This window comes from Mytilus trossulus, chromosome 1 (assembly GCF_036588685.1).
Source record: "Mytilus trossulus isolate FHL-02 chromosome 1, PNRI_Mtr1.1.1.hap1, whole genome shotgun sequence".
Taxonomy (NCBI): Eukaryota; Metazoa; Mollusca; class Bivalvia; order Mytilida; family Mytilidae; genus Mytilus; species Mytilus trossulus.
This window is the reverse complement of record NC_086373.1, coordinates 77,540,817-77,604,094: the sequence shown is the minus strand read 5'-3', so window position 1 is coordinate 77,604,094 and position 63,278 is coordinate 77,540,817. Positions and strand designations below refer to the sequence as shown.

The following is a 63,278-nucleotide window of genomic DNA, read 5'->3' as shown; positions in this document are numbered from 1 at the left end:
AATGCTAGCATCAAATCAATGATTTCTGATCTGACTGTACCATTGGAAACATATAGTCCTTAAGCAGTGGTATGGACTAAGTGCTAAATGAAAATTCAACAAACGTTACTGTAACTGTCAGTTGTTACTCTTTACTGAAATTACAAGACTGCCAGAATTTAAACTGATATCTTTCAGGAGTAAAATCAGTAATTATTGGTAATGTATTCTAGTTACAAGATGTTTTATTGATGTTATTATTCTATGTTCAGGCAACTGTTAATATATGTGTTCGTAATAATTTACGAAATAGATTGAACAACGGGAAAATCCAAATATTGTTGACTGATACATGTAATATGTTGATTTTTAAAACTATGCAACTATTAAAAGTTCTCGTTTTTTCTATGTGTTTTTTTATTGACAATTCATTGTTAAATTCATTTACTCTTTCTCATACCCCATTCCGCATACCAACAGCAATACGGATAAAGGGGGAGAACAACTTACATAAGTTAGTGGGAAGTGAGTTGAGCGAGATGTATTGTTGGAAATTTGAACAGCCACTGGTACAAGATTAATCCGCTTGAGCGAACTGACCCAACCTCATAACAAAGTACATCAGACAAATCAGTGGCTTCTGTATCCAGACAGTTGAAATTCAAATACGCAGTTAAAAATGTATTACAATAAAAAAAAATCGAAAAGTTGTGCCAAATACGTGTAAGTGCAACCTATCCTTTGGAGAAGAAAAATCTAAATGTTTAGAATATTTCAACATTTTATAAACAGTTTGCATTAACTCACAATATATACCATGCTTAAAACTTCGTTTACCAGACGTTTGTTTCGTTTTCAAATGACTCTTCAGTGCTGCTTGAATCAATGAACTTTAAAAGCACAAAAAGATTGCGAAGTTGAAGAAAACTGAACACCCAAAATTACAAAATATTTTGCAAAATACAGCTAAGGTAATATTTTATTAAAGAAGAAAATCCTTAGTATTTTGAAAAAAATCAAAATAATGCAAGCAGTTAATTCATAATTATGAACATATCAATGATCATTCATGTCAGCACGAATTGATTAATAAGCTGCTGAAACCCTTTGGAAGGAATCCTACAAAGGCAGTTGCTTCAACTTGGTGGTTGTAAATAAACTCATCATAGATACTAGGCTCAAATTGTGTATACCAGATGTGTATTTTATCAACTAAAGACTTATCAATGACGGTAAAATAGAAAAAAAGGAAAAAAAAAAGAATGTGTTCCCAGTACACAAATGCCAAATCCGCACTATCACTTTCTATGTTCAGTGGACGTGAAAATGGCGCAAAATCTCTAAATTGGCATTATAATTAAAAGCTCATATCAAAGTGAGCATGTGTACTAAGTTTTAAGTTGATCGGGCTTAAAAAAAGCTACCTTGACCAAAAGAATTAATCAGAAGCGGGACAAACGGACGGACGGACAGACCGGAAAACATAACGCCCATGCATCAAAGTAACGAACAAAACGAATGAAAACAGAGCCTGATCGATTGCCTCCACAGAACAAAGCGTCTCCTACATGCGTACAACACCCAGTTTAGCATGAATTTTAAGACAATAATAACATTGGCAAATAGTTTTTATCTCCTTTTAAAATATGGTCAATATACTTATATTATCTAGGGCTAACGTAACCCTTCTTTCATTGCCTCCAACTGGCTTACAACCATATCACACACTATTTTTATGCTTAAATGTATGGACAATAAAACAATTTATGCCTTCTTTTACTTAAATTCTTTTTAAAACAACAAACTTTTAAGTATCAAAAAGTAAAATCACGAAATACTAAACTACGAGAAAAAGTCTAAACGGAATGTCCCTTATCCAATGGCAAGAACAAAAGCTCATAATATGAATGGACAACAGCTGTCATATTCCGGTACAAGCATTTTATTATGTACAAAATGGTGGATTCAACCTACGTTTATGGATAGCCAAACTTCGCGCTTTTCGGCAATGTTAAAAAACGTGAAAATGACAACATTGAATGACAGGAATACATTACAAATAAATGCAAGAACAATCAAGACGGAGAAATACATACATAAATAATAAGTACATGTTTAGAACAGAATAACAACGAATATCTAAAATTAATTTAGGACAGTACACAAAACGTCATACTGAAACGTACAGTAAATCTCAGTTTGAAAGTACTCCAAGTCCGATATCAGAATAAGTACCAAAAGAAACTAAGCTAAATGATAATGATACATACATTAATCAAGGACTACTACTAGTAGCTGACGTGCCAGCTCCAGGCCTCCATTTGACTGATATGGTGTTCTTGATATTTTGTTCAAATGCCATGTGGTAAATTAGGTATATCATTTAAACTGCCATACATGGTGACATGGCATTTATATTCAAATTCTATATACTAGTACATCAAATGATATAAAGTGGAATGTGACAATCGCCAATTCCAAAAAGTGTTGTGCTTTCACAAATTGATTATCTATTTCCACAAAAAAACATCTGATCTGTTGGTTAAAATGAACAGAAATGTATGGCACAACATTTCAAAATTTATTTAATGCTCATCAACCATATCTATTTGGTATTTTTAATTTGATTCATTCAAGCGCCACAATTGAGACTTCTGAAGAAAAATGCGTGTCTTTTGTACAAAACTTTAAAAATCCTGGAATACATAATGATTTTATATACATCTATAATAAATTGATAAAACAGAGGTCGGAAAATGACTATGATGTATTTCATTAGATTCGTCCCGGACATGTGTTCAGTAATCTATGTCTTCTTTGAACATTTCAACAAGACATGGATATGGAATAAATATTTTACAGTTAACACGATATTCCAGAGGCTTCCTATTATGATTACTTTGACATAGTGGTGCTGCAAATTAGCTTTTTAACCAATTGTTTAAATTGTTTAAATTGAAATCACCCCTTTGAAAACTTTACAGATACTATCACGAGGTGGTTGACCGTTATGGAATATCTGTTTCAAAAATGTCGACGAATATATTCCATTTGTTGTAACTCAAATCCTGTCCTTTTTTTATTGGATCAAAAGCAGACGTACTTAGTGATACATTTGCTTTAAGAAGTACATTTCAGTTTTTATGGTCACATATTGAGACGTTTAAATGCAAGTTTCAGAGACCCTATTTCGTTATTATATTGATACAAATGAACCAATCTATGAGACATTTTGTCAGCTTTCCTTTCGATGTTGTTGGTGTTAATTTATTTTGACTGAAAATGTAACATGTCTTTAGGGATGGCCAATTTTGTATTCTTTTTTTGTTCACTTCAGTATTCCTGTTGTTTGTTTGATGTCCTCTTTAGTTGATGTTTTTTCCTCGCTTTAAGTTTTTAACCCGTATTTGTTTTCTCTCAATCGATTAATGACATTTGAACACCAGTATACTACTGTTGCCTTTATTGATGAAAGAATTCGTTTTACCTGCAAGTCCGTCTTAACTCTTCTTTACAGCAGACGACTTATCGTTTACCTTATTAATCATGATTTTACCATTTAAAAATAATTTTTGGACAGGGAGACAGTCAATAAATATTTAATTCACTATTATCAGTTAGAGTTTAATGTATAATTATTGCCGGAGAAAATGTAAACTTCTTTTCTTTTTTTCCCATTTGTTTAATAATATACCGAATCGGATCTTTGAAAATGATTTTTTATATAGAAAAAATGAAAAACAGCACTTTATAAATTGCATGCGTGCGCAGCGCTTTTCTGAATTTACCTTCGTCAAGCATGCAAAAAGCCGCACATTAGAAAGTCAAGGAGGTATTCAAACAGAAATATTCTGACTAGAAAGTACCTATAACTAATTGTTACACCCACATAGGGTATACTTTGCTTGAGAAAGTTGAAACATTAGTTAATAGTTATCAAAGGTACCAGGATTATAATTTAGTACGCCAAACGCGCGTTTCGTTTACATAAGACTCATCAGTGACAATCATATAAAAAAAATGTGCCTTTGAGTTCACATGCACCCTAATATCTATGTTTTTTTTCCTAGTCAGAAGTGACACATGAAAAGATGAACAAATGGCAACACTTTGGTGTAAGTATCAACCATACTTAAATTTTCATTTCGTTACATTCTGACATGTGCTGAATTACAGATAACACACGGAATAATTGGCAATTGAGAAAAAAAAAATTTTGTTTGTTTTTCAAAATATTAAATATCAAATGCTTTTTATCAAAATGAAACGAACTTGAAGTTCTAGATTATTATATTTGTTTAATTTTTAATTGAGGTGATTAGTATTAGATTCGAGAGAAGAATAAAAAAACGGTTGCATAGAATATATAATATAACTGCCTGTTTCGTTTAACAGATAAATCATAAATTTATCATTTTCTTATCATTTTTTCATTTTATTTACTAATTACCCCTTCTACTTAAACCACAAACGAAACGTATATCTCTATTAACCACCAACCATCAATGAATCAGTTTCTATTAAAACAATATTTTTACAATATATTTTTTTTATTGATAAATGTTTTATGATATCCTTGTCTCGCGTTTTGATTTCTTTAAGAGAATTTTTTAAACCTGGGTTTATATATTCTAAATTGATTGATTTAGTTTGAACATCGTTAAACAAATGTTGTATATAACGTATGAACATTTTGATGTGGATACAGCGTTTCTTTACACATTTTGTATATGACTGTACCTAGTAGGGAGACAGTAATTAAGTGCTTGTCGATGATTGTCGACTATAATCTTGTGCATCATAAATGAGGTTGTTGGTTTCCACGTTTGTATTTCGACATATCGGTCCCTGTTACAGCTTTCTTCTCATAATTGCTCAAATGGCAATTATGGAGTCCAAAATGTTGACGGACTGATCTAACATTCAAGTAAAAGTAACTTTAGCTGGATACCTGTTTACATGAATACTAGCGCAGCCACGAAATAATCAAACTAACCCAAGTTAAATGTATAGTATATAACATCCCAACCGTGCAAGGAATGTTTAGCCAGTCAAGGTCGTTAAAAACTTCCATTTGTTGTACTGTAATACGAAAACCAGTTTTGCTTTTGACACCTTGTCACACATTATTTGTTTCATTGGCAATCGTTTCACTTCTCCTTATTCTTATATATATAAAGTTGTCTATAAAGGTGACAACTCTACAACAGATCCCTCCATTGGATCACCAGCGAAGGTGCTACACAGCTAAAACACATATTATATTTATAATTTCTCTAAATAATCTGCACACAACACTGTTAAATCGACAAATTTGAGGAAGTAAATCAAATGTTTGTTTTTTCGTCATTGGGATTTGAACTCATGATATTATGATATCGTGATAACACCACCTGCATGATGACCATAGATATAGACCACTCGTCCACCTAAACTGGTATATACAGCAGAACAGGAGAAAATACTAATTAAAATATTACAGGAAAGAATAATTGACAACACCATAGCCTCAAAACATGAACGTTCAATAAAGAACAGTCAACGAAAAACTTATAGTTTGTAGAAAGCTTTATCTATATACCTTTTGTGTTTATTTGATACATATGCAGTGGTTCCGTATTTGTACATCCCGTCGTAGTGTATTGTTCTATGATAATTTTTGTATTCTTGTTTTCATTTTTGCGAATGTGCTTTGTCTGTATGGATTTTTGTGTTTCTTTGATACATACAAAGTGGCTCTGTGCTTTTACATACCGTCATTATGTTATTGTGCTATTGTATATATTATATTCTTGTTTTCATTTTTGTTAAAGGGGTTTATCTATATGCCTTTTGTGCCTCTTTGTTGCATATTTGTTTGTTTTAAAGTACAGTAAGTAAGATAATAATCTAATGTTGACTGCTGTGCCCCTATTTTTGACTTGTTTACCTATAATGGCTGTTTGTTTCGTACAAACATCGTTATCGATATATTAATGTCATACAAGTGAGAGGTTTAGCTAGCTATAAAACCAGGTTCAATCCACCATTTTGTTCACAGGAAAATTCCTGTACCAAGTCAGGAATATTACAGTTGTCATCAACTCATTGATGTTTTTGAGCTTTTTAATTGCCATTTGATTAGGGACCTTTTTGAATTTTCCTCGAGGTTCAGAATTTTTGTGATTTTACTTTCTTCTTCAGTTTGATTAAAAATAAATACAACACAAACTTGGGTAAACATAAATCTTCAGAACAGGCACGCCTTATTGTCATCCAGTAAAGACACAATTCATGATGATCATGCCAAGTTGAAATTTCTTAGATAAGCTCATTCTAGTGATTTAATAAACAGGATTGTTGCTTTTTCTAAAAAAAACTACTCCAGTTGACATTTCTATAAAAAAAATTTTTTTAAATAATTTCTAAATCTCAAGTGAATCAGAAAAAGGATCAGTTGCACATTTTGTGTTACTAATATCATATGGATTATGCAATGAACTACATGAAGTAGTAATAATTATAGATTATTGTTGGTTATTTCAACAAGATTGATTTTCTCTCTTGAGCCAGTCACGCCGAAAGCGAGAAAAGCAATCGAGTTGAGATGACCTATGATAATCTGCTTATTGCTATTTTATCTATGATTATGTTGTCAATTTCGTGTCAATTTCATGTCAATTTCATTAGCAACACCACGTGGTTCCTTAATTTTAAACAATAATTTTCCATCTCAAGTAGCAAAAAACAATTCAACGGAAAAATGCACAAAATAGCGAAAATGAAGTTTACCATTTACAAAATGGGATAAATGGAAACGAATGGAGCCGTTGGTCATAATTGCTGTTACTCACTCAGCTTTCGTTTTTTACCTTGACATGTATATTGTATTTTGTTAATGAATTCAAGTGATTTGAACATCCTGTAAGTTACTGTTGCCTCAAATGTAAATCATACAACTTCTCTGATATAGACATATGTGTCACCTAGACAATCAATCATTTTTCACTATGAAACACCGCTTGCAGTTGTAGGTTTTAAGTATTCAATTTACAAAGCAATTTTTTTTATACATCCTAAACCCTTAATTTTGTGTAGATTTCTAAGAGAACAAAAACATAAAGCAATAATCTGTCAATATCCTTGTAAAAAAAGTTTCTGTGTCATGCTTGCTTGATATCAAGTACCCCCTGCTATAACCCAACATATATGCAAAACCATAAGTAAACCATTTGTTTTAGTAGTATTTATAACAAAGATTTTTCTGCAGATTTTAAATATCACAGATAACTAAACATGATGGTTCAATAATGATATGTCAATTGTAGTCAATTAAAATTATATTGGACCTATAAGTCATAAATCTTTAGGTTGTAATCTTGCTGACCAATATACAGTATGTAGAATGCACATGCAGAATTATGTTGTGATACCAAATATAAAAAAATCAAACATAATCGTGTCCTACCAGTACAAACTTGTTCTTTACTCTAATGATAATCAGACTAGTCTGGGTTGTAATTGACACATACATAACCTCTCAAAAATACAAGTAAGCACAACTTATACTCTATCAAGAACAGTTTAGAATCCCAGGCATATATTACCTTAGCCGCATTTGGCACTACGTTTTGGAATTTTGGATCCTCAATGCTCCTCAACTTTGTAATTGTTTAACATTATAAATATTTTGACATGAGCATCACTGATGAGTCTTGTGTAGACCAAACGGCCGTCTGGCATACTAAATTATAATCCTGGTACCTTTGATAACTATTAGAATCTATAAATGAAAATAACACTTTATAAATTTTGTGCATTAGAAGTTCTTCAACAAATATTCATTAGGAACACACACAATCATTTGAAAACCAAAGTCCACTCTGTCTTTTTAATTGATGTTTTCCTCCTTTGTATGTTTTATAGGTTTCAACTGATTTCAGTTATTTGCTCAAATTGATTAATGACTTTCAACAGCGGTATACTACTGTCACCTTTATTTCTGGTGTGCTGTTACACCACTGTCTGAGATCATGGGATGGTTGAGAGGTTGGTTATCTTTGGTTCATGTCCGTCATATAAATTGTTTTTTTTACTAATTAGGCTGTTAGTTATCTCAATCAAATTGTTTCATATTTGTCACGTCAGGATTTCATAGCTGACCATACAGTATGGGTATAGGTTTAAAGACCAGAAAAATATACTTTATCTTTTTAAATTGAGTTAGTTAACGGGTGATCTTCTATAATCAATGCCCAAAGAAGAGCGACACCTTTTTGTCAAATCAGTCACATTGTGGTAGGCAAAGAACTTTGTGAGTTGAGTACCTACACATATTACATAGGAATATTTTATGTGAAACATTGTCTTTATATCAATAACAAATAAATATGATAACTATTGTGAAACAATGAAATGTTTTTAAGTCTTGCTTTGTTGATGTGTTCATATCTTTAGCAATGCAATATTTTAATAATTTCATTGAATTATTCAATTGGAAAGTTGAAAATAATTTTCAGATATTCTTTTCTGTAGAGTTTATTACTTTGAGCTAATTATTCACTTTAGCATCATGATTAGGTACCATAGACCATAGCTTTAACAGTTGAGTAAGGATCTGGCTCCATATGATCTTTTAACGTATTGAAACATTCTTCAGCCAACTTCTTTTGTTGTTTACAGCCTGATAAAACCATTTCTCCATACAAATATACACCCATAGCCTAAAACAAAATACCCTTTTAATAAGATATGATCTCATAATTATTTGCTTTTAATTATTATCATTTGTGGGCAATAAGTTTCAACTGGCATGTAAGCAAAACAATTAACAATCAGAAAAAATTGTGTGTGTCTTAGTATTGCATTCTTACAGATTACATCAAAATAATTAATTCATCTGAGGATCTTTCATGCCACATTCCTGCTAACTATTGAGGCAAGACATGAATTTTCAAAGAAGAAAAATTGGATTTCCATAAATTCATGTGGGACCTTTAGGTAATACGAAACATTGTTGAGGGCCTGCTTAACACCATTTCCATTACTTTCTACCCATGAAGTTTCAAAGGACAAAAAATATGAAAATGATAATAAAAGGCTCTCAAGAGCCTGAATCGCTTCAATTTATTTAAATGTTCTTTGAATCGTCCTATTTTCTTCAAAAGCAAAAAAAAAAAATCATTTTCTCCTATGTTCTATTTTAGCAATAGGAGCTATATATGTTTCTTGACATACAATTGATTGATTGTTGGTTGCTTAACGTCCAGTGGCAAATATTTCATGCATATTCAGGACGAGAACAAGTTCACAATAAAAAAACAATAGGTAGGTTGATACAATAGAGGCCATTCAGGGACTATACTCGGAGAAATTTGGACTGCCACCGGAAAAGGAGGATATATGGATAGGGACGGAAATTTTGCCTTGCAACAGGCCACCTACAGACCCATCAAAGAGTTGTTGCAAGGGTTCTTAACATGCAAAGAGCGTGGCACTCTCTTTACACCAGACATCGGATTTAACGTTCTTGACATACAAGGAAATAAAATATAAAATTTATACTAGATACTCTGAAACTCATTTAGCCTAAGTTTGGCTGAAATTGATACAGCAGTTTCAAAGGAGAAGATTTTTTAAAGTAAGTCAACATGATGAACAAATTGTGAAAAAAGTCTTTAAAGGGCAATAACTCCTTGAGGGGTCAATTGACAATTTTGGTCACATTGACTTATTTGTAGATCTTACTTTGCTTAACATTTTTGCTATTAACAGTTTATCTATATCTATAATAATATTCAAAATAATAACCAAAAACTGCAAAATTTCTTTAAAATCATCAATTCAGGGGCATTATACCTGAAAAACCAGCTACCCAATTCGGCTAAAATTTCAGGACAGGTAGACCTTGACCTAATAAATTCTTTAACTTCTTGTCTTATTTGCTCTAAATGCTGGAGTTTTTGAGATATAAACCAATAAAGGGCTGCGCTTTAGGGCATGATACGCCCGTTGCTCTTTTAACTTTTATTTGAAAATCCCCCCTTTTTTAAGCATAAAAATTCATAACACCAAAATGTAAAATCTGAAATTTATAAAAATTGAAAGGGAGCTTACATCAATAGATATTAACAATTCACAAAAGTTTCATGGACATTGGTGAAAGGCTTTTTGAGTTATTGTCCGAAGTGTTAAAAATCCAACTTTTTTTATGAATAAAGCCCCATAAATCCAAAACTTAAATTCTGATATTAATAAAAACTGAAAGGGAGCTTACATCAATAGATATAAACAATTCACCAAAGTTTCATGGACATTGGTGAAAGCGTTTTTGAGTTATTGTCCGAAGTGTTGAAAATCCTCCCTTTTTTAAGAATAAAGCCCCATAAATCCAAAACTTAAAATCTGAAATTAAAAAAAAACGAAAGGGAGCTTACATCAATAGATATAAACAATTCACCAAAGTTTCATGGACATTGGTGAAAGCCTTTTTGAGTTATTGTCCGAAGTGTTGAAAGTCCCCCCTTTTTTATGAATAAAGTCCCATTAATCCAAAACTAAAAATCTGAAATTGAAAAAAAAAACGAAAGGGAGCTTACGTCAATAGATATAAACAATTCACTTAAGTTTCATGGAAATTGGTGAAAGCGTTAATGAGTTATTGTCCGAAGTGTGGACGACGGACGGACAGACGGACGGACGGACAACGGTATACCATAATACGCCCCGTCTAAAAGACGACGGGCGTATAAAAACTGCATTTACCCTGTGTTCTATTTTTAGCCATGACGGCCATGTTTTTGACGAAATAGAAAATAAACACAAAATTTATTCTATACACCCTACTGATCATTCAGTTGAAGTTTGGTTGAATTTGGTTGAGTAGTTTTAGAGGAAAAGATTTTTTAAAGTAAGCAAATATGATGAACAAATTGTGAAAAATTGTCATTTAAGGACAATAACCCTTAAGGGGTCAATTGACGATTTTGGTCATATTAACTTATTTGTAGATCTTACTTTGCTGATCATTTTTGCTGTTTACAGTTTATCTTTATCTATAGTAATATTCAAGATAATGACAAAAAACTGCAAAATTTCCTTAAAATTACCAATTAAGTGGCAGCAACCCAACAATGGGTTGTTTGATTCATCTGAAAATTTAGGGCTGATAGATCTTGACCTAATGAGCATATTTATCCCATGTCAGATTTGCTCTAAATGCTTTCGTTTTTGAGATATAAGCCAAAAACTGCATTTGACCCCTATGTTCTATTTTAAGCAATGGCGACCATGTTTGTTGATAGATCAAAACTTCAGATACAATTTATAAACTAGATACCCTAAGGAACATTCAGTTAGAGTTTGGAAGTATTTGGCCTAGTAGTTTCAGAGGAGAAGATTCTTGAAATAGTTTACGACGACAGACGACGGACGCCAAGTGATGGCATAAGCTCACTTGGCCCTTTCGGGCCAGGTGAGCTAAAAAGGAATTCAAATATGAATAAAAAATATAACATAATTACAATAATTAATTATTCTAATCAATTAATCGTTTGTTTGCATAAGACACATTTCAGTTACTTTAAGAATTCCCTTTCATTAGGCAGAATTGAAAGTTATTGTAGCTTCAGTAAAAAAGAGTCAGAAATAAACTTACCTGATGATTCAAGAGAAATTTTTTCAGATCTTGATAACATTTTTGTACTTTGTGTTTAATGACTAACTCACACCATCTATGCTGTACCTGTAAAAAAAACAAAATTAACCTCATAATAGGGTAACCTTTCAACCTAAGCTTTTATACATATAGATAACTAATAAACTCAATTTTTTCTAATCAAATTGTGTCAATTGAATAATTTCTTATCAGAACTGAGACCAATTTTTAGAAAATTCAAGTACATAATGCAAAAAAGTAGCCCGAACTATCCGATGTTCACTGGATCTGTCTGTCATATCAGTCTGTTTTTCCTTCACGTTGGTCAGCAAATAGCAGAAATTTGTGTCTTCAGATTTATTTGTATACACTTGCATTTTTTCCACATAAAATGACTTAGATCTGCAGTTGATCACTTCATTTAGTTGGACAAAATGTTGTTTAACTAGAGAGGAGATAATAGACTTATGTCTTCTTTACTTATATATTTCATACAATTCAAATAACCTTGTTCGTCTGGAAGGTCCCTATATTTAGTTGTAAAAATAACTTAGTAAGGTTTAAGAAACTGATAACATGTAGGTTCAAAGGTATTTTGATTATGGTCAAATATGTGACATTTTTTTCATGGCCAAAATTATAAATAAGAAGTGTATGTTTCAGTTCAAATAATAAAATCAATTTGTACAACAATTACCTTATAAAAGTTAGAGAGATTTAACCTTCAAATCACTAGCAAAGTGCATGTAAATTTTGTCAAACACTTCACATGATAAGGTATTGGCCTACCTGAAATTTAGCCCTACCACATGTGTGCAGCAAGACATGTCTTTTATAATATATCAAATGACATAAGGATGGATGTAATTTGGCCCTTATATGGTAGACTTATACTTACATCAGCATTCTGTGACATCATTTGATATCTGGTCCGAATGTTAACCAGTTGATTAGCTGGAATTTTCTCATCCTCCAGCAATATCTCCAGAAATAAAACCAGCTGTAAGGGAGATAACTGAAAAATCAAGAAATTATGTATAAACTATTGCAACCTAAATTAGAAATGACAGAAGTGATTTTGGCCTAATTCTCCTTCAACATGTTTGAAGGTCTTTATAATTAACGAAAATTTTATAGATTTTTTTTCAAATATTTTGAACTAACATGACTGCCACGGTAGTTGTGTGTTGCTTGCCTTAGCAGGGTTAGTTAATGGTTGAGTAGACACAAACCAAATAATTTAGAGCTAGTATGTGTTGCTTTGTGTCTAGCATGCAACATTAAGGGAAGAGAAAAAAAGACTGGTCAGCTCATGATAAAGTTAATGTTAATGGTGACATGTTTTTCCTTCAGAAATTTATTACCAGCTAGCTAACATTTTAATTATATATAAGCAAGTTAGTTTTCCATGCAATATGTTATTATCTTTATTATAAATGTATGATCTTTTTTCTGTAAAATCTTAATTTTTTTTGTAATAATTTTCTAGTGAAAACCATAAGATGCTGTTAGTCTCAATGGACATGAGTAGGTCTTAGTGAAGGTAATACTTATTCTTGAATGACTTACATTCTCCAGTTTAGGTTTCATATTTAGTTTCCTCTTCCTCTTTCTACTGCCTTCTGTTGGATAGGACATTCTCAATAGAGAAACCTGTCATAGAAATTTAAAAAGTATGATGATGATAATTTAACATAAAGTTAAATGAAAAACTGAAGAATGCTAATAGTTATCAAAGGTACCAGGATTATAATTTAGTATGCCAGACGCGCGTTTCATCTACACAAGACTCATCAGTGACGCTTATATCAAAATATTCATAAAGCCAAATAAGTATAAATTTGAAGAGCATTGGGGATCCAAAATTCCAAAAAGTTGTGCCAAATACGGCTAAAATAATCTATGCCTGGGATAAGAAAATCCTTAGTTTTAAGTATCTTCATAAAGAGAAATGGTTTGTGAGCCATCTTTATTCACAAAGTTCAATGTATAGAGGAAAAAAGGGTAATCAACTTTTGTGTAGATCTTATAAATATAATATATCTTAATAAATTTGTAATAAATCAAAAAAAATTGCAAACAACACAAATAAAACACAAGAGTGCACACACTGAAATGTCTCGCCTTCTTAAATAATCATTGATATTATGTTGATAGTCCTAAGTATAAAGCTTTATTACAACTGCCACATAAACGTTACATTAACCAAGATAACTAAACAAAGACCAATGAACCATTAAAATGGGGTCAAGGGCAGATGAACCATGCCAGGCTGACATGTACAGCTAACAATGCTTCCATAAAACAAATATAGTTGACCTAATACTTATAGTTTAATAAAAATAGACCAAAACACAAAAACTTAACACTGATCAATGAACTGTGAAAATGAGGTCAAGGTCAAATAAAACCTGCGCGACTAATATATAGATCATAAAATATTTCCATACACTTAATATAGTTTACCTATGGCGAATAGTATTTGATAATAAGACCAAAACTGAAGAAAAAAAATAACTTTGACCACTGAACCATGAAAATGAGGTCAAGGTCAGATAACATCTGTCCACTAGACATGTTCACCTTACAATAATTCCATACAACAAATACAGTAGACCTATTGCTTAAAGTATGAGAAAAACAGACCAAAACACACAAACTTAACTATAACCACTGAACCATGAAAATGAGGTCAAGGTCAGATGACACCTGCCAGTTGGACATGTACACCATCAAGTCCTTCCATTCACTATATAGTAGCCCTATTGCTTATAGTATCTGAGATATGGACTTGACCACCAAAACTTAACCTTGTTCACTGAGCCATGAAATGAGGTTGAGGTCAAGTGAAAACTGTCTGACGGACATGAGGACCTTGCAAGGTACGCACATACAGGCGCGGATCCAGAGGGGGGGTTCGGGGGGTTGGAACATCCCTTTTTTTTGGACAATCAATCGTTTGAATGGGAACATGTAATTAGAACCCCCCTTTGTCCTGGGTTAGGAACCCCCCCTTTTAAAATGGCTGGATCCTCCCCTGACATACCAAATAGAGTTATCCTATTACTTATAATAAGAGAGAATTCAACATTACAAACAATTTTTTTTTTCAAGTGGTCACTGAACCATGAAAATGAGGTCAAGGACATTGGACATGTGACTGACGGACACTTTGTAACATGAGGCATCTATATAAAAGGTATGAAGCATCCAGGTCTTGCACCTTCTAAAATATAAAGCTTTTAAGAAGTGAGCAAACACCGCCGCTGCCACCGTAACCGGATCACTATCCCTATGTCGAGCTTTCTGCAATAAAAGTTGCAGGCTCGAAAAAAACAATTATATACAAGAAAAAGTCATTATAGTATACATTTTGATTCTATGTATCATGAACATTGGAGCTAATGCTTAAATATTCAATAACTTTTGACACATAATTTGTAAAAATTTCTGAACAAAATATTTAAAATAAAAGAACGTGTCTGAGAACACAAATACCCCTGCTGAAGCTTTGCAATTTTCAAAGTTAAACAGGGTCATTACTCTAACATGGTAAATTGACTTACTGCCTAAATTGGAACTCTGTCTGTGTGTTATAATTCTTAGCATTGTGCAAGAGTTTTCATAAAATATGGAAAAGGCAAACTTAAGTTGGAGTGCAGAAACGAAAATATGACTTGACAGAAAGACAAAGGTCAAGGGTAACACTTAATGCACTGTTGTATACAGTAAGGGTATAATTACACAACTCAAATGGTAGTTTACTCTATCTATAAAATGATTGATATTTACTGAAAGAAAAAATGGCTCATCCTCCCTTTTCAGATATATAAGCATTAGTATACAAAAAATAACCAATACCTGTTTTTTCACTTGTTGAAGTTGAACATTTCCGTCACTGAGTTCATAATTCTTCAAAGCCTGTTAAAAGAAAAGACAGCAAATTACAGATAGAATCAATTAATTTTTCCATCATTTTTTTTCTCTTGTAATTTTATGTCCCATTATCAAAACTCTTTTGATTATTTTGATTAAGATAGAAAAGTAAACTGAGCATCCAACTGAAAATCTAGTTTAATTGGTTGGTACCATATATTTAAAAATGGAAAACTGAAAGACTTAAGAGAGAGTAGAATAAAATCTATCAATATGTAAACAACTTTTTTATAAAAACTTTAGAAACGCACTCAAACTACAGATCTAGATTTATTCAAAAATCAAATAATGATTATCTTAGAAGTTTTTCAAGAGAAGATATTTAAATGTGTATCATTATGGATGATATCACTGGAAGTTACTGCAAACCAACATAAATTCCTTATATGTTCAAAAGACAAGAAAACAAAATCATGTGCCACAATATGTATGAAATAAATAAAACATGTTATATACCTCTGGCATACCAGGTTTATCTAACCAGTCTTCCAAAATCTTCTCCTCTGTTAAACCATTATCTCTGAAATTTAAAGACATGACCAATAATACATTAAGAACATGCAGGAGTAGTGAAACTACAAGTATTTTTGTTAACTTTTTTTTTTTGCTGAGCATCACTTCTTCAAAAATTACATTACCTACTGTTAAGTTGAGAAATCAACCCCTAATTCTCCCTTAATTACAAAAAAAAAAAAAATCTTTCACAAAAATATTTAGCGAATACCACATATTTTCTTCTGTCCAAAGTTCTCTGGCCTTTGTTAGTCTTGTATGTTATTTTACTTTCTGTTCATTTATATTTTTTGGAGTTTAGTATGACCCCAATTTTCTTTGGTACAATTTCTTGGTGTCAGGAAAACTTGGCATTTTTATTGTTTTGTCAAAGTCTGCATATACTCCCAGTGAAAGTTTGTAATTGGGTGAACTTTTAAATTTGTGGTGCCCCTGTACCCTCAAAAACATTAAAAACTGATTTATACTAACTTTAATTCTGGCAAGACATTAAACATAAATGAGATCACATCCTGCAAAATATCATTAGTTGTGTAAGTGCATAATGGAATACAGCATGGAAAGAACAAGTACTCTTTTGTTATAGGTAAAATGTAAATATCAATGAACCTTACAGCTCTTTTTCATTTATAAAATAGCAACTTTTAAACATGTATATATGGAGAGTTGTCTCATTGACAAGCATACCACATCTAATTATTATATTCATTCACAATTTGGAATTAGGCTGTTAACTAGCTTTCAATCATTGCATGCACTTTTGAATCGTTTGTATTTGTCTTTTGTTTTTCTGGTAAGTACCTGATGAGTCAAGCTCTTTCCAACTGATTTTTACAGTTTGGTCTTATTTCATGTTGTTACACCAATGTCCATGGTTAGGAGAGGCATGATTGCTCGCAGAGATATTTCAAATATTATTGTACACAACTTTGTCTTAAATGGGATGTTGTTTCATTGTTAATTATATATATAAATAAAAAATATGGTGCATTAGTGGAATTATGGATGACATACTTTGTACAAATATCATCTACAAGGAAGATTAGAATGTACAAAAGTGAAGAGACAAAAATGTTTGCAAGCACTAAAAAATGATTATTTAATGGGGTAATTTGTATTCCATAAATACAACTACTTTCTCTTTTCTTATATGGAAATTGACCTGAAAATTTTGTTGTCTCCTACCTTTGATGATACAAGTTCTTTATAAAAGGTGATGACATAAGAGTGTAACATTCTTAGAAACTTTTCCAGTCCTACAAAGGATTCTAGATAACACAACAAGAAGTAGCCCTGAAATAAAAAAAATATGGGTTATATTTGTTGTCCTGAAGCAATAACTGTAAAATTCAGAAATTATTGGGATGCTTTTATAATTATAATAAAATTGCCACAGGCTTTAAATTACAATAATTTAAATTTGCATCAAATTTTTTTCTAAATATTACAAAAATTCACATTGCATTTTAGTCTCAAATGACAAAATCCTAATGATAAATGAATGCAATAATTTCTGAATTTAGATTACAAAACTTTAACCATATTGATTTAAAATTTCAAAAAATAGTCAAAAAAAGGATCATATACTAGAGTTTACTGACAGAAAATCATTTTTGTTAACAGGTATCTTGCATTTCCGTCTTGTTACTAATCCATTTTTTTCTTTCTCTTTTGTTGACAAAAAAAAAATCTTGCTATACAACTCTGCTTCTGTAACCAGTAATTCAATACTATAACTGTTAATAATTGGCCATTCCTACATTCACCCTAGCATAAATTAGAGGTTAGCTGTATAGAACCTCAGATAAGAAGAGTCAATGGTCAGAACAGCCGATCCAAAACCTATTTCAAGACCAATAAAATCAGCCAGTTCATAATGCCTGCACTAAATCATCTTAAAGTAAATCAGATTCAACTGTTATGCAAATAAGGAAATAATATAATGAGGATGCTCATTAAGTACTATCAGGCGAAGCATTCTAGCAACAAACAGTGAATATCCCTTATTAGTCCATGGGCAAATAGAGCAATGTTCTTTATTGGGCCTTAACTCAAAAGCTATTTACAGTCAGCAGGACAACAGTATCATGCATATTGCATATGCTGATTGCTGATATATCCATATATGGGCTGATATTTATCCAGTAATAATTTTGAGTCTTACTTGCATATAAAACCTGAAGTATCCTTCTTAAAAGGTGTGGCTTTGAAATTGTTTCAAAAATTAAGATTGGGAGATTTAAATTCATCAGTAGGATGATAATTGTTACCAAATTCTTGTTTTTTAATCTGTTGGTCATTTGTGCTTTACCTTTAAATAGTGAACCTGTAGAAATCTTTTTTCAGGATTCATTCCATCCTTAACATAATTGGTTGATGATTCAGTATTATATTTGTTAGGTCTGCAAAAGAAAATTTTATTAGGAAATGAGAAATGTTTCTGCTATAGCAGGTTTTGTTTGTAAAATTTTGTGACAGTTTCACTCCTATAAATTATACAAAATTGATGTTTTACAATGAAAGCAAATTGACATTTGCCCAGAAATCTGATATTGCAACCAACAACATGTTCAATTTCAAAATTCTTCCATCATAATAATCATTTGCTTACATAAACATAAATTATGCTTGTCAGTGTTTGCATATTTTTTTTGAGGAACTCTTTTTAAATATCTGCTTCATCTCTCCTATGAAATCCACAATAGTTAGTACCTTATAAGTAATAATGAATTCAAAGTGTTAGTGTCGTTATACCAACCTTAACGTTTGTAGGTCTGCACTGGTATTTAGAAGTTCATTCTGTAATGTTTTGTACTTCAGATACATTCTCAACTGCTTCTCTGCAATGACTTCTGCTTCATCACATAAACCATTTGCCTGTGTAGATGATGATTTTTTTTTAATATTTATTTATTTCTTCACAAATTCTAGACCAATTATACAAATATCTTCAATAAGTTTCTACTCTGAATAAATATCAAAGTGAACCGTTTTAAGTAAAATGTGCCTTCAATGGTTGCATTTAATGTTTTGCGTTTGTTCTTTTGTTAGAAATTGTGATTTTTGACTTCATAAAATAAACATTATCTTTTTAATTTTTTGGCTAAAAACATTATTAAGTGTATTGTCTTACGCAATACTCCAAATACATATATATATATATATACTAGTTATTGTGAAAAATTGGTTAAAGCATTATGGAACGTATTAGAGGAACTTATACCTCGGATATCCACATATCAAACTAACAAAACCTTATTCATTTAACTAAAAGTGCAAAGATTCTTAGATACAGATCTAAGATAAAAATTAATACAAGAAAAAATAAAAAATATAAGTCTAGGCCTGCCTGTCTTTTATTTAAATCTCAAAATCAAATGCCTGACTTTTATCTAATTCTCAACATCAAATGCCTGACTTTTATCTAATTCTCAACGTCTAATGCCTGACTTTTATCTAATTCTCTACATCAAATACCTGACTTTTATCTAATTCTCAACATATAATGCCTGACTTTTATCTAATTCTCAACATCAAATGCCTGACTTTTATCTAATTCTCAACGTCTAATGCCTGTCTTTTATTTAAATCTCAAAATCAAATGCCTGACTTTTATCTAATTCTCAACATCAAATGCCTGACTTTTATCTAATTCTCAACGTCTAATGCCTGACTTTTATCTAATTCTCTACATCAAATACCTGACTTTTATCTAATTCTCAACATATAATGCCTGACTTTTATCTAATTCTCAACATCAAATGCCTGACTTTTATCTAATTCTCAACGTCTAATGCCTGACTTTTATCTAATTCTCAACATCAAATGCCTGACTTTAATCTAATTCTCAACATCAAATGCCTGACTTTTATCTAATTCTCAACGTCTAATGCCTGACTTTTATCTAATTCTCCACATCAAATGCCTGACTTTTATCTAATTCTTAACATCTAATGCCTGACTTTTATCTAATTCTCAACATCAAATGCCTGACTTTTATCTAATTCTCAACATCAAATGCCTGACTTTTATCTAATTTTCAACATTTAATGCCTGACTTTTATCTAATTCTCAACATCAAATGCCTGACTTTTATCTAATTCTAATGCCTGACTTTTACCTAATTCTCAACATCAAATGCCGGACTTTTATCTAATTTTCAACATCTAATGCCTGACTTTTATCCAATTCTCAACATCAAAAATTGCCTGACTTTTATCCAATTCTCAACATCAAATGCCTGACTTTTATCTAACTCTCAACGTCTAATGCCTGACTTTTATCTCATTCTCAACGTCTAATGCCTGACTTTTATCTCATTCTCAACGTCTAATGCCTGACTTTTATCTAATTCTCAACGTCTAATGCCTGACTTTTATCTAATTCTAAACATCAAATGCCTGACTTTTATCTAATTCTCAACATCAAATGCCTGACTTTTATCTAATTCTCAACATAAAGTTCAGACATATATTATAATAGTATCAACTGTTAAAAATATTCTTTAGATAAATTATGAACATTAACATTTAACGTAACCCTTGGACTGTGAAAATAATGTCCTCACAATAAAGCATATCTCAAATCTATTCTTGCTCCTTGTGACAAATTCATATTTTGCTATTTTTCAACAACACAAATCATTTTCATGCAAGTAGAGGACATTAAAATATCTGCAAAAATGGTCAGAGATGTCTTAAATATAATCAATAACGTATACTGCTCTTTTATATATAATTTCTTATTATTTATCCTTACCTTTATACTGTGAAAGTACTTTTATTCGTGGGGTACCAATTTTCGTGGTTATCATGGATGACTTGATCCATGAATTTAAGTGTCCAACGAAATAAAACAACCATTGTCCAAATCAAGACATGGAAAGATTGTCCCACGAAATAAAACAACCATTGTCCAAATCAAGACATGGAAAGATATCCATGTAGGTTTGACTACTGTTATGATTTCGAGAATATATTGAATAACGCCAAAGCTGAGAATACTATAATAGTAGTCACAGGGCAAATGCACAATGAACTACAACTGCATGCAGAATTATATAATGACCTAAACTGTACAACTTTTGATCTTTTAATTCTCATATAAAATATTTAAATCGATAAAAGTCAGATTTCCGGTATTGATATGCTAGTATGATAAAGTGTTCATTTTATATCCTCATAGTTCTCGTACATATGGGAAATTATAATTTCATGCTGGGCTTGAATTTGATAAGAATCATTTTACAATTCAAGATACATTTATAGCATTTGTTTATGTTACTGTTTTCTTTAAGTGACATATCATGTTTATGGCCTAATTAACACATTTGATGGTCTTTAATCTGTTGATCACTTTGTCTTGGGTTAATTAGTGTTGTCACGACTTATACAGGTCAATTTTTACTTAGCGATTTCCTTCAATCCAGACTAGGTGTAACTGTGGTTTCTAAAATAAAATGCTTCAATTTTTTTCTTTCTAGAATTCCACGAATTGAAAAACCCACGAATATATAAATATTGCTGAAACCACGAAAATTCATACTTACGAATTTAAGTATTTTCACAGTAACATTAAGATGGAGGATATCCTCTATATTTACCTGTATAACATTAAGATGGAGGATGTCCTCTATATTTACCTGTATAACATTAAGATGGAGGATATCCTCTATATTTACCGGTATAACATTAAGATGGAGGATATCCTCTATATTTACCTGTATAACATTAAGATGGAGGATATCCTCTATATTTACCTGTATAACATTAAGATGGAGGATATCCTCTATATTTACCTGTATAACATTAAGATGGAGGATATCCTCTATATTTACCTGTATAACATTAAGATGGAGAATATCCTCTATATTTACCTGTATAACATTAAGATGGAGAATATCCTCTTTATTTACCTGTATAACATTAAGATGGAGAATATCCTCTATATTTACCTGTATAACATTAAGATGGAGGATATCCTCTATATTTACCTGTATAATATTAAGATGGAGGATATCCTTTATATTTACCTGTATAATATTAATATGAAGGATATCCTCTATATAAGTAAAGAATCCTTACCTGTATAACATTAAGATGAAGGATATCCTCTATATTTACCCGTATAATATTAAGATGGAGTATATCCTCTATATTTACCTGTATAACATTAAGATGGAGTATATCCTCTATATTTACCTGTATAACATTAAGATGGAGAATATCCTCTATTATTTACCTGTATAACATTAAGATGGAGTATATCCTCTATATTTACCTGTATAACATTAAGATGGAGAATATCCTCTATATTTACCTGTATAACATTAAGATGGAGAATATCCTCTATATAGGTACAGAATCCTTCAGTTAACCATTCTTCAGTCCAATCCTTTGGACCTATAACTAGTCCAAACCATGAATGACAGATCTCATGGGCTATTCTAACAAACATTGAACAGTCTCCTGCCAACAATGACTGGGCTATGTATATCACACAGGGACTACAGATAGAATAAAAACAACAATGACTGGGCTATGTATATCACACAGTGACTACAGATAAAACAAAACCATAAGAAAAAATCAGTCAATAAAAAAAACTGCAGGTAAGCAAAAAGAATGAAACATATATCTTTTCAGAATGATCGTTTTATGCTTAATATGCATATATATATCAACATAGAAAAAGTAATGGAAATGTATTTTTTTCTTATTCTTTTTATACCCAGATGAAATTTAAAAGTCCCATCAAATAAACTCTATGGTTGTTTGTTGATGTGTTACATATTTGTTTTTCATTCATTTTTTGTACATAAATTAGGCTGTTAGTTTTTGAATTGTGTTACATTTGTCATTTCAGGCCTTTTATAGCTGACTATGTGGCATGGGCTTTGCTCATTGTTGAAGGCTGTATGGTGACCTATAGTTATTGATTTCTGTGTCATTTGGTCTCTTGTGGATAGTTGTCTCATTAGCAAGCATACCACATCTTCTTTTTTATATCCACAGAGAACATAGCTAGTGTATTTATACAATGGGACAGGTGAACTTGCAAAAACTTCAATACCTGTGATCTGAGGAACTGATTCTGTGGAAAGGTTTTAATCTTTTTGCAATAATATGTTAAGTAACTCACCTTGCCATTCCAAGACTGTCAAAGCATGGTGGAACTATCAATACATCAAGTCTTGGGAATGGGTATGGTCCTAATATGTTATTAACTTCTCCTAAACAGACAGGAATATAATCTCGTAGTTCTGTTATTGACTGACACAGTATTGACCTTGGACCTACTACTCGACAAGGCTTCCTATACAACTCTCCTTTATTATACCTTAAAAGGAATCATACCAGCTGCATAAAAATTGAATCATTAATGTTTTTCTTCAAAGTCTAAATTAGAGGCCATTTTAAAAAGTAAATGTTCAAGGAAAAGGCTATGTCATACCTGTGAACCTACGACAATGAAAATGCAGGTAATGACCTGCGTAGAAGAATGAAATCTCAAGTCATAACGTGTACGAACTAACCACTATTAAGGTGGTACCCAACACCTTAACCAAAATTAATTTGGCTTGTTTAATTTTTTTCAATTTTGACATTACTTTGACCCTTTGACAAAAATATAAAAATTTCAAAAAAATTAAACCAACCGTTTAATCAGAAAAATTACACTGGTTATATAGCAGTTTGACAAAAACTTATTTTGATCATTGAGAAGCTTAATATTCCAATAACAACACAATGTCATTAAAACATTCTGCAGATTTTACAGAGTTAACTCCCTGTAGTGTTAGGTACCACCTTAAGCTATTTTATAGCTTGCTAGCAACTTCAAAGGTAGAGTTCTCTCAATACACTTCTCTTGCTGTTGAACATCTATTGTTTGACTATAAAGGCATCATAAGATATACAGTTATTTTAATAATAAAATTTTGACATTTTAGCCTAATATAGGACAGTTAATTTTTTTTGTGTTCATGTATCAAGTTTCATGGCTTTGTACAATGTATTTAATTGTACAACCTATTATTTGCATGGAGTTAATTTTACAGTCTAGCATTTAATAGACATTTCAAGATCATCCTGAATTACAGTAAGGTATTCAATTTTTCTTACTTCAATGGTATAGTGACAAAGCTCCAGTATCCAATGGCTAACGATATAGTGGAACTTGGCATCTCCATTCTACTGTTAAAATACTCTTTCTTCCATCCTAAAAAAAGATAAAAAAGAAAAGACCTAGATGGTTTCAATCTGAATCTAATCTAATCTAAGAGTTGGATGGTCAAGAAAATTTTACCAAAGACCACTCAAAATTTGTTAAGGAAAACTATGGCCGATTTGGACCCTATATCTAGCTGTAGCTAACTTACATCTTTTTTTAAACTAGAGGCATATGCAATAGTATATAATATATATAATGAAGGCCGTACTTTAACCTATAATGGTTTACTTTTTAAATTGTTACTTGGATGGAGAGTTGTCTCATTGGCACTCACACCACATTTTCCTATATCTAATAAGTAAAATAAATCTTTATAACATAATGTTTGCCCTAATAAATAAACTATCTGACTTGATACTAAGTTAAACCATATGATATTTGTTTCCTAGCCCCTTAATATGTTATAAAATTTCATTATGCATCTTTCTAGGCTCAGTTGTGGTTTGAAAGATTTTTTTTTAATTTGTTTTATTATAGTCAGTTATCCTAGATAATATGCACTAATAGATTCACAAATTAAATTCTGAATTGACTGTTCCATGTGTGGTGTATAATTTATAACATACCATCTTCATCACTTTTTGCGACCATTTCGTGGTTATCTCCACCCATTACAACGGATAGATGTTTCTGAACCTCAATTTCAGCTTGCCACGTAGCCATGGCTGTAGGTGAATCCTGGGAAGGGAAAAAGGACCTGTTGTTGATCCAGTGTCCATTTGTAAATACACACCAGCTATAAATAGGTCAGATTAAATAATACATTTGTTATCCAAACAACAACAAACAAAATAAAAAGGAATTAGAAAAACAAAACAAAATCAGATTACTTCTCTCTAGTACCTAGTAAGTTTTTTTTATTTTCTAATAGTTCAAAGTCTGAGTGACACAAATTGTAGTGCTTGCTGTCTCAATATTGCCAAAGTAAGAAATCTTGTCAACGTTTGTCTTTAGTTAAAAAAAAATAGAATGTGTTTTGTCCTTTTGGTGTTTGGTTTAAATTATATGTTTGGGTTGCTGACACATTGCCCCATACCTCACACTTTCTTTATCATGTTTTTTTCATATCTGTAAATGAAAATGTTTTCAGTTGTAGCAGTATAAAATTATCTTTATATTTCCTTAATTCCACACTGGTACCTGCCATATAACATAATATTCTTATCTTTAAAATTATGTCATAAGCAACTATTAAACAATGTTTTATGTACCCTCAAAACATGTACATGTCTGAGAGTCTGAATTGGATTTAAAGAAAAAATAGAGAAATACTGGTGTACTTAAACGGTAAAAAATAAATAATTAAAAAAAAGGCCATAAAGATTTAAAATACAGAAATGAAGACCCTCACACCAAGACCCTTATATGTATCTATCAAATGTTTGTACAATTGAGTTCTTTTTTGTCAGTGACTTACTTTTGGTCCTGGTCAAGAGTCCATTTCAATGACTGTCCAGTTGGCTTTGTCCTATAATGAATTCTAATGACACTAGGAAAGTGACTCTCAGTTTTCACACCCTCCTTCCACACTGATACTGAATGTCTCCCATACTCCCACATCAATCTCCCCAGGGCTTTAGTTACCAATGTAAGATTTTCATTCAGATCTTTATTGTAATTATTCTGAACTAAATCCTTAAACATGTACAGAGGCAGATCTAATTCTTCAACATAGTCTATTTCTATATCACAACAGTCTAAAATCATTTTAAAATCATTTGTAGAATTTTCTAAAGTGCCATCTAATGAGATTGCATGATCTGTATTAACTTTTACAGAATTCATTGATGACATATAAGAACTGTTCTTAGCATTCAGTGATGAAGACTGTTGTGCACAAATCATGTCTGCACAATCATAGGAGTGATCTGATAATGATTCTAATTTAACTTGACCTGATACCATAGTACTAGTATTTTCATTTAAAACATCAATATAGTTGTGCTCTGATTCTATTCTTTGAATATTAAATTTGCTTTTCTTCTCCTGACTTGCTATAATTTTTAAACATTTAGATTTCACTGTTATCTTCTGGTTCAAAGTTCTCTGTTTAGTACACTCTGTACATCTAGCTTGATCACAACATCTTAACAATGTCACATGACCAATCAGTTCTCTTGTCTCCATCAGGCATTTTAATTGTAAAATGTAATGAGAAATGTGGATATCTTTAACATTTGACATGAGAGGAAGATCCTTCTCATGATCCATTTCCTCTCTAATGTCATCACTGTTACTCTTTTCATCTGACTCATCAGCTGAATCTGTACTGTCAGATTCATTTGCCAAACTGAGGGTTGCTGATTCATCTGCCGAATTTAGACTAATTTCACTGTTATTAACTGATCCATCTTTGTCACTTACATTAGCTGATGTGTTTTCCATACTGTTAGATTTTTATTCAGTACTTTCAAAAGCTATTTTCACAACTTCTACCAACTGATTAATCGATTTATCAGAGAGATTCATTCTGTTGCTAGAGATGAATGTCCTATCTTTCCAATCTCCATGCCTTTCTCTAATTTGGTTTAATTCGATATGAACTATAAGTCTGTCTTGTATACTGTGGTAACTCTTAATTGAAGTGCGATAATTAAAGAAACCAAATTTAATGTTCTCCTCTTACATGCAACTGCAGATCTGTAATTAAAATATTTTAACACATTTTTTAAAGAAAAATATAACATTAAGAGAGATGCTTTAACTCTTTTATAGCTATACATAGAATTAGCAAAACAGAAACAAAAATAAGATTTTCTTTTTTCTTTTTTTTATGTAATTGGGTGTTAGTGTATATGGGAGTAATTAATAATTTTGGAATTTAGCACAAAAATTTACTGAAGTACAGAGAACAAGAAAATCAATATTTGGTGCTGATTTTCAGAGCTGTTTATAAATGGCAATAAAAATTCGGTCAACTTACAAGTGTGCCTGAAAATCTCTTTGGTTTATATATACATTGTGATTATCTGTTTCACTTTTTTTGCTAAAATTTTGATCCTCATATTACACACAGGTGATAATAAATCTTGTGTGCTCATTGTTGAAGGCCATATGGTGACCTATAGTTGCTGATTTCTGGGTCATTTTGGTCTCTTGTGGAAAGTTGTCTCATTGGCCATCATACCACATCTTTTTTTATATTTACATGTTGGTAATCTATCTAAAAAAAAATTGAGAAAAACTACACTCAGACATGTCAGAGTGATGTGGGAACTCTTTGATAGCAAAACACAAAAAAAATAAACAAACAACAATGAACAACAGAAGTTGATACATACAACTATAGATAATGATATGGTTTTCAACCATCAGCAAGACACATACCCTATAATGAACTATAAAATACCCTAGCATGACATCCAAAATATCATATGAAACAATTCAAATAAGATAAACAAATTGCAATCATACTACATCTTTTTCAGCTACCATATAGAACATGAAAAAAGATAAACAATGCAATTATACCATATATGGAAAACATTAATATGATGATCAATGATGATGCATTTATTACTACCTCTAGGCACAGTTTGAAATTAATATCCTTTATAGTATAAAGATTTATCAAAATTCATAAGGGAGCACCATTTAAGGGCATACAATTCAGTTAAAGGGGAGGTAATGACATTGCTAACATAAAATGTTATTTTCGCGACGTCAAACTATGACATATCTGGAAAAAATGCATTTTTCGACTGTTTTTTTCATTCAAACTAATTTAATTTGAAAACGAGTGCATGGACCCCTATTTTTTAAAACAAAATATCTGACACCTCAATGGAAATGTGATTGTTGTTGACGTCAAAAGTTCAAGCGGCCAGGTCAGCCGGGATTTGTGATATGGCGTATTGATATGCATGCATGATTCCATGAAATACTTGCCACTGGCACAAACACTGAAATCTTGTTGTGCATACCCTTATCAATCATTCATTAAATGGTTGGAACAGCAAAGAAGATGGTTTAATATTTTTGTAACTGCACTGCGAATATTTTGTTAATGCTCCTATCAAAAATTATTATCAAAATTATACAAACAAAGGCAAAGACGACAAAGGCAAATATTGGAAGTTTGATTTATCTGTTCATGTGATTTTGAAAAGAAAAAAAGAAAACGATGTGCAATCGATCCCGTTTGAAATATGTTCAGAATTTTAGAAACAGAACTAAAAGATATCAAGATAACACAAAAAATCATGAAAATTTACAACAAAATGTTTTGGACTTACACAGGAAGTCTACAAGTTGTTATAAATAAAACCGTATTCGGAGTTGACTCTGTTTGTAAAACGTACTTCCCTAGATGAAATTTTTAAATGATTCACGCAAGGATTTGTATAGTAAGACTTCAAGATTACTATACAAATCCTTGATTCACGCAGAGTGATATTTCGTGTAATTCCAGATATACTCACACTAAATTTTGTACAATTGTGCATTTCATGTCTCTTGTATTACTTAGGAATAAAAAGTACTTTTCTGTCTCTCGACCACATTCCTCACTGATTTCCATTCTCAATTTTATTTTGATTTGTAAATGTTCTTCTCAGACAAATGGGTCTGTGTTGTATCATAAGTCAGAACGACAAAAATATTTGTTTAACCCCACCACATTCTTAATGTATAAGCAGCGGCGTATCCAGCCATTTAAAAAAAAGGGGGGGGGGGGGGGGTGTCCAATTACTTGTTTTCATTCAAATGCATAGATCTTCCAAAAAAAAAATCCCCCCTCTGGATCCGCGCCTGACAAGCCTGTCACAAGTCATGGGCCTGTAATACAGTAGAATTGTTTTATATTTGTCAATCATTTCGAGGCCTTTTATAGCTGACTATGCAGTATGGGCTTTGCTCCGCAGTTGTTGAAGGGCGTACGGTATAAACCTATAGTTGTTTTAAAAAATTCTGTGTCAGCATTTGGTGTCTTGCGGCGTGAGAGTTGTCTCATTGGCAATCATACCACATCTTCTATTATTTGTTTTCGCATTATGATTATTCTTCTACACTCAAATTATATGTTTATAGGTCATGATACAAGTAAGGATTCCTTTTAATCCCTTTTATTGGCGTAATAAGTATGCGCATACCGTTGGAAAAGAAGGTGTTGAAATATGATAATATATCGCAATAATTTGTAAAGTGTCATATCTCGCATTTATCTTTAGTAATGTAAAGAAACCATTTTTACCAGGGTGTTACTGTATCCGAAGTATCTAAATCATTTTTTTTTAAAAGTTGTTTAAACATTAAAAAGAGAAATCTAAATATAGGAGCAACCTCAGTAAAAGAAAATGCATACAAAAGCCTTGCTAGACCAATAATAGAGTATGCAAGTCCAGTATGGGACCCATACTTTAAAACGGAAATTGATCGCTTAGAAATGGTCCAGAGAAGAGCAGCAAGATACGTTTCCAACAAACACCATAATCACTCAAGTGTCAGCAAAATGATTGAGCACCTGGAATGGCCATCTCTGGAAAAAAGGCGAAAAGATGCTAGGCTAACTATGCTCTATAAAATAGAACACGACAAAGTGGCTGTAATTAAGGAAGGTCGTCTTATGCAACCAACACGACTGTCGAGGAACATGCACGACAAAAGTTTCCAAATTCCTGCAAGCAGAAGTGATTACAGAAAATACTCATCTTTCCCAAGAACAATCAGGGAGTGGAACGCTCTCCCTCCTGGGGTAGCATCAGCACCGTCAGTCGAGGCCTTTAAAGCCTCACTGACAAAGCTGAACTAAATTATTGAAATTGGGGGGTGGGGGGGGGGGGGGGGGGGGGGGGTCTGCATGCGCACCTTAGTCATGACATAATAATCAGCTCGTTGATTGTGGTCATTATCAGGCAGAAGCAGAAGCAGAAACAGTGTACTGTAGAAATAATGCGAAAACATTCCATTGAAATTTTATTGATGAATTACATAGTCAAGTGGTCTTTGTTATATTTCTTAGTTGTACTTTATATATTATGTCCAAGAACCTGTGTAACAGCTGTTTCATATAATGAAAAGAAACTGATCAGAGTGACTCAAATAAGCCCTCCATCAGTAGTAAAGTTCATTATCGCTATTTTGTGCATTTTTCCTTCGGTCTTTTTTTGTTATTACTTTTCATATCATGCTACTCGCTTGAGATGGACAATTATCGCTAGAAACTAAGGAGGCACTTGGTGTTGCTAATGAAATTGACATGAAATCAGTGACATTGTCGTCATACACAAGAAATCGATTCTTTTTTTTTGGGGATTCAACATTCGTTTTTAACATTCTATCCCATTTTGGTCTGATAATTAACCGATTATGTCCTATTTCGCATTGTGACAATTTTTTCGTAACGTGCACTCATGTATATCAGAGCCACTCCTGTCAACGCATCCGGTGTCGTACCGATTGGAGTTCATGATTCTTTTATAATGATTTATATATGTATAATTATCAGACCAAAATGGGATAGGATGTTGAAAACGACTGTTGAATGCCAAAAAGGTGATCGATTTCTTGTATCTGAAGAACTAAGATTTCAAAACATGTCTCCTGTGAGTTCATACATAGACACTTCGTATTCGTAATGGTCAAGGTTGTGTGGTGGCGATTTCATCCTTGCTTCCTTTAACTCTGTTATAAGTATCATATTATTTCATTTTTTGAAAATCTTTTATTATTTTTAGTATGTAATATCAACTCATGTGTCAAAGTTCAAGATATTTAAAAGTAGGAAATTTATAATTTCGTACAATGTAAGGATTTTTTTTTATTTTGAAATGTCTGCAGTAAATTAGTAATTATATGGAAAAAACCCTGTGATATGTTTAGACTGGAAGATACGTCGAATAAAAACACTGACGACGAATACTTTGTCATCTTTCCGATTATGTCCTATTTCGTGTTGTGTCCGGAAGAGCACATGCATCTTTTATGCCCGTGTCACACTGTCCCGATTTTTATATACGATGGACAACCGAATGTGAAAATTGTAAGTTCGTACGAAGTTGATTCCGATCTCGTTAAAATACCAAAAAGTGACCGAAGCAAGTACGATGAAAAACGAACTCTATACGATGGTGCCGAAATTGTATACGATAGCAAAAGATGGTCATACGAAGGTTAACCGAAAACGGGTATTTAAGCTTCATATCTCAGCCGAAGCCTAAACGATGGATCACGAAGGCTACACGATTGATTACGAAGGCTACACGATGGATTACGATGATGGCGCGATAGCCATACAAAGTCTTATTCTTATAAAACTTAGTTTATTATCCCCTCGCCTACTACCTGTAAGTTGCGTGAACATAAAATTGTTATGGAAACTCTAGAACCAAAATGCTAAAAACTTGGTATGGTGTTACTCGTTATTAAAGAATATCTTAAGCGCTATTGACTTTAAAGTTCAAAGGTCAAGCTCACATTGGCAGTTGTAATACAAGGCAATATCACCCTTGTGGACACTCTAAACCAATATATGCTTCAAAAGATTTTAACCACATCTGGTATATTGTTGATCTTTGTAATGATGTGGCATTTTTCACGTTCAAGGCCAAAGGTCAAGGTCATGCAGATGGACTTGTTTTTTCTCCTTGAAATAGCATAATACATGTAGGAAATTGGTTGTTCATTTTTTTACCAGCTGGTTCTAAATACAATATTAAAGATATTTCCAGTTACTGAATGTTTTGGTTGATTTCTAAAAAAATAGTTTATGTATCAAATATGCATATTCAACTTACTATTTTCTGCATGTGTTATATACAAATATAGTGTCCATATTTGTCCCAAATATGTTACATATACGAGGGGAAGCCACGCTCGGTATTGTCTTGTGTAAACTGTAAAATATGTGCACTAGTCTGAATAATCACCCATAATTATACATGCCATGTTTACTGATCTATCTTAAAGGTAAGGTAATGGGTTCGTTGATCCCTTTTATTCAAAAAGAGCTCTTTCCAGGAGAATATCATAATAATAAAGACAAAAGGAAGGATGCGGCAAAATATTACATATAGAAAACAAAATGGTTAAGGAGTAAACATCCGTGTGACAACAACTCAGACGATACATAAAAAATCAGAATAATGAAGAAAAAGTTGGTTTCCCTATATACGTGTACCTGCAGTGTTGGTGTACGAGGCGCGTTTATGATTTTCTTAATGTTACTTGATACGAAAAATTGACATTTAGCTGGATTTATTGCCGTCGTAGTTCCATCTTGCCGTCTTCGTACTTTTATTCGATGGCAAAATGACGGGATTACGAGGTCCTCACGAAGTCGTGTTGCCATCGTAAGACCTTTGAGTAGCTTCGTGATTCATTCGTGTAGACATCGTAATGTCAAAACTGCCCGATGGAAAAGATGGTAACACGAATGCAATACGATGATCAAAGATGCATTCCCGGTGACATTACGATGATGAGGATGGTGATACGAACTCAATACGAACCCTCAACATCGGACGCATCTTCGGGGATTTTTTAACATGTTAAAAAATTTAGAACCCTTCCCGAAGTTGTCCCCGAAGGCTAGAAAAAGTGGCCGATGGTTCTAAGATGGTTAAAGATGGCACTACGAATAGCCCGATTTGGATACGATCAATCCCGATTTTGAAAATTTCCATAATCGTGGTACCATCGGCGTAAAAATCGGGACAGTGTGACGCGGGCATTAACAAACACGATTTCAGTTTATATAAAAAATCCAGACGAACAAATCAGTAAGGTAAGGAATTTACTGCTAATACTTTTCTTCCAATCCATAGATATCAGATTGAAAAAGAAACTTTAACTATTTTACAAGCAATCTTCATGAACTTATATTATCAATTTTGTTTGTTTATTTCATCATGTATATACGGTTCATATTATTGAAGGATGGTCTTTTCTAACTTTCATGTCTTATCAATACGTCTTGACTTCAGGAGTTAAGTATTTAAGGTAGCACAATACAAAGATTTTTTTACTTCCAATCACTAACCTTTGAAATGCTGTAACTTTCTTATGAATGCATAGAAAATAATAAAAGAGGTATATATAGATAGATAAAAGATTAATCTTTTAAATGAATGCAATATTTTTATTATGCAATCATTATGTAATCAATTATTATGTAATGAGCGGCAAAATCTGGGTAAGTTCACTCGAACGAATTTAGCTCTATCATCTCTTTAACTATACAGAAAATTTTAATGAAATCTTAATCAACACATCATGGGCTTCAAAAGGGTGTCTCAGATTGTCTCTATGGTGTTCCATTCTCTCATAAATCTCTAATTAGTGTAAACACCCTAACCACATAAAAGAAGATTATGTTTAATTAGGTGTAAAATTTGTTCTATACATTCTATCTGAAATCTGAGACACCCTTTTGTAGATAATGGCCATAGGAACAACATATAATAAAATCAACCCTCTAGGGATACCTATGCAGAAGCTAATTTCATTTGAAAGTGGAAATTTGGTGAAAAATATTTTAGACACAGTTAACATTATAATTGGTTACATAATTGTTTCATAATACTAACATTGCATTAATTTAAAAGAGTAATCTACCACTTTTATAAATTTTCAAGCACTATTAAGAAAGTTACAACATTTTAAAACTTGGGAGTTGGAGTTAAAAAATCTTTGTATTGTGCTACCTTAAAAAAACATATATAATGTTGATAATTACATTCCATTGACCAAAGGAAAACATTTGTAGTATTTAGCAATTGAAATAAAATGGTGACACATAATTTCGAAACATCGAAATTGGAAGACTGGCAGACAAAATTACTCATCAATTTGGAATTCTCTTGAAAGAGACTGGCTCTTCTTCCAAAGGTCAAAACTGCCTTCCTTTAAGAGTAATAGTAACTCAGTCGATTCCAATTGAAGTTGCATAATTTGATAGCTTTTAAGGAAAATAAATGTTCAATATATATTGTTTTTATACGAGGTTTCATGTCTTTTTATACAGCTCAAATCAAAATTATTGGAATAACTTTGTAACCCAATGCGTATACAAGGTAACGATGTAAATGCACTAGAAAAAAGACTGCAATCTCATCGTACTTACGATGACGGTAAGTTCACATATAACTTATATATGTTAGCGGCAATAAGTGGAATTAGAAGCTTAAATCCTAGGCAATAAGTTAACGCTAGGCATCAAGCGTATTTCCTGAAATATGATGATGTTTTTTCATCCTATTGTCGTACATAATTTTAGACAATAAGTAAACTCTGGTATCTATGTATATTTGGTTTCTTAATTATATTCTAATATTACATGTATAGATTCATTCGACAGAACACCATCAAATTTAATAAGTTTATTTAGTAATTTTAGCAGTTAAAAACATAATTAACTAAAACTTTTTTTTATGTTTTTGTGGTAATACAAAATATTATAAATTTAGGGAAAAAAAAGTGAGGAGATTATATAGAATAATTATGATATTTGTTTGAAAACTTGTACACTTCACTAATTAAGCTGGTTTGAACAAGTTAAAAATAGACACAATTTAGATATGATTTTTTTTGCCCGCAACATTTCCAATTTCAACTATTTGCAATTAGTTTGTTCAATTCTAATATAAAACGTAGTTATGTTTTTTGACTAATGTTTTGTTTCAAAGAGTTAAATGTACAATTATAATATATTTTTTTTCTATTATCTTTTAATTATTTTCTAATAATTAATCGGGTTTTAAATTAAATTGTTGTTTAAATTTGATACAATATTTCATTTTTTTCATTTGCTATTTTCTTTTAACAGATATACATATACTGAAAAGTTAAACATATCTTTGGTCTAATTGCAAATAGAAAAATGCAAATCTAGTTGAATTTACAAAACAAAATTTGTCAAAATCAATCTATATTATAATTGATTTATCCACATCACAAAATGGAAAACAAATTATAAAAAAAATATACAGGAACACAAAACAAAGATAAGTTATGCTAGAATTGGGTTTCTTACTTTTTAAAAGATAGTGTATCAAATAAAACAATATGTAGTATGATTGGCCAATGAGACCACTTCCCGTCCGACAATCAGACGAGGATGTAAACAATTTTTTATTAACGTGAATGTTAACCACAATGAAAGTTAGTTCATATATTACATGTGTACCTATACCAGAAAGATAAACATACTTTAGTGTATTTGTAAATGATCGCGCGGAATTTCATAAATTGAATTTATCAACTTAAAACTTTTAGCATTATTAAATACAAGAGCGAAACTCTTTTCAAAGGAAAAAAAAAAGAATAGAAATCCAAAGATTCACAACTTACAATTGGCAAACCCTTTTTAAATGATCAGCGTAATGCAGAACCTTTTCTTTAATGAGAATTTCTGTGAAAAGAACGTATAAATAAATTCAAAATAAAACGCTTTTTAAAGCATAAACTAATTCGTGTGTTCGAACATTGGATCGGACAAAATTTACCAATATATTTCCATTTTTCCATTTTTATGGAATTATGTATTGAAGTCTCATTTCATTTTAGTTGTGTTCATATTGATCATTTTTTAGTTTTCCCTGGAATGATTTGTGTGTAGTATAAGTTGGATTGATATTTGTCTTTCTTCATTTCAAGTTCGTTGGTCTTGTCTTGTCTTGTTTTCTTTGGCTTATGGTTTTGATTGCAGCTTTATGTTTTTTTTCTACTTAACCAATTTTCATACGGAAATAATAATGAAGTCAAATTGAAAATATGCCAATAAATCACAAGTTGTTCTTGATATAACACAAAGTTAATGATGTTTGTAAATGAATCATCGGGTGTCTATCATTTTTGCACATTGGTTTTGATCATCTTGACATTAAAAAGTACAATGAATTTGTCAAAATTACAGTGACATTTATACAAATATCTTTTTAGATACAAGTATATGTTTCTGCCAATTGATTAGAATGATTAAACTTGTCATTTGATACACCAAGCTTATTAAACTAAAAATAAAGATAACTAGATTTGCCATTGCAAGCAATAGCGGATGACACCCTTCCCACATTGCCTGGTGAGCGGCAGCCATTTTGAAAATTCCTAAGTCAAAGAGCACATCTACAGATGTCTATTAAAATTCTTGTAAAATTTCATCATTTTTGGAGATTTATTAAATTTTTGAAATGTTTGCTATTTCCATGGTAACGGATGCCATTTCCAAAATTCCAAAGACATGTGCCTCTTTGAGACATGTCATGTTACATATCAATAAAGTTGTAGAAGGTTTGACCCAATATTCAGAAATGCAGCTTCGGTGTGTTTTTCCCATAGGGTCAATGTTAAACTTTCGCCCTGTTTCCATGATAATGGCGGCCATTTTGGATTCGCCTAATATTTTCACCACATCTAGGCATACCATGGAACATTAATATTAAGTTTTATCTACTTAGGTCTTATAATAAAAGATTTAAAATTTGTTTTTTTTCCCACATTTTATCAGTTTCCATGACTACAGCCGCCATCTTGAATATGCCATACCCCGATTGCAAATCTGCACATGCTGGGAACATTATGGTACAGTCCCATGACCATTGGTTCATACAGTTCCAAGATATAAGCTGGACAAAAAAAGTGGAAGAAAAATTAAAATAAGAAAAAAAAAGAAACGTAGAATAACAATATGTCACCCCAACTCCGTTGAGGGTGCCATAGTACATTAAAGCTGTATACTATTTACCTTCGTCAATGTGTCTACATAGTAATGCTTAAAATTGTTTTTAAATTTTAACAATTTACTACTAACATAGAAATACATGTAGTTAAAAATTTCTTTTATGATACTAACATGATTTGCGTTTTGATTTCAGAAATCCAACGAACTTAGTGACCATATAACTCAGCGTCTGGTTCAACAGATATCAAATGGACGATTTTACTCTGCTTGTTATTATTGTTGTGATAGGTTTACATATTTTTCTAACATTTCTAATTGGTTACATATGTTATAAAGATTGCACATGTGCCTTTCCAAAATGTAGTAAAACTGCAAGAGAAGATGAAATTGAAAGGACTTCTGAAATCGATTACAACGAGCAGGAGATACATTTATATGAATCATCGGAACACAATTCTACACAAAGGGAAGCACCACGTGTCAATGTTAATTTCACCAACAGATGGGTATCATCTCTAGCCACTAGGATTCAGAATTATGTGCGCAGACACAACACTGATGACCAAGAGAGGACACCTACCATAATAGTTACCGACATCGTTGACACAGAAGACGATGCTTTACCTTTAACAAGGCATTACCTCTCGAAATTCATCCGATGAAATCTTTGGATTCTCCACCGTCTTATGAAGAAATTTTCCTAAAAATTCAGCAAACTAAACTTTAGTATATGAAGTAATATGATGACCTAACTATTGTTAAAATGTTATTATGTTTGTTTGTTTTTCGTTACTTGTTATGCTTACGTGCTTCTTAAACTTTGTGTATGATAAAGAATCTTACAGTAACACCCATCGTATAAAGAGGCTATTGTGCGACCTCTGTTGAAGAAACCCGGTTTAGATAAAGACACACTGAAAAACTATCGCCCGGTTTCGAACCTTCCTTTCGATTCTAAAGTTCTCGAAAAAGTTGTTGAAAGTCGTCTAGAAGAGCATCTATTGTCAAACACTCTTCATGACCCTGCTCAATCTGCCTATCGTGCGGGACACTCAACCGAAACAACGTTACTTCGAGTTCACCATGACATTGCAAGTGCGCTAGACAAAAACTGCTGTGCCGTTTTATTGATGCTCGACCTTTCAGCGGCGTTTGATGTGATTGACCATAACATTATCGAAGCTATATTAGAATATGCTTTTGGAATCTCAGGTTCTGCTCTGAAATGGTTACTCTCTTACCTCCGAGATAGGACACAGCGTATAGCAGTAGGCTCGGCCCACTCCAACGAATTTCGTCTTAATTGCGGTGTGCCGCAGGGCTCCGTGCTTGGCCCAAAGCTATATACTATATTTTCGAAGCCGATCGGCGAAATCTGTAGACGTCACAACATGTCTTATCAATGCTACGCCGATGATACGCAGATCTATTTAGTTTTCGAACCTCTTGATAACTGGAAAAACACATCGAATCGAATTGAGGACTGTTTGGCCGATATAAGTTCCTGGATGTGTGAAAACATGCTTAAACTGAACGAGGACAAAACAGAACTGATGCTATTTGCTCCGAAAAACCGAGTGAAAGATTTGAAGGATTGCAATCTCACCTTTAAAGGAAACATCATTACAAGTTCTGAGTGTATTAAAAATCTGGGTGTTCATTTTGATAAGATTCTGTCAATGCACCAACAAGTCAGTTCAGTTTCGAGATCATGTTTTTATCAAATACGAAATATAGGCCGCATACGTCCGTACATCAACGAGGATGCATGTAAAACTCTGGTCAATTCGTTAATTATTTCTAGATTGGATTATGGCAACGCTTTACTTTATGGACTACCAGCTTACATGATTCAGAGACTACAAAGGGTTCAAAACACTGCTGCGCGAAAACAGAAACACGAACACATTACTTCGACACTTGAGTCTCTTCACTGGCTGCCTGTGCAATACAGGGTGCAATACAAAATATTATTATAAGTCCGTGAAACATGAAGCGCCATTATATCTTAGTGAACTTGTAAATTTATACAGGCCATCAAGATCATTAAGGTCTGAAAACAACTGAACACTCGTAACTCCTACTGTGCGAACCAAAACCTACGGCAATAGAAGATTTGATCAAGCTGCGGCCATCCTTTGGAATGCATTACCAAAAGAACTTCAAAATGCAAAGTCGGTGCCTGTATTCAAAAAGAACTTAAAAACTCACTTTTTTCGACAAGCATTTTTAATCCCTTAAATTCGTTTCTGTGATACATTGTGCCATAGACGTTAGCCTGCTTTTGATTTATCGAACCTTTCTTTTAACTGGAGATATGTTTCATTTATAATATGTACATTGTATGTTTTAGTAGCACACATATGTTTTCATTTCAGTAATTATATTTTTACGTGGTAATATTCCTTTTTCATCTTTTGAATACGTTTTCAAATTTTTTACTTATATTTGATAATTTTTAATAGCAATCTTATTTTAGACTTTTTTGGCTATTTAATTTTACCAACTTTGTTCAGTATAATTTTATTTTGATTCATTGATATATATATTCCACTTTTTTTGTAAAAAATTCCACATTATTAATCCTTTTATCTAAAAAAGTTTTAACACTTAAATATTTATTTTGTGTGTTCATGTTTTATATTTTTATCAATGTCTGTGTGTATATTTCGTTTAACATGTGATGTAAAGCGCTTTGAGTAATATTGTTTTAGATTTAGCGCTATAGAAAAATTGTAATAATAATAATAATAATAGTAACAATACAAATGCGAATAATTTGTTTCAAATATTGTTTATAGAAGCAGTTAAATTTACATTAAAGTAAAGCAAAAGACTTTTAAATGTTTTCTCTTGAAAATCTCGAATCACGAAGTTTTGATAGTTTTTGCCATACATTTAAAGGTCTGAAGAATTTAATCATGACTCATATATATTATTTATAAGGACTGAAAGACAGATGTCTTGTGACGAACTGATGCATTTTGTTTGAAAGATACATACACGGTGAAAACAGTGTCATTTCCAATCCACTATTTCTACATTTGAAAATCCCCGTACCAAATCAGGAATATGACAGTTGTTGTCCATTCGATTGATGTGTTTTTTCATTTGATTTTGCCATTTGATTAGGGACTTTCCGTTTTTATTTTCCATGGAGTTCAGTGTTTTTGTGATTTTATTTTTTCCCCAAACATTCCGTTATTTAATATTTGTCTCTAATAAACCATTCTGCATACAATTAGAAAAACCAAAGAATGACAACGATTGACATCACAGTAGATCTTAATGACAAGTATCTATAAAGTAAAAAATGAACAACACTGACAACTAAAGGTAATATAATCAATTCTAGTACCATAGACGCTTAGAAAGGATACCAGAAGAAATTAAAGTTCTACATTTAGAGAATGATTCTTTTCTTGTTTTTGATAGATGCACACATTAAATTCAAGTGTGTAGTCCTCGTCATATAAGTCTGATAATGATACAACAAATTGACCATTCTATAATAACTTTGTTCTGAAATTATTTATATACCTATTTAATGCAGATTTGATTTGTAAAATTGGTATGAATGGAAATTTTCAAAACTCAATTTTCTTTTCTCCCCAAAATTAATTTCTTATTCTATTCTGCGAGTGAAAGTATACGCACGTACTCCAATATCTAAACATTGAAGATCCGAGGTCTTAACTTTCGGATTACACCTGTTCATATAATTTGGTCTGCCTTATAAATAATTTCTTCCTGAACGAATAACGTCAAGTCAGTCTTTTCAGATGTTTACTTATTATAATTATATTATATTTTTTCTTGTGTATATATATAGGAAGATGTGGTGTGAGTGCCAATGAAAAAACTCTCTATCCAAATAACAATTTATAAAAGTAAACCATTATGGCCAATGTACGGCCTTCAACACGGAGCCTTGGCTCACAATGAACAAAAAGCTATAAAGGGCCCAAAATTACTAGTGTAAAACCATTAAAACGGGAAAACCAACGGTCTAATGTATATAAAAAACGAGAAACGAGAAACACGTATAAATTACATAAACAAACGACAACTACTGTACATCAGATTCCTGACTTAGGACAGGTACAAACATTTGCAGCGCGATTTAACGTTTTAATGGTACCAAACCTTCCGCCTTTTTCTGAAACAATAGCATACCATCACAACATAGAAAACCACACGATAAAATATCAATTAAAATGCTTAACTCAATCAAAAAACGTAACTACATATAACTTGGTTTCCGTACAGTCGGCCATCTAAGACTAAAATCCATGTTGAGGTTGCAGATGAGCAACGTTGTCTAAACAGTAACTTATAAATAGGGTTTTTGGTCTCGGCTTCCCTGCTTATAATACAAACAATTACAAATCAAGATATACCAAGTTCGCTCAACCTATTTGATATTCAAGAGGACCTGCAGGTCCTTCTCATACTTTGTAAAATGTCACCAGCGTCTGAGCAGAAATTTGATGATGAATCAAGGGTAGGTCAAAGAACGTCTCGTCGTATTAGCTATAAGGTGAAAGTCAAGGTTATGTCGATTTCAGCCTTTCCCCCTGTTACTTTCTATTAATTTTTTGGAGATCTTAACAACTTAAAGTATGAAGGATCACGCTCTGCACACTAATATTAACCCTCATGTCAAAGTTCAATATAGAATATTTTAAAGTTATATGAAGAATAGCAGGACAATCTATAATTTCGTTTAAAGGGAAATAAAGATTATGAAATGTCTGCAGTAATAATGTGGAAAAACCCTTGTGATATGTTTAGACTGGGAGATAAGTCGAATGTAAACACTGACGACGAATACTTTGTTATCTTTTCGTGTTGTGTCCGGAAGAGCACATATCTTTTTACAAACAAGATTTTGATATCAGAATTTCTAACGAACATATCAGTAAGGTAAGACATTTAGTGCTAATAATTTTCTATCAATCAATAGATATCAGATTGAAAAGAGAAAGTTTTTTAAAATGAAATCTTTCTGAACTTGTATAATCAATTATTTGTTTGTTTATTTAATCATATATATACAGTTCGTGTAATTTAAAGATGGTCTTTTCTAACCTTCATGTCTTATCAATACATCTTCAGGAGGTAAGAATTTAAAAAAAACCATACATAATGTCTATAAATAAATTCCATTGACCAAAGGACAACGTTTGAAGTATTTTTTCCTATTAGCATTTGAAATAAGATTATGACATATACTCTCGAAACATCGAAATTGGAAGACTGACAGGGAAAATTACTCATCAATTTTGGATTCACTTAAAAGAGACTGACTTTCCTATCTATGGTCAAAACTGGCATTTTCAAAAAAAAGGACAGTAATCACTCAGTGGTATCTAACTTAAGTTACAAAATTCAAAAACTTTTATGAAAAATACATATTCGATCATATCGTTTTTATACGAGCTTGTATGTCTCTTTATTCAACTAAAATCAAATATTGGAATAACTTTGTAGTCCAGTGCTTATACAAGGTAACGGTGTAAATGCACTAGAAAAAAGACTGCTATCTCATCGTACTTACGATGAAGGTCAGTTCATATATATAACATATACATATACTGAAAAGTTGAATATACCTTTGGTGTATTTGCAAATATAGAAATGCAAGTCTAGTGAAATTTTTGAAATGAGATTTGTTAATATCAATCTATATCATTATGATTATAGACTGTGAATATTACAAAATGGAAAAAAAGACAAGAAAAGAAACACGGAGAATTGCAAAACAATGATTAAATTGCCATACAATTTATTATACTCGGAGTTGGGTTTCTCATTTTTGTTAAGGTACAGTACTGTATAAAAAATTAAAATTAAAATCACAAAAATACTGAAAAACGGAAAGTTTCTCATTAAATGGCAAAATCAAAAGCACAAACACAAACACAAACAGACAAAACGAATGGACAACAACTGTCATATTCCTGACTTGGTACAGGCATTTTCATTAGTAGAAAATTATGGATTACATCTGATTATATAGCTAGCTAAACCTCTCACTTGTATAACAGTCGCGTTTATTTCATTGTATTGACAACGTGTGTGAACAAAACAAACAAACATAATCAGTAAAAATGTCAAAAATAGGGATACAGCAGTCAACATTGTGTTATAATCTTCATACAAAACAAACAAATATGTAGATAAACATTTACCATGGCACAATAACACAATGCCGGGATGTATAAGTACAATACCACGTCATACGTAAAAACGCAGCACAAAAGGAACATAGACAACACATATTAGCATAAATTAAAGGCAAGAATACAAAATTTATCATAAAACAATGATACAATGACGGGATGTATAAGTACAGGGCAACGTCAAATGGACACCACCAAAAACAGACTAAACAGTAAAAGTAATATTCATAAAGACAAACAAAAGAATAACATAACATTTTATAAGGAATTCAAACTATGTCGGTACCCAGAATCTATACTTCAAGACCATCGTGTATTATTTGTAAAGTTGATACGGAATATTTATCAATAAGGTCTTGGTACTTTCCAATGAACTTTTTTTTTAACGGACGAGACGTTCTTTGAACTACCCCCGGTTCATCACCTTTCTTCTCAGTCACTGGTGACATTTTACAAAGTCTGAGTAGTTACTGCATGCTCTTTGGTACCGTATAAGTTGGTACATGTATATCCCATACGCAGGTGAAGTTGGTATATTGCTACTAAGATGTGGGTAATTGATAATTTAAAATTTAAGATTGTCTCGTTTGACATCTATTTTGATATTGAGATGACAGTATTTGTCAAATTCGAGATATAAGTCTTAAAATTAGGCGGAAGAAGTTGTGTACATGGAATAGGATTTTCAAATGAGACAACTACCCGTCAGACTAACAGACGAGGATGTTATCAATTTGTTATCAACGAGAATGTAAATAACGATGAAGGTCAGTTCGTATATTACATGTGGACCTATACCGAGAATATTTAAGTGTATTTGCAAATGGTCGCGCGGAATTTTGTAAGCAATTTGTCAGCAACAAACTTTACGAAATACCTGAGCGAAACTTTTATTGTCAAATGGGGGAAAGGGGCGGGGGAAAGAAAAAAAAACATTGACACAGTCAAATCAAAGATGAATTTCTTAAACGGCAGTGTTAGATTTAAAAATTGACAATTGACATACATTTTAATGAAAAGAAATAATAAACGTACTTTTTTTTGTAGTAATAAAAGAACGTAATAATTCAAGATGAAAACAATAAAGAATACGTGTGTTCGAACCTTCGATCGAAATTTTTTTACAAATATTATTTTATTTTCAAAATGTATGGAATTATGTATTAAAGGTGGCACGGTAGTATTTGCATTTCGAAATTAAGATTGCTATTATGTGTTCCCTACTTAGGTCAATGTATCTATCTATTCAGTGTAATTGGACAAAAAAAATCAACTGAACATACTTTCCCAAACTGAGGGATAAATCAGGTGTAGAAAAATATGTAATAATTTTACATGCAGATGAAAATGAATTTTTGAGAATTTCTTTTAATTTTGTATTCACTGCACAATAAAAGACATAAAAGCACTAGTGGCCTTAGTTTTTTAGTGTTTTAAAATAACACAAAAAGTAAACGATCATGATACATTTCTGAATAGTAAAATGAAAATACTTCAGTAAATTGTGAATGCAGATTTTTTTGCAGTGTTAGAAAGAGGTGAAAATTCTAAAAAGGCTATCATTATCCCTTATGGGCCAGGAAATACTATCGTGCCACCTAAAGGTCCCGTGTTTATTTCATAGGGGTTCATATCGATCAATATTTAGACTAGTTTTCCGTGTGATGATTTGTGTAGTTTTAGGTTGATTATTATTTGTCTTTCTTCATTTCAATTTTTCTTTGGTTTTGTATTGTTTTCTTTGGTTTAGGGTTTTGATTGCAGCTTTAAGTTTTTTTCTTCTTTTTTTTCCCAATTTACTTACAAAATTAAATGAAGCTAAAGTGGAATGTATGCAAATACATCACAGGATATTATTACACAAAGGTTATGATGTTTGTAAATAAATCATCAGTTTTCTATTATTTTTCATATGAACGTTGATTTGTTCTTCAATCAAACTGTCCACTATAACATATTTAAAGATACAATGATTTGTTCAAATGTGTCATTAAGGGGACGACCATTTGATATTCTGCGGGGGGGGGGGGGGGGGGGGGGGCGGTGCAGGAGGATTTTTGAAAATAAATATTTCAGCCTTGATAATCACAAAAATAAATGGTTTGTTCTTTGGTAGTTTGAAAATAAATTACCTGACTTGCAATGTATTGAAAATAAATAACTCAGCAAGTATATAGCTAATTGGGCCTTCAGCGGTTCCAAAACCCGTAAAATAAAAATTTGCCTCGCTCCGATCGGCGAAATAGGTTTGACAAAACTTTTGAAAGAGGCTAGGTAAAAACAAACTTTAATAGTACTATGTATGCATATGTATGCAATACATGTACATATGTATATTGGTTGGGAATATATATGATTCATTTCGTGAAGAAAAGTATAAAGTACTTAATCTAATTATACCAATTGTCTTTTATAATATACTATGTATTTGTGTTTCGTTTGTCCTGTTTCGCTATGTATTATCTTAATATGTTTGTATATATTGTCCTCTCTACACAAGTATGTCTCTACGGTTATGATTAAAATCTTGAATTTTAAAATAAAAGCAGGTGATAAGTATCTATTATCAGGTTATCTGCATGTTGATATCGTAAAATATCAGCTGCGAGACATAATATGAAGTTTTTTGTCGAGTGAGCGTAGCGAACGAGATCAAAAAGCCTTCATATTATGTCGAGCAGCTGACATTTTACAATATCAATATGCAGATAATCTGATAATCGATTTATCGGGCTATATTTGCGTGTTTCAGAAGTGTTTTCTTTGTTTCACCAGCACACAAAAGATGACTTGATAAGTTCGGGTCAAAGTTATTAACGTCGGTTCAAACATTGTGACGTCGCTGATATGTCCGGGTCAAAGTTATCAAGGCCGGGTCAACGTATTTGACGTCACAAAGACATGATACGGAATAATATTAAGAGCTGAACAGAGTGATATAGACAGTGGGACGACCGATAATGATTAATTCTGATTAAATGGTACACAATAACTTGACTATACATGTATTATTCATAATTAAGAAATATTTTAAAAATTGTATGTTTTCGAATATCATAAATATAGTTGTGAAAATGAATAATCAGTCCCTTGCTTTAATGAAAATGAAAAATCTTGCTTCAATAGTGCAGAAAATGAATAATCTGTCCTCTCAGTTTACAAAAACAAATCCTCCTCCCCCCCCCCCCCCCAGAATATCAAATGGTTGTCCCCTTACAATGATATTTATAAAAATGTTTTTTTAGATAGTAGTGTATATGTTCATGCATTTTAATACAAAACTAGCTGAATATCCTAGAAATACAGATAAAACATATAGTAGGGCTTGATTAAAAGAGGGACGAAAGATGCCAGAGGGACAGTCAACCTCTTAAATCGAAAATAAGCTGACATCGCCATAGCTAAACATGAAAAGGACAAACAGACAAACAATAGTACACATGACACAACATAGAGAACGAAAGAACAAACAACACGAACCCCACCAAAAACTAGGGTTGATCACAGGTGCTCCGGAAGGATAAGCAGATCATAATCCACATGTAGTACCACCGAAGTCAATGTCTTTATTGCATGATAGTAATGCTTAAAAGTTTTTTTTTTTTTATTATTTTAAAATATATAACAAATATCAAAAAGGTTAAGATTTTCTTTTCTAATCTCTACATGTTTTTATTTTTGCTTTCAGAAATCCAACGAACTCATGGACCATATAAAACAGCGTTTGGTTCAACAGATGTCAAATGGATGATTTTATGCTATTTGTTATAATTGTAGCGATAGGTTTACATATTTTTCTGACATTTCTTCTTATTGGGTACATATGTTATAAAGATTGCACATGTACCTTTCCTAAATGTAGAAAAACTTTGAGAGAAGATGAAATTGAAAGGAATTCTGAAATCGATGAAACAGAACAGGAGATACATTTATCAGAACCATCGGAACAAAGTTCTACGCAAAGGGAAGCACCCCGTGTCAATGTTTATTTTACTAACAGATGGGTATCATCTCTAGCCAATAGGATCCAGAATTATGTGCGCAGACACAGTACTGGTGATCAAGAAATGACACCTACCATAATAGTTACCGGCATTGTTGACACAGGAGACGAGGATGACGATGCTTTACCGTGTTACAATGAGGCTTTATCTCTCGAAATTCATTCAATGAAATCTATGGATTCTCCACCGTCTTATGAAGAAATTTTCTTAAAACTTCAACAAACCAAACTTTAGAATATGATATAATATGATTAACAAATTAGTGTTAAAATGTGATTATGTTAGCTTGTTATGTTTATGTTTTTCTTAAATTTGATATATAATAAATGATCTGACAGTAAGAATACACAGCTAATTTTGGTATTTTATTTGAATTCTTGCTAAAAAAAAATGTTCATTAAAGTAAAGCAAAAAGGCTTTGAAATATTTTCCCTGGAAAATTCAAAATCACACAGTTTTGATAGTTTCTGCCATTTTATTAGATATATTGTATTTATCCACGACTCTTAAATATTATCACGTATTGGTTATAGACAAATGTTTAGTGACGAGCTGATGTAATTTGTTTGATAGATACATTTACGGTGCAAACGGCGTCTCTTCTATACATTGCGGTATTTAACATGTGTGACTACTAAATCAGAATGCCTAAAGTTAGAATGACTAAAAACTACTTCTTGTGTCCAATAATTTACATAAGTTTATGCAACAAAAACATTATGTCAAAGTGATTTGTTTTCAAATAAGGAGACTGAAGAACAATGCCATGAGATGAAGATAATATTTATAGCCCCCCCCCCCCCCAAAAAAAAAAAATATAAAAAAAATAAAAAATAAAGATAATCATAAAATGAAAAAAAAAGAATATGATATGACACTTGTCTTAAGTTTTGCATTGTCGTTGAATTGCATCCTTATTGACGTGTATCACGCATCTCCCCTTATTCAAGGAATGACTATAACATTTTTCTGTCTATGAAGAAAAATCATAAAACATTTGGTGCACACTTTGCAAACCATGCAGCGGGCTATTTTAAAGTGGTTCACCACACTTTTAAATTTTGTTAAATAGACAGAAACAATGTTATATTCGTTCCTAATAATTTAATTTTTAATTACATTTTAAGCCTGAATAAGCATTAAAAAACGTTGAAATAAAATTATATCTATCAGCTGATAGACAACACACTGTGAGGCAATTACAGATGGGTCGCTACAATACGTTTTATCATCTATATTAAATTTTGATTCTAAAACTATTGAAATAGTCTTGTGAAGTTTTAAACAAAAACATAGTTCACTTTCTTTCCCCATAACATTTCTGATACCTTTTTTGCTAGAAAAAGTTTACTTTTTACATAGAATAAACTAGGTCCGAACTTTCTGATAGCACCTCTGCAAAGTCCCCCTTTCATGTACTAAAAGTAATTCGGAGCCAAATGGGAACTTTTATTTCAGTCGGTCAATTATATACTCATCGGACAGTTATCCTTTATCAATACAAACTTTTAAACATGGTTTAATCTTAGTACGGTGATCCGTTTTAAAACGTTAACAATAAAAATATAATTCAACATAAATGATATTAAAAGATGTACTTTCAATTCATTACTTCATGTTCATGAACAAACCACAGATGTAAGTATACATGTATACGTGTTTCAGAATCTCAATATGTGACGAATGGTGGTCAAAACTTCCTGATTGTATCTGTATAAATCCTCATTTATGTTATTTATGTGACTACATTATAACAAATGATTTAACAAATACTATTGCGTGTCAACTTCGTACTGAATAACACGATCGGCCTTACGTGAGGCTAAATCAGTTCATTTGAAGCCATATACGAGAGATTTTCCAAGTGACATAGGAATTAACTGCTAACCTATCTGAAGTCCCCCAATTCACTATGAGCTATTGGTTTAATTTAAAACAATTACTCACTCAATATAAGAGTGAAGATTGTATTCATTTTACATTTTTTTAAATTCAAACATTGAATTGTATTTTTTAAATATTGATTCTTAGTTATCTTTCTTTGTTCACGATTGTACATATGTAGTTTACACTAAATTTGTTTAAAGATTCATAGTTCATTACTTTTGTAAATTGTAGTTAACAGTTTTTTTCGTGAGAATCTTATGCCAAAGATTCAAACAAATGTATTAACACTGATACTATTTTATTAAACTTCTAGCTTTTGTTTACATGACTACGTATTACGCGCGTCTGGCGTATTAAATTATAAAAAATCTTATTTATATATATATTTATAAACTATTTACACTAGAAAACAGAGACGTATGAGTTTAGAATTCAGAAAACCATTATATTCTAATTTTAACTTCATAACAAAGGTATGGTTTTACATTTTCATAGATCCATGAACTACTGGCTTAGAGGAATATCATTAACAAACATTCAAAACGTTGTGTAGTTACTTGGATTTTTAGATTTTATAGTGGTTAATGGAAAACAACAGACTTAAATACAACCTTTTCCTTAAGAGATGACAATGAATATATTCAAATTATCGTAATTATAATCACGCCCTCTTCTCATCGAATGTGCCCCACCAAATTTGATTTATCACCATGTTCGTACTTATATGAGCACCACGATGGGTTCTACATGTGGAACAACATATGATTACACGTCCTGAGCACCTGATATCATCCTGTTGTTTAGTTCTAAGTTTTCTATATTGTGTTTTGTATACTGTTGGTCTTTTGATCGTTTTTAGTTTTTTGTCATTAAATTATCATTTGGTTTTTAACTTTTTAATTTTATTATCCCTTTGGGATCTTTTGCCTTTCTTTTTCGTGGACGATCGACTTCATGAAGCATATTTGACTACAAGTACGATTTTAGTCCATTAAAAATGTACAACCATTGTTACTGTAAAGATTTATTAAAACTTTTAAATATGAATTGAAAGTTTCTGAAACATTGAACTACAGTTAACCATGTGATATCTTTGCGGTTATCTTTGAATAAATGTTACTACCTATTATTGAATATCATCATATCTTAATAGCTATTTTCAGGATCGTAAATACGCTGCCTCTTGTCATTTGGAGGATTTTGTTCTGTTTTAGGCAGGAACTCAATTTTCACCGACGTGATAATATCGCCGGTGTCTTTATCCACAAAAGTACCAATCATTTCCGTTCCTGATATTTCAAAATCAATATACCCATGGACTTCTTTTAGCCATTCACCCTTTACTGGAGGTACTTGGAAAACACAATGTTCTCTGCATCCTTGATCAGCCACAAATTCTGGATCTTCCTTGTCAGATATGTAGACAGAGACCGTCAATGGTAGTTTTCGTAGATGATGTCTCTGGGGATCAAAGAACGTCGCAACTACAGGTATCCTTTCCGTATGACCTACATTTACTACAGTGTCTATTTTGTATGCGATCCTAAAAACACCTTCACAATATAATTCTCCATCGTGTATTACCATTTTCTCTTGTGGCATGCCAGGTTGGAACGGTCGTAAAACAGAAATACCGTAAGTATAATTGCAAACACGTGAAGAGACAATTTTAGGTATATGACCATAAATAACAGCACCTGTGAGAACTGACAAACTGCCTTCGTGAGGCACAAACACATCTTTATCTGGAAATTCTTGTTTCACTGCATTTAACAATAATCCACAGTCAGCATACCCTCCAACTAGCATGATTGCTCTGACATCGTGACATCTTTCATGCTGTAGGACTTCATTTATGTCTTGGACAAGTTTTGACAGTGAATGATTAAAAAATTCGAGATAAATGTTGACATCAATAAACAGTTTATCTCTTTTTACGTGGACTCCTCGTGCATATTGTGAATTGCTTGCAATATCTTCAAAGCTACTTTGACAATTTTCCTCGCTAATTTCTAACAATGTTGCTGCAATTCTGCTACTAACCTTGGTATCATCAAGCTTAAATGTCTTTTTCTTTCCCTCAAAGGATCTCATCATGTCCATATAGTCAATGGGATGATTCTTTTTGAAAGTTAGTATACAAGGTCCAGAAAATAAGCGGACCAACATCGACCTATACGCCATATTGACTGAATTTCCACCATAATCTCCACCACGTACCCTATGAATGATGTTTAAACAGTCATCAGGTAATACCTCCTGGGCAGAAATATCAACCGTTCCACCTGAAGATGGAAATTATTCAGTTAACATTTATGTGGCCTTCTGTTTTAATAAGATAAGAAACATTGATGATGAATTATTAACTTGCAAGTGAATAAGCCGAGCTCATTGAATCCGTTTTCATGTTAACTTCAATTTAACCCCTTAGCTAGATATTGATACCGCATGCATTGTGTGTTTTCAATAATTTAGAGGAACAGCATGTGTACATTGAAGGTGAAACAAAGTTTAATCATTTGATTGACTGATTCGATCCACAAAATAACATTCTTATACAGGTAAAAACATTGATTAACATATATTTTTGAGCTACAATATGAAATTAAACATACATAGAAAAATCCAAATGCACGAGTCTGATATCTATTCATATCTATATGTATTTATATATCGCTTGTATGGCAATTGGATGTCTCCAGGGGTCAATTCTACAGTTAAGTAGATGGCGTCTTGACTAAAATACTACGAAACAAAGCTACATATAATTGCCCCCATGCCAAGTTTATTGTTTATTTTTGACTTTTTATAATTTTAATAAATGGTTTACATTGTTATAAATCAAATACAAGAAATTAAGTCTAATTGGTGAACATGAATTCGACAGCTAGTGCCCCTTTAAGCAAAACAGTTTTTTTTGTATTTCAAAAAACGCTATGCATATGGTCATCACATCATAGAAGCTATCATTTAATAGGTATCAAAAAATATTAGAAACCAGAGGTTTAAAAACTTTCTTTAAGTCTGTATTCGTTCGGTAAAATTCATGACCTATTTTTCTCTTTATAAATCCGATTTGGCTTTGAACAATCTCGTTATATATCTGATTTAATATTTCACATCCAAAAATACATACAGTATAACACAATATCGAACTTGAATGCATATTTTAAAAGGGAAACTTTATAAAAACTGACAAAATCAAAGGTAATCATTCAGCGGAATGCGTGTAAAACAATTGATTTGTAAATAAGCGAAAACTGTCCGATTTTTTAGTGTTCATTACCCCCTTTCCAAAACTCACTTTAAATGACCTTGTATCTATATAGGTTAAATTGGTTTTGATGGGTCAATTAACTGAAATATGATACAATAAATTACCTCCAGCATCAACTACCAATATCTTTGTTCCAGGCTGGAAGGTTTTAAGGATGATTGAGTGTTGATCATTCTCAGTTTTGTCTACCTGTAGAAATCGAGCACAGACAGAGGCTGCCTCTGGTTCAAACACAAGTGTAAACTGGTTTCCAGGAATACCTGCCTATTTGTGAAAGACTTGACTATTAACCTTCTATACCAATTTCCCGGTGATTATAATTAATATGAACTATTACCGAATATTGATATAAGAAAATGTGGTATGATTGCCAAAGAGACAACTCTCCATCCAAATCACAATTTCTAAAAGTAAACCATTATAGGTTTGGCTAGCAATGCATGCAAGTTCAACCTACCATAGTTGTACCAAGCCAGGAATATGACAGTTGTTATCTAATAGGCAATGCATTTTGGTTTTTGCCTTTGAGACAATTAAGTGTTTCATTGTGTTTCTCTTATAAGTTATGCATTTCCCTTTGTTTTAGTTTGTGACTTTGATTTGTTTTCGCTTAATCGCTTAATAACCATTGAACAAACTATTTAACAGTTATTTACACTTTGAGTATACTTCTGTACATCATTACCTGTTATGCCAAGTATAATATTCGTACAATGGTTCATATAGAGAAAGACGTCAGAAGTTGGTAAAACTTGTGGCTTATGCTTTTTTTTTTTTTACCAATGATCATAATAATAATAAACTAATATAAAGATTGGTGTTATAGTTTATGGTGTAGAAGATATGGTATTGTTGCCAATGAGACCAAATGATATGCATTTACTTATACCTTAATTTGAAGGTATTCTTGAAGACTAACAACAAACAATTTAATGTTTATCATTTTTGTCTTTCAATGTCTGACTGCTTGTTCTTGAGATAAATTTTAACCTTTGGTTATATATGTAAAACTCAGAAACCTGTCCTTCTACCCAAACGTGTCTGATTCCAACAAACGTGTCCACATGACATCAATGAACTGCAAAAGTTGTCTAGTTGTAAAAGAGCGCAAAAGCGTGTCATTTGTATAAACGCCAAACATGTCCATATCAAGCTTATTTGTTTTCTCTTTTACTGGACCTATCATTCGCGTCTATATTATAAATACGAACGTTATTTGGTTATTGCTTTTATATCAACGTTTACTCATTTTACTATTCCATTAAAAAAAATCAAAATAAATTAGTATACCAAAATAGGTAATAACTTTCCGGTAAGATAATAGAACCTATCTGCAGTATCTACTGATGTCGTTCAAATAATGCATGCAATATGACACTGGAAGTTATGTCTCTCGTTTGTGTACATGTCTTTAGTGATGCTCGAAACCACACAGTGCAATTTTCTGATTAATATAACAGGCATTATAGGAGTTTATTAGTTAGGAATAATTTTCATAAATCAACTGTACTGTATTTATGTGTATGTTCGATCTAAATGAGCATGAAATACTTGCAAATGATCAATAAGCAATTTCAATCAAAAGTTAATTCATGTATTACAGATTAAATTTGCAATTATGATAATCATTGAAAACCAGCATTAAACAAACTAATGCTTACAAATGAAGACTTCATCAACTGTGCCAAACATCATATAATTGCCGTATACTGTGGATTCATTTATTTTCGTGGGTAAAATGTTCGTGGATTGCTGAAAACTTGCAATTTCGTGGATATTTGATTTTGTGGTTTTGCCAATCTTTGTATACAGAGCCTAGTGAAAAGATGTACTTCTTTGAACATTTAAATTCGTGGTTCACCTGTATCCACGAAACCCACGAAAATTGGTACCCAACAAATAAAAATGAATCCACAGTATTAGGGCAAACACTTATTCTCGCTAAAAAACGTTTAATAGTTGACACTTTTTGAAGAATAATAATTATCGGACACGTTCGGTGGTTATGAAATTAGGCACGTTTGTTGAGTATTGAATATGATGGAGACGTTTTGGGGAATCGGACACGTTTGGGGGGGAAGGTCACGTTCGGGAGTGTTACACATATAAAAAAAAATAAGCCCTATTTAAATTGTTTTCTGTTGTTCATCATCTGGTTCAATATGAATTTTTATAATCTTTGGTTAAATGATTGATATCTAAGTTTAAATTTTAAACAAAGAGATACTGTTTTCATAAATTCATAAATTGTGTGAAAGACAGGAGAGAGAGACAAGTCATGACACAAAAAATTCTCTATGATTCCTGATATATCTTTAAATAAAACGTTAATGTTATTATGTAAAACAAGATATCCGACTATTATTTTTTTTGCGATACGGCACTGCAGTATAATTCGATCCCGCTGTTGTCTATTCAAAATCCTGTTAACACATTCTATGAATTTCAGATGGGGACTCCATCTAAGCTCTTGACACATATAAAATCTACTGCCTGTGTATTTACCATATTAGGTTACAGATTGACTGTGCAATACATATATATGGGCGCTTTGACAAGCAATAAAATATTTGTTTGTTTATAACATATGTAGCTGAATATCTATTCACATGTATTAAAAGCCACCCTCCTAGCTTGTTTATGCACATAATTATACCTCTGTAGCAGACTCTCGCATGAACTGTTTACAAGAGTCCGTCCATATCGCAGGTACAGTTATAACCCATTTGATCTTGTCTTCCCGAACTCCTATTTGCCTATCACCAATCGTCTTTCTGAAATGCTCTTTTAAATACTTGATGCAGGACGAAAATAAAAGTTTAGCTGATATTTCCTTGCCACCTTTCTCTTTGATAAGGAAATCCATTCGTACATCCTACAATTGATAAATTAAACAAATTTGCCAACAGTTTTCCTAAACGTTTTAAAATTAATAAACTGATAGTGATAGGTTGATTAAATAAGATATATTTAAAGTCACATAAAACCTCAAATAAAATAAAAGTAAAATTATGAAATTATACTAGATTGACCAAGTGTTGATATGAAATTATTGTACATGGACTTTTGTTTTGTAAATGAAAACCCTTTTATCATATAAAAATCCTCAGAAATATATCACCAATGAATTATTAGCTTTCCATTCTTATTCACCGATTTCCTAAATTCCGTGACCTTAACCACGAATCCTGTCGTTTGAACTTCGACAGCCACAAAGCACAAGTGCGAGGAACTGAGACTGAAAAATGTAAACATTCGTACACTGGAAGGTAATTTTGTTTTATTAATTCTGAACAGGACAATTTATCACAGAAAATGATTTAACAACTGTAACTGTTGCAGTTTTTTCCTTTATACGGAAAAGCATAACTTCAATCTTTAATTATAATAGCATAGCTCAATCAAAAAGCATGTTAACAAACAAAACCCAAGTTAAACATACATTGAACGTATACATTTGATCCGTTTCGGGGAAAAGCTATCTTAAAGAAACATAACAGTTTTTGGTGGGGTTCGTGTTGTTTATTCCTTAGTTTTGTATGTCTATATTTTTTACCCTTACTTGTCTTATTTTTTTTTTACATGTTTACGGGTATGTAATATTATATACCAATGTGACAACAAATACACGACAAACATTATCAAAAGACAACCATAGGGTAACATCAGTCTTCAGGGCTCTACAACCCGTCTATACATATATCTTGACATTAACTCCTAACTGTGTTTTAGTTGATTTAAGTCTCTGATGCATGATTTTTTTTTATTATTGATTGTTTTTTGCTTTTAAATGGCTGTCAGTAACTGCGAGTACTCTCAAATCGTACTTTCTTGTTAATTTTGTCTGTTGATACTATGTTGTGTATTGCTTTTTGTTATTCATTGTTAGCTTTTACAGGGTATCTCGTCTATATACCAGCTTTGATAAGTCTTTGGGATGAATATGAATTTTCCCTTCTTCGTACTATGAAAAAAATAAATATTTCCTTTTCCATTTTAACGATATACTTTACAACACAATTATTTTTATTTATATATTTTTGTATTTGATGGCTTTTTGTTAAAGGTTATTATTTTTTTAAATTGTCTAATATCTCACAGAATCATACCACTGATACCTTTATTTTTCCACTCCCTATTATATTGATTTTGTATTTACATTGTTTTAAAGATCAAATTGTTTCTTTTACTTTTTGTACACTTGTGTTACAATGTAATATGCTTTTTGATCGAGTTAATCCATTTCAATTGATATTTTATAGTGTGTCTTTCTATGTTGTGATGTTACACTATTGTGTCAGATAAGGGAGAAGGTTAATACCTATTAAAACGTTTAAACCCGCTACATTTCATTTTGATTGCACCTGTCCTCAGTCAGATATCTGATGTTCAGTAGTTGTTGTTTGTTGATGTGGTTTATGTGTGTTTCTCGTTTTTTATATAGATTAGATCATTGGTTATCCCGTTGGAATAGTTTTACACTGGTAATTTTTGGCCCTTTATAGCTTGCAGTTCGCTGTGACACAAGGCTCCGTTTTAAAGACCGTACTTTGATCTTTACTTTACTTTTGTCTTTTTGTTATTGGGATGTACAAATTACCAATCACGTCCGCTCTGTGGATTTGTGAAGCATATTTCTATTTTTATCCATCTAATGAGTAAAGTTTTTTTCATATGATATTTAAAGTTTGTATTTATGTTGTACTGTTACATCACTGTTACATCACTGGGGAAATCTGTGTTCACGCTAACATGTTAAGCCCCTCCACTTTATGTATGAACTCACAATAAAACGGGGAAGTCTACATATAAACCCACACCAGTGAAATTGGAGATTTCCGATAATCGAAAAATCTTTGATGGATAGAGAAACATAAGAAAGGTTTCAACTCTCTAAGGCAAAATCAGTGGACGAAAATACCAGACTCCAAGGAAAATGGAAAGTTCTTTAGAAAGTGGCAAAATCCAAAGCTCAAGCACATAAAAAAAATGAAAATCAACTACCGTATTCTTGAGATCTGACAAAAATTTCTAAGCTGGTTTTATAGAAAGATAAAAATCCCACTTGTATGCCATTTGCATACAAAAAATCCGATTTACTGGCAGCAATGTGTGAACAGAACAAACAAATATAATAAGTAAAAATGTCAAAAATGGGCTACATCAGTCAAAATTGTTTTATAATCTTAAGCACTGTAACAACAAATAACTATTTCAACAAAGAAAAACATTATCTTGGATTATTTCACCTGTTTTTTTCATGCTTCTTTTCATTTTTTCCTATCGTTTCAAGGAATGTTTACATCCATGGCGTTCGCATATCTTGGTTTAAGCGTATCTGTTGAGGGTACAAATCTAGAATACATCTCGTCCGCACGACATTTAAAAAGTTTTTCTTTTATTTGATCATAATAATTGTGGTTTTGCATAGAAGGTTTTTTTCCTAGTCAATAATATTCCTGTCCAGCAAAATAATGAATTTCTGGTCCTGCGGTTTGTCATTCAAAAAGAGGGACGAAAGATACCAAAGGGACAGTCTATATACTAAACATTTAGGACACTACTGCAACAAGAGGCCATTTCGGAACTTTTTCTTGACATTGACACAATTATTTGAACTCGAATCGGTTTTTTTTTACAATTATCAAATTCAATCTTCTTGATTTTGACATAACGGAAAGCAACTTTTCGATTGTTGAACAAACAAAATGAAGTTGATAGAACGAAAAATAAAAAAAAAACCATATAGTTTAGTTTTCTCGTTTGAATTGTTTTACATTGTCTTATCGGGGCCTTTTATAGCTGACTCTGCGGTATGGGCTTTGCTCATTGTTGAAGGCCGTACGGTGACCTATAGTTGTTAATGTCTGTGTCATTTTCGTCTCTTGTGGACAGTTGACACATTCGCATTTATATATGACATTTCCGAGCCCCCATTACCATGTTTTTTCTTTACCATTTTCGTTTTTACGTACCTAATTGTGAATTTTAAGCCGCTCCCAGTACAGTAATTTGAATTTTATTTGAAGATTTTCCATTAGCAATTAATGTCAAATGGTAGAAAAAAAATGCTGGTTTTGATGTAAACAACTAACCTCTCCTTCTTCTACTGCAGTATACAGTGCCATTTTAAAACGTTCTACATAGTACCAATTGTTTTGGTCTCCAGAACTAAGGATTTCGTCCATTTTATCTTGGGCATCATAGCCAAAGGCAGAAAATTTCTTGTTTGAGTCGAACAGTATAGCAGAAGGAGCTTTCAATGATGTCATTGAACCAGTGCTTGGTGACCATCTAGGTACATGAACATCACACGGGTTTGTTTTGAACTGATAATCCATGGAGAAGGCATATCCACATCCATCACTTCCTATATCTATGGCGACTACACACTGCGGGGCAGAGATTTTGTTTTCCATCTAAAAGAAATAAAGCGCTCGATTTATTCACTTTTTCTTGTTGATACAAATCACAAAAATACTAACTCTGCGGAAAATTCAAAAAGTAAAGTCCCTATCAAATGGGAAAATCGAAAGCTAAACCACCTCAAACTAAGTGATATCACCAGTCATATTCCTGACTGAAAGCATTTTCTTATTCAGAAAATAGTGAATTGAACCTGGTTTTATAGCTTATTAAATCTCTCACTTATATTGCGTATTGTTACGTAGTAGCATCATATTCCATTATATTGACAACAATGTGTGAACAAAACAAACAAACATAATAGTTTAAAATGTCAAAAATAGGGGAACAGCAGTCGACATGTTATTAAAATCTTAATCCCTATAAACACAAGTCTTCTATACTTTAAAACGAGAAGACCTAATTTTGTGTGTCGCTTCTATCCCTTCCACAATAAACTAATCATTATGGATCTGTGTCCTATTACCGTGCATAGTCCCATTTGTCGTCCATTCTTATGATTATTCAGTTTGGGTTATTTTGGGAGGAAAAAGAAAATAAAGGCGTCCGGATATTGTTTCCGTAATCAGACCGACTTTTAAGTCAGACATGTTACTGTAGGTCCGAGACCACCCTACCCACAATTGTCGTCCATAGATTTTCGCTAAAGTTGACAATGTGTTACTTGATAATTTTATTGTATACACTTCTCCATGTTTAATGCCTTAAATTGCAAGGTAGGGGGGATGTTAAATCACACTTTCAAAAAAAAATGGGTCCATAATTTCAAAGTAATGTAGTGATTTAATTTGGTCCAGATGTAAAAGGTTAAAAAATAGCACTTCGAAAGCTGTCAAAAGATTTCAAGACCCCCTAAACATAATAGTTATCAAAGGTACCAGGATTATAATTTAGTACATAAAATTTTCCATTTTTTGAGTTAAAGCCGATGAAGTTTTCTATTATTTTGATATAATTTGTCCCAAAAGCAGTACGATACATTGTAAAAATGTCACTGAGATAGCGCAAGAGGGATTTTGTTTTAATTTCCATTTATTGTCTTAAAAGAAATGAACTACAAAATAATTGAACCATAACTTCCAGCATTAAACTTACACTTGATCTTCATAAGTAATAAGGGAGAGGTCAATTATTTTCGCATTTAATTGCATGTATACTATGATTATAAATGTACAACTATAATATCTAGAGACTCTCTATATAATATAGCAGTGATCGCCATTGAGAAGAAACATAGAATTAAAAGTTAATTGCAAATACACTTCATGTGTATACGTATGTTCATAGTAAATAGAAACGCGAAAATAATGGAATATAACTGAAAACATAAAAATAACGGACTTTGAAAAAAAGGAAAAGGGCTTAAAATGTACCTATATGACTTTTTTTTTTAATCTTTTCTGAAATTCTGTAGACATAAAATCTTTTACAAAAAATCATCTTAAAATAGTTCACAAACTTAACTTTCAACCAAGCTTAAAATGCCCCCAATTTTGGGAGTGTGTACTAGTGAATATGTAACAAAGAAGTGCAAACAGGCTTGAAGACAAGGCAAATTGGCAAAGATTACGGACAAGAATACAACAATTTCGAACAGCATCATGACAATGACATTAACGGGATGTATGAGTCACGCCAAATGGGTATCACAAAAAACTAAATAAGCAGTATAAGTAATATTCATTAAGATAAATAATTAACTAGCATGAACATTGGATTAAAAAATAATCTTACAATATATCACAATGGCGTTTTTTTTTGGATGTATTGTAAAGTGCATTTTAATTTGACCGAACTGAACATTTAAAATGTATTAATCAATGCTTACCACATAGACTTGTAACACGAAAATGAAATTATATTGTACATATACACAATTTTGTTGTTATAAACTGCGTAATCGGGACAATGAAGCAAATATTTCCCAATGCCAAATTTCAAAATCACTTAGTCGTGGCAAAGTTATTTAAACTTTTTAATTACATTTTATATATATTTTCTCTTGAACGCAACCACACAGTTCACAATGAATGATATAGAGGGCACTTATACATTTTTCATATGAAGGACTACTTAACCACGAAAACTCAAGTCAATGTGAAAAACAGGAGTTACTAGGTATGCATTCATCTGAAAGCATGTGCATCTAAATATTAAAGAAAAGTTGAGACATAATATGTATACAAGATTTAAGATAAATTATAAATGAAATACATTAATAAATGTCATTTGTATAATGAACTCCAAACGTCTTGTCTGATGTACAAAATTAGGAACAGGCATCTTAATTAATTGATAGTCATTGCAAATACTATTGTATGTCCACTTTCGGACACATATAGTGAAGTTTAAAAATTTGTTTTTCTGTTTACATTTTTTCCTTGAAAAGTATAAGTTTTATACTGAGAAACATAATTTCAAATAAATGTTTCACGTTATAAAATATAATAAAAAAAGAAAACATCCTTACCTTACAACAAAAGAGTTCATATATATTTGAAATGGATTCACAAACTTGAGGAATATGTCTTTCTGTAAGAGCCGGGATTACCATATTATAGATGTTATCGACAATCTGTCAATAACTTTTTAAATTAATTATTTTAAAATATTTAAAAACACTGTGATATACCTGTAAACACATTTGCAATGTCACACAGAAGTATCAAGTAAAAAGTAAAAAATACTGAACTCCGAGGAAAATTCAAAAATGAAAATCCCTAACCAAATAGCAATATCAAAAGCTCAAACACATCAAACGAATGGATAACCAGTGTCATATTCCTGACTTGGTAGAGGCGTTTTCTTATGTAGAACTGTGTATATCCTCTTCTTAAAAGATAACCCCCTACTTTGTTACATATTTATTAGTTTTTATAGACTAAGATTATAACACAATATTGACATGTTTTTCTTTGTCTAATATGTTCTCCTATTTATTTGTATTGTAGTCCTGTAATATTATGTTGTCATTTCAATGTTATATTTAACTTTGCATTAAAGTGTGAGGTTTGGCATGCCACAAAACCAGGTTCAACCCACCACTTTTATTCCCCTTTAAAAGTGTCCTGTACCAAGTCAGGAAGATGGCCATTGTTATATTATTGTTCGTTTCTGTGTGAATTGCATTTTAACGTTGAGTCGTTTGTGTTTTCTCTTATTTTTGAGATATTGAGATAAGACGTGGCACGGTACTTGTCTATCCCAAATTCATGTATTTGGTTTTCATGTTATATTTGTTATTCTCGTGGTGTTTTGTCTGATGCTTGGTCCGTTTCTGTGTGTGTTACGTTTCGGTGTTATGTCGTTGTTCTCCTCTTATATTTAATACGTTTCCCTCGGTTTTAGTTTGTTACCCCGATTTTGTTTTTTGTCCATGGATTTATGAGTTTTGAACAGCGGTATACTACTGTTGCCTTTATGTACCCCTATTTTTTTTTTTACATTTTACCTATTATATCTGTTTTGGAATATAATGTAATTTGTGCAACTGTCATATAAGTGACATTTTTAGCTAGCTATAAATACAGGTTTTTGTCCACAATTTTCTGCATAACAAATGATTGTACTAAGTCAGTAATAGGACAGATATCATCCATTCATTTTATGAGTTTGAGATTTTGATCTTGCCCTTTGGCAAGGGACTTTCCTTTTTAAGTCTTACCTCGGAGTTCAGCATTTTTGTGAGTTTATTTTTATATAAAATAGACCGTTGAATTTCCTGTTTGAATGGTTTGATATTATTAATTAACAAGGGCACGTTGTAGCTTGATGTTCGTGGTGAGTCAAAGCTCCGTGTTGAAGGCCGTACTTTAAACTTGGATGATTTACCTTTACAAATTGGGACTTGGATGGAGAGGTGTCTAATCTCAAACCAAATCTTCTTATATCTAATTGATCAACTATTGATAGTCCATACACATAGTAATGATACCTAAACTTTATGCTTATAACGTGACTCTGTACTTTAAAATATCCCGTTAGTATGATATTGGGCTATAATATGTCATTATGATATATTTCTATTATGAATTACTATATACGTTGAACCACAAACGTCAAAATCATTTAATCGCGTAGTGGAATTAACAATTTTTGGATTCTCATAAATTCTATGTAAAACTTTTGGACTAGTTTGAATCTCGGTCTATTTCTGTAATTTATTCTTACATACTTTTGAATTTTTAACCAAGTATGCGTACATTGCCTATGTAAATTTTAAAATTGTTTGTATGCACATTGAACGACAAATTTATGTGACGTATATAATTTTTCTTACGTCAGACACTCAAATCAATCCATGTGTTCGTAGATAGTAGATGTTTTTGTGTCCTGTTAAATTGTTCCTTTTAAAATTGTTATACGATGATGACTGATGTACCCATATTTTGACTATTTTATTAATTGTGACTGTTTATTTAACGCATCATGTAAATGTAGCGGAATTTGATGAGACTGTTATTAAAGTGAGAGGGTTAGCGCTATAGAACCAGGTTTAATCCACCATTTTCTACATTTGAAATTGCCTGTACCAAGTCAGGAATATGACAGTTCTTGTCCATTCGTTTTTGATGCGTTTTGTTATTTG

At 31.9% G+C, this 63,278-nt stretch overlaps 3 protein-coding genes across 4 annotated transcripts; 1 reads left to right on the top strand and 2 right to left on the bottom strand.

Moving 5' to 3' along the window:
• Positions 1-8,051: 8,051 nt before the first annotated feature.
• On the bottom strand, positions 8,052-28,592 carry LOC134685605 (aminopeptidase O-like). Its single transcript, XM_063545512.1, has 16 exons — positions 28,531-28,592; positions 25,713-26,935; positions 24,862-25,031; positions 24,187-24,283; positions 23,204-23,401; positions 22,382-22,568; positions 18,822-18,940; positions 18,375-18,465; positions 17,249-17,356; positions 16,535-16,575; positions 16,007-16,070; positions 15,476-15,535; positions 13,184-13,267; positions 12,513-12,629; positions 11,615-11,701; positions 8,052-8,681 (listed from the first exon to the last, which is right to left on the bottom strand). Exons 2-16 carry the CDS (start codon positions 26,678-26,680, stop codon positions 8,535-8,537), a joined length of 2,538 nt encoding a protein of 845 aa, XP_063401582.1. The 5' UTR covers positions 26,681-26,935; positions 28,531-28,592; the 3' UTR covers positions 8,052-8,534.
• Positions 28,593-32,982: 4,390 nt separating this feature from the next.
• LOC134710207 (uncharacterized) lies at positions 32,983-47,446 on the top strand. 2 transcript variants are annotated; one of them, XM_063570459.1, is made up of 2 exons: positions 32,983-33,017; positions 46,785-47,446. In XM_063570459.1, exon 2 carries the CDS (start codon positions 46,840-46,842, stop codon positions 47,332-47,334), a length of 495 nt encoding a protein of 164 aa, XP_063426529.1. In that variant the 5' UTR covers positions 32,983-33,017; positions 46,785-46,839; the 3' UTR covers positions 47,335-47,446. The 2 variants fall into 2 exon arrangements, with proteins under 2 accessions (XP_063426529.1, XP_063426521.1); XM_063570451.1 differs by lacking the exon at positions 32,983-33,017 and adding an exon at positions 41,718-41,837.
• A 2,687-nt stretch (positions 47,447-50,133) lies between these two features.
• LOC134695138 (heat shock 70 kDa protein 12B-like) lies at positions 50,134-51,171 on the bottom strand. The gene has a single exon (XM_063556365.1). It carries the CDS (start codon positions 51,169-51,171, stop codon positions 50,134-50,136), a length of 1,038 nt encoding a protein of 345 aa, XP_063412435.1.
• Between the last annotated feature and the right edge of the window lie 12,107 nt (positions 51,172-63,278).

Excerpts from the sequence above, each read along its gene's own strand:
- LOC134685605 (XM_063545512.1), bottom strand. The coding sequence starts at position 26,680 with ATGGAAAACACATCAGCTAATGTAAGTGACAAAGATGGATCAGTTAAT. Across the intron at positions 25,032-25,712 it reads ACTCTTGACCAGGACCAAAA|CTGGTGTGTATTTACAAATG; the intron begins GTAAGTCACTGA and ends ACCTATTTATAG. Across the intron at positions 16,071-16,534 it reads AATGTCTTGCCAGAATTAAA|AGATAATGGTTTAACAGAGG; the intron begins GTTAGTATAAAT and ends TTTAAATTTCAG.
- LOC134710207 (XM_063570459.1), top strand. The coding sequence starts at position 46,840 with ATGGATGATTTTATGCTATTTGTTATAATTGTAGCGATAGGTTTACAT.
- LOC134695138 (XM_063556365.1), bottom strand. The coding sequence starts at position 51,171 with ATGGCGTATAGGTCGATGTTGGTCCGCTTATTTTCTGGACCTTGTATA.